A 72,089-nucleotide genomic window follows, 5' to 3' on the forward strand; every position below is an offset into this window, starting at 1 on the left:
CGACGTGGCGTACCTTTTTTTGACGCGGTCATTATGGCGGAGGTGAAGCGTCGCCCGCTTCGCCTGCCAAAGGTGTCGCTTGCCCTGCCGCAGAGTTAATGCGACGGGACGAGTGGTTGGTGGGGCAGCCGTTGTGCATGCGCGAGCCGTTCGAGGAACGGAACACGGGCGCGTCGTCTTCATGCCGTGGGAGAGGGTTCTCTCGCTGTCCCAGGAGGGGACGTGAGCTTGCAGATGACTTGACCGCTGCCTCCGCCCGCCTGCCGCCGCCATTACTGCCGGCCCACTTTTGGCCATATCGACCGTCGCGCCTTCTCCTGCGGCTGACTGACCCGTGACCGATGTGCTCGGTTGGCACTGTTGGGCCATGCGCAGGGTTGCCTCGAGTCGCGGCACCGGTTCCGCAGTCGAGAAGGCGCGGTACTGGCGCAAGTGGCGGTGCAGTTTCTCGCACGTAGTAACCGGCGCGCCGGTTACATGACGTGTGGGCCTGGGCCTCCATGCTGGACGCGTCGAAGTCGAAAGGGTGCGTCCCCTTAGTGCAGTTGCATGCCGCCTGCATGGCGGTCCGCCCTTTCACCCGCTGGTCTGGGTGAAAGTGGAGGAGTGCTCGTAACCGCTGGGCAGTTACACGCTCCGCGCGCGGCGGTTTGGCTTCTTCTGTCCTGGGCCAGCTCGCATGACGCGTGGGACCCAGCCCCCATGTCGTAGGGGGAGGACCTTGGTGCGTGTTGGTGAAGACTCAATCCGCGACGGCTGAGGACGCAAGTGGGGAGAGTCGCCTTTAAAAAGGAGGGCGACCCCCTTGGATGGCAGCCACGCCTTCGCACTCCCCTTATGCATTGCGCCCTTCCACCTTCCGAGCCCCCGGATGGGGAGCGCCCTCATTGCTTTTGTCTTGCTGCTGTTGTTGGAGGAGCGCAACTTCGCGGAAGTTGGTACCTTTCAGCCATCGCTCGGCTTCAAGGATTTTCATCAGGCAGCCCGGCTGCATCCCCTTGCCGATGGTCACCCAAGACGGTGACCACCAGTTTGATGGTGGGGAGAAGCAAGCCGGGCTGTGGCCTCTGCCCCGCCCTCATCTTCAAGGATCTTCATCATTCTTGCTAGGGTAGAGGGCGAGCTGAGCCGGAGCTCTACCTCCCGCACGGGTTCGTGGGCCACCTTCTCCTTTAGCATTCAGGGGAGAGGGCGCTCACCAGCCTAGCGGAAGGGGCGGACTTCGACAACGCGGGGCCGAGCGGACGCAAGCGTCGTCAGCTCCAGCATGCCTGGTTCGTCGGCTCAGCTGGCTCTGGCACGGCTTCCGGTGCCACCTCCCACAACTGGGCGGAGTGCGGCTGTCTGCCCACCATACGGGCGGCTGTTGCGCTGCGCGCACCAGGGGACCGCCCAAGACGTTGCGCGCTGCTAGGGCAGCGTTCGTGTTCTTAGGTTGTCCTGCCCTTGCTCCGGCACGACGCCTTCGCGCGGAGGTCGGTGCTCGCCCGTCCGGGAGGACTTGAGTGGGGATCTGCTGGCGGGCAGGCGGCTACCGTCGTCGGTGCTGAGGTGGTGGCGGCTGGAGAAGTCCTCGTCGCCGACGAGATCGCCGCTGCCATCCGCGCTCCGGGCCTCGGCTCTTTGGCTTTGATAGCTTGTCCTCGCTCCTCGAGTGGGGACGTGGGTGAGGGCCTTATCGCAGCAGCGTCTGCCCTGAGGTCATCGCTGCTGCTTTTTGGCCGCCCGGAGCGGAGGTCGTTGTCGCTGCTGCCGGAGTGGGCGACGGCGAGCCACCTAGGATTTTGTCGTCCCGCAGGCCCTCCAATGTGGGGGGTTATTCGTACCTGCGGGAGTGGAACCGGAGTTCCGTTTGTAATGGCACCTTGAGTGCCGGTGTCTATTCATTGTGGCTGTCGGGGCCTGAACATCGAGGTATTTGGGCGTAAAGCCGTGTTTCTTCCTCCTTTCGAGCACCAAACTCGCCTGTCGGCTAGCTGGACCGCTTAACCAAGTGTGAGTTGCCTCGTGCAGAAGGTGACGAGTGAGGTATCCATATCCCGGAGGCTAGGGATGTAATATGGTTTGGAAAATATCCGTCCGGATCCGGATTCGAAGATGGTGAACACTGGTTCGGATAGAATTTTCGGATATCCGGACTTTTTTTCGGATAACGGATACGAATACGGATATTTTGTTCGGATATCGAATTCGAATACAATATGTCTGATATCCGTCGGATATCGAATATCCGGATATTTTCTCGGATAAATCTTCTCGGATATCCGGATATCTTATCCGGATAGCTGTGTGCATTTTTTATTTTTTATAGAAATAAATTAATAATACACAAATAGTCTCAGAAATTCATGAAAATTTATGGAGGCATACCATATGTCCACATATAATCCTCCAAAATATTTGGACCATAAAATCTACAATATGATAGTGTTTCTTTCATTTCACTTTCACTTGTTGTGTGAAGTACACGTGAAATCACTCTAAGTATCCAAGTTCACTTTATCATTTTCATGTGGAGACTTTAGGTTATATTTTTATAGAATGTTTATTAGTTTTGGTAACTTATTTGCATTTGATGGTTTTATTGAAAATAAATTAATAACACTTATATAGGCTAAAAATTCATGATTTTTTACAAAAAAAAACATGACATATGTACACATATAATACTAAAAAATGTTTGGGCTCAAGGAGTGGATACATGATATCCGACAAAAAAAATCGTTACCGACAATATCCGTGTCCGACTAGTTCCGTATTCGACACACAGCTATCAGTATTTGTATCCGAGAATATCTGTATTCGTATTCGTATCCGAAGCTATCCGTATTCGAATTCGAATCCGAATAAAAATATGAAAACAAATATGATTTCAGTGATATCCGTCCGTATCCGATCCGATTACATCCCTACCGGAGGCGTAGGAGTCCCTCGGCTCGGTCGGCCTTGCCGCCCGAGGCTTCTCTTGCTCAGTGAAGGAACCCTCAGCTGCTCGGCGATGAGCCGAAGCCGGAGGCAGCGATGTCAGCATGGACAGAGGCAGAGTTGGCTGGAGAAGAAACTTCGTTGGCCCAGGAGCAGAGGACTTCCCAGGCCGAGGAGGCGTAGCAGCGGCGGCCGGAGCCTGGCCGGGTCGTCCACTGGCGGGACCAACCCTGGAGTCGGGCTGCTGAGGCCATGAGCCGGGCTGACGTCCTCGGGGGACAACTGGCTGAGGCTACGGGGCGGCTGATCAAGCCGTTTTCTTGGGCCGGGTTTCTAGAGGAGACCCTGGCGGCGATGGCCTAGGCGTGGTGCTGACGTCTTCCTTCGAGGTGGAGATCCTCCGACCGTGTCGCCGTCCGAGGCCGGGTCGGATTCCGCCGAAGGTGGAGTCGATGCCGAGGGTGCTGCCGGTCCTACTGATGTCTGATCCTGCAGGAACAGTTTGTATGTAGTATGCATATGTTTTTTGCGGCCGTCGAGGCCCAAACATACCGTCGTCGTGTTGTAAAGTTGCGTTTCCTTTCCCCTTGTTTCGAGTATCAGGACTTGTTCGTCGGTAGCAGAATCGTTTATCCAAGCGAGAGTTACTTTTCACGGAAGGTGATGAGTGAGGTATCCGTATCCCGGAGGCGTAGGAGTCCTTCGGCTCGGTCGGCCTTGCCGCTTACGTGTACTCTTACTCGTCCGTAGGATTCTGTTATCGATATAGTCGAGAAGGCACGGAAAATCGTTTCGGCAGAAAAGTTTTCGAGCGTTAAGACTTGTTCGATCAGTGGAATCGCTTATCCGAGCGTGAGTTACTTATCGCAGAAAGTGATGAGTGAGGTATCCGTATCCCGGAGGCGTAAGAGTCCCTCGGCTCGGTCGGCCTTGCCGCTTACGTGTACTCCATCGTTTTCAGGATCCCACTATCGAAGCAGTCGAAAAGCACGAAAGATGTTCTGGCAGAAAGACTTTTTTCGAGGAAAATTTTGACGCAGAGGGGGTTCCCCCTTCTAGCCCCCGAGGGAGGGTCGGGCTTTGCCGAGGCAAGGCTGACCCTTCCTTGATGGTTCGACTTTATTTGCGTATGTAAACGAGGTATATGAACGACTTGAAAACATCTTAAGGGTAGAAGCGACGTAGCTGTCGGATGTTCCAAGCGTTGTTGTAGACCTTGCCTTGACTATTGGCCAGCTTGTATGTTCCAGGCTTCAAAATCTTGGCGATGATGAATGGCCCTTCCCAGGGAGGCGTGAGCTTGTGGCGCCCTCGGGTGTCTTGTCGTAGCCGAAGCACCAAGTCCCCCACCTGGAGGTCTCGGGGCCGAACCCCTCGGGCGTGGTAGCGTCGCAGAGACTGCTGATACCGTGCCGAGTGTAGTAAGGCCATGTCCCGAGCCTCTTCCAGCTGGTCCAGTGAGTCTTCTCGGTTGGTCCGGTTGCTTCGGTCGTCGTACGCCTCGTCCTCGGGGATCCGTATTCTAAGTCTGTGGGCAAGATAGCCTCGACCCCATAGACTAGAAAGAACGACGTGAAGCCCGCGGCTCGGCTTGGCGTCGTTCTCAGACTCCAGACCACCGAGGGGAGTTCCTTCATCCATCGCCTGCCGAATTTGTTGAGGTCGTTGTAGATCCTTGGCCTGAGTCCTTCCAGAATCATGTCGTTGGCACGCTCTACCTGCCCATTCGTCATGGGGTGAGCTACGGCGGCCCAGTCCACCTGGATGTGGTGGTCCTCGCAGAAGTCCAGGAACTTTTTGCCAGTGAACTGGGTGCCGTTGTCAGTGATGATGGAGTTCGGGACCCCAAAGCGATGGATGATGTTTGTGAAGAACGCCACAGCCTGTTCAGACCTGATGTTGTTTAGGGGTCGGACCTCAATCCACTTGGAGAATTTGTCGATAGCGACCAGCAGGTGCGTGTAGCCCCCGGGTGCCTTCTGCAAGGGACCGACGAGGTCCAAACCCCACACAGCAAACGACCAGGTGATGGGTATTGTTTGCAGGGCCTGAGCGGGCAGGTGTGTCTGCCTTGCGTAGAATTGACACCCTTGGCAGGTGCGTACAATCCTAGTGGCGTCGGCCACCGCGGTTGGCCAGTAGAAACCTTGTTGGAAGGCGTTTCCAACAAGGGCTCGAGGCGCTGCGTGGTGGCCGCAAGCCCCCGAGTGTATTTCTTGCAATAGCTCCTGACCTTCGGCGATGGATATGCATCGCTGGAGGATGCCTAAGGGGCTGCGGTGGTAGAGCTCCTTTCCGTCACCCAGCAAGACGAACGACTTGGCTCGCCATGCCAGTCACCGAGCTTCGGCTCTATCGAGGGGTAGCTCTCCTCGGTGGAGATATTGCAGGTACGGGGTCTGCCAGTTTCGATTAGGCGTGACCCCATTCCGGTCTTCCTCAATGCGTAGTGCCTCACCCTCGGCGGCCGAGGGTGCCTCGGGCTGAGCCGAGGGCACCTCAGGCAGAGCCGAGGCCTTCTCGGACTCGGGCGTGTCATTGGTCTTGACGGAGGGTTGATGTAGGTCTCGGGAGAAGACGTCTAGGGGAACCGTTGTCCGCCCCGAGGCTATTTTAGCCAGCTCGTCTGCAGTCTCGTTGTATCGTCGGGCGACGTGGTTGAGCTCGAACCCGTAGAACTTGTCCTCTAGGCACCGAACCTCATCGCAGTAGGCTTCCATCTTCGGGTCGCGGCAATGGGAGTTCTTCATGACTTGGTCGATGACAAGCTGCGAGTCGCCCCAAGCGTCGAGGCGCCGGACCCCTAGCTCGATGGCGATGCGCAACCCGTTAACCAGAGCCTCATACTCGGCCACGTTGTTGGACGCCGGGAAATGGAGGCGTAGCACGTAGCGGAGGTGCTTCCCGAGGGGTGAGATGAAGAGCAGGCCCATGCCCACTCCTGTTTTCATCAATGACCCGTCAAAAAACATGGTCCAGAGTTCCGGTTGGATCAGAGCTGCTGGAAGCTGGGTGTCGACCCATTCAGCCACAAAGTTCGCCAAGACTTGGGACTTGATGGCCTTCCGAGGGGCAAATGAGATTGTCTCGCCCATGATCTCCACCGCCCACTTTGCAATCCTACCCGAGGCCTCTCGGCACTGGATGATCTCCCCTAGGGGGAAGGATGACACCACAGTCACCGGATGAGACTCGAAGTAGTGTTGCAACTTTCGCCATGTCAGAATTACCGCGTACAGTAGCTTCTGAATTTGCGGGTAGCGGATTTTGGTCTCGGACAGTACCTCACTGATGAAGTAGACCGGCCTCTGGACGAGCAATGCATGCCCTTCTTCTTGTCTCTCGACTACGATCGCGGCGCTGACCACCTGAGTGGTTGCGGCTACGTAGATCAAGAGGGCTTCTCCCGCAGTGGGGGGCACCAAGATGGGCGCGCTTGTAAGGAGCGTCTTTAAGTTCTCGAGGGCTTCCTCGGCCTCGGGGGTCCAAGTGAAGCGCTCAGCCTTCCTTAAGAGGCGGTACAGAGGTAGGCCTCTTTCGCCAAGGCGCGAGATGAAGCGACTCAGAGCCGCAAGGCATCCCATGACCCTCTGTACTCCTTTCAAGTCCTTGATGGGGCCCATGTTGGTGATGGTCGCGATTTTCTCCGGGTTGGCCTCGATGCCCCGCTCGGAGACGATGAAACCCAGGAGCATGCCTCGGGGACTCCAAAGACACACTTCTCGGGATTGAGTTTTACGCCTTTCGCCTTGAGACACTTGAATGTCGTTTCAAGGTCGGAGAGGAGGTCGGAGGCTTTCCTCGTCTTGACTACGATGTCATCGACGTAAGCCTCGACCGTTCGACCAATGTGCTCTCCGAACACGTGGTTCATGCACCTTTGGTATGTCGCACCCGCATTCCTCAAACCGAATGGCATAGTAATGTACAGTACATGCCAAAAGGTGTGATGAAAGAAGTCGCGAGCTAGTCGGACTCTTTCATTCTGATTTGCTGATACCCTGAGTAGGCATCGAGGAAAGACAGTGTTTCGCACCCAGCAGTGGAATCCACGATTTGATCGATGCGAGGCAGAGGGTAGGGAACTTTCGGACATGCTTTGTTTAGACCAGTGTAGTCTACACACATCTGCCATTTCCCGCCTTTCTTTCTCACAAGCACAGGGTTGGCTAGCCATTCGGGATGGAATACCTCTTTGATGAACCCTGCAGCCATCAGCTTGTGGATCTCCTCGCCTATGGCTCTACGCTTTTCTTCGTCAAATCGGCGCAGAGGCCGCTTCACGGGTCGGGCTCCAGCTCGGATTTCCAGCGAGTGCTCGGCGACTTCCCTCGGTATACCAGGCATGTCCGAGGGACTCCACGCAAAAACCTCGGCGTTCGCGCGGAGAAAGTCGACGAGCACTGCTTCCTATTTGGGGTCGAGCTCGGAGCCGATCCGGACCTGCTTGGAGGCGTCGTTGCTGGGGTCGAGAGGGACGGACTTAACCGCCTTAGCTGGCTCGAAGTTGCCGGCATGGCGCTTCGCATCTGGCGCCTCATTGGAGAGGCTCTCCAGGTCGGCGATGAGGGCCTTGGATTCGGCGAGGGCCTCGGCGTACTCCACACACTCCACGTCGCATTCGTACGTGTGTCGGTACGTGGAGCCGACGGTGATGACCCCGTTGGGGCCCGACATCTTGAGCTTGAGGTAGGTGTAGTTGGGGATGGCCATGAACTTGGCGTAGCATGGTCTCCCCAGCACTGCGTGGTAGGTTCCTCGGAACCCGACCACCTCGAACGTGAGGGTTTCCTTTTGAAAGTTGGAGGGAGTCCCGAAGCAGACGGGCAGATCGAGTTGCCCAAGGGGTTGGACGCGCTTCCCGAGGATGATCCCGTGAAAAGGCATCACGCCGGCCCGGATCGTGGACAGATCGATCTGCAGGAGCCCGAGGGTCTCGGCGTAGATGATGTTGAGGCTGCTGCCTTTGTTCATGAGGACCTTGGTAAGCCTGACATTGCCGATGACGGGATTGACAACGAGCGGGTACTTTCCTGGGCTCGGCATGCGGTCGGGATGGTCGCCTTGGTCGAAGGTGATGGGCTTGTCGGACCAGTCTAGGTAGACTGGCGCCGCCACCTTCACCGAGCAGACCTCCCGGCGCTCTTGCTTGCGGTGCCGAGCCGAGGCGTTCGCCACTTGCCCACCGTAGATCATGAAGCAGTCATGGACCTCGGGGAACTCTTCTGCCTTGTGGCCCTCCTTCTTGTCGTTGTCGTGGGCTCTGCCACCTTCCGCCGGTGGCCCGGCCTTGTGGAAGTAGCGCCGAAGCATGACGCACTCCTCAAGGGTGTGCTTGACGGGACCCTAATGATAGGGGCACGACTCCTTGAGCATCTTGTCGAACAGGTTGGTGCCTCCAGGAGGCTTTCAAGGGTTCCTGTGCTCGACGGCGGTGACAAGGTCTGCGTCGGCGGCGTCGCGTTTCGCTTGCGGCTTCTTCTTGCCCTTCTTCTTGGTGCCGCACTGAGCGGACGCCTCGGGGACGTCTTCGGCTGACGCCCCTGAGGCTGCTTGTCCTTCCGGAAGATGGCCTCGACCGCCTCCTGACCAGAGGCGAACTTGGTGGCGATGTCCATCAGCTCGCTCACCCTGGTGGGAGTCTTGTGGCCCAGCTTGCTCACCAGGTCACGACAAGTGGTGCCGGCGAGGAACGCACCGATGACATCTGATCGGTGATGTTGGGCAGCTCGGTGCGCTGCTTCGAAAATCGCCGGATGTAGTCCCGCAGGGATTCTCCCGGCTGCTGGCGGCAGCTTCGGAGATCCCAGGAGTTCCCAGGGCGCACATATGTGCCCTGGAAGTTGCCGGCGAAGGCTTTGACTAGGTCATCCTAGTTGGAGATCTGCGCAGGAGGCAGATGCTCCAGCCAGGCTCGGGCGGCGTCGGAGAGGAACATGGGGAGGTTGCGAATGCTGAGGTTGTCATCGTCCATTCCACCCAGCTGGCAGGCCAGCCGGTAGTCCGCGAGCCACAGTTTCGGCCTTGTCTCCCTCGAGTACTTGGTGATGGTAGTCGGGGTTCGGAACCGGGTCGGGAACGACGCCCGTCGTATGGCCCGGCTGAAAGCTTGCGGACCGGGTGGTTCAGGCGAGGGGCTCCGATCCTCCCCGCTGTCGTAGCGTCCCCCACGCCTGGGGTGGTAGCCTCGGAGCACCTTATCGTCGAGGTGAGCTCGACGGTCGTGGCGGTGGTGCTCGTTGCCGAGGCGTCCCGGGGCCACAGGCGCTGTGTCCCGCGTGTGCCCGGTGTGGACCGAGGCTTCCCGCATGAATCGGAAAGTCGCAGTGCGATGCTCCGGGGGGTACCCTTGCCTTCGGGAGGCAGAGCTTTCGGTCCGTTGGACCGTGGCATCTTCCAGGAGATTCTTGAGCTCTCCCTGGATACGCCGCCCCTCGGTAGTGGATGGTTCTGGCATCGCTCAGAGTAGTATCGCTGCTGCAGCCAGGTTCTGGCCGACCCCACTGGAAGCCGGGGGCAGCCTTGCCCTGGCATCGTCGGCGATGCGGTGCTGGACGTCCTGGGCCAGATGACGCGCTTCTCCGACCGGTGCTCGGCCTGCCCACTCCTGTCCGATATTTTGCCGAAGCTGCACAAGTTATCCTGCTTCCTCGTCGAGCCTGGCCTGCATCTCGCGGATTTGCTCGAGTTGTGTGTCCTGCCCCCCCCCCCCCGCAGGGACTGGGACCACAGCTAGCTCCCAAAGGATGTCAACGCGAGGCGCAGGCCTAGGGGGATCGCCATCCTCCGTCATACCAAGATGGCTGCCTTCGTCGAGACCCCCTAGATCGACGTGGAAACATTCGCGACTTGGGCCACAGTCCTCGTCGCCGAGGCTGTGGCTACTATCGGAGTAATCAGAGAGGCAGTAGTCACATGCGGTCATGAAGTCCTGCATGGCACTGGGGTTACCGAGCCCGGAGAAATCCCAACCATAGTCAGGCTCGTCATCTTCCTCGGAACCCGGGGGCCCATAGGTCGAGACGGCCGTCAGTCGGTCCTAGGTTGACCACATATGATACCCCGGAAGGTTCGGATATGCCTTTATGAAAGCATCCACCGAAGCGGGGTCGCTTGGTGGGTCGAAGCTGAATCTAAAAGGCACAGGATGAAAAACGAACGGTACCTCTTGATCGACGGATGGTGACGAAATCGTGTTAGGGACGGACTGCACCGTCATCTCAGGTACGAGGCTAACGCCCAGCAAGTCCTTTCGCGAGCGTGCTGGCATCGTCCGTCTGCTTGGGGTTGGCGTGTTGCGGGGAAACGACGCTCGTCTTCGTCTCATACGCGAGGTCAACGCCCGACGTGTCCCCCGTTGGGGCGCTGGCGCCGTCGACTCGCTCGACAGCCGACGAGGTGCCGCCTCCTTCTTGGCCATGCCTGCCAAGGTGACGGGACAGACCCGGATGTTGCTCTTCCGCCACGCGGGGAAGACGTCGTTGATTCTGCCGCCGACGGGCAGGCTGACGGCCGCCATTGTCGTTGTCGCGCGGCGGAGGAAGGAGTATCATGTCGTAGCTGCCGTCGAGGGACATGAACTCAAGACTCCCGAAACGGAGCATCGTCCCGGGCTGGAGAGGTTGCTGGAGACTACCCATCTGGAGCTTGACGGGAAGTTGTTCATCAACACGCAGCAGGCCCCTACCTGGCGTGCCAACTATCGGCGTTTCGACCCCGGGGGGTCCCTGGACTGACGAGTAAATTGTCGCTGCGTGTCCCAGCCCAGATGGGTCAGCGCGAGACAGAACACAAGGGGGAAAATAGTAAGGGGAAACCGCAGCCTCGTGTTGTCCTGCGCCCAGGGCGGATGCGCTTGCAGTAGGGGGTTACAAGCGTTCGCGAGGGAGAGAGAGAGAGAGCGAGAGCCTTGTGCGTCAGCCCGTTTTCCCGCGCGACCACCTTCTCGTACGAGGGCCCTGGACCTTCCTTTTATAGATGTAAGGAGAGGGCCCAGGTGTACAATAGGGGGTGTAGCAATGCGCTAACGTGTCTAGCAGAGGGAAACCGGAGTCCTATGTACGTGCCGACGTGGCTGTTGGAGAGGTGTTGCTGCCTTGTTCATGTGGTGTCGTGGCCATCGGAGGAGCGCTTCAGCCCTGTGGAAGCATAGCTGTCGGGGCTGTCGGATCCTTGCTGACGTCTCCTTGCTTCCGTAAGGGGCTGAGAACCGCTGTCGTCATGGAGCACGCGGGGTGCCATCATTACTTGTTTTACCAGGGCGAGCCAGATGGGACGCCGGTCTTGTTCCCCGTAGCCTGAGCTAGCTAAAGGTAGGGTAATGATGGCCCCCCTGTGACGTGGTCGGTCCGAGCCCGAGGTCGGGCGAGGCGGTGACTCCTCCGAGGTCGATGCTGAGTCCGAGCCCTGGGGTCGGGCGAGGCGGAGACCGTCTTCCGGAGTCGAGGTTGAGTCTGAGCCCTGGGGTCGAGCGAGGCGGAGACCGTCTTCCGAGGTCGAGGTGGAGTCCGAGCCCTGGGGTCGGGCGAGGCGGAGACCGTCTTCCGGAGTCGAGGTTGAGTCCGAGCCCTGGGGTCGGGCGAGGCGGAGACCGTCTTCCGAGGTCGAGGTGGAGTCCGAGCCCTAGGGTCGGGCGAGGCGGAGCTTCCTATGGCGCCCGAGGCTGGACTTGGCTGCTGTCAGCCTCACCCTGGCGGGTGGCACGGCAGTCGGGGCAGGGCAGGCGGTGTTGTTTTCCTGTCAGGTCAGTCAGTGGAGCGGTGAAGTGACTGCGGTCACTTCGGCCCTGTCGACTGAGGAGCGCGCGTCAGGATAAGGTGTCAGACGATCCTTGCATTGAATGCTCCTGCGATACGATCGGTTGGCGTGGCGATCTGACCAAGGTTGCTTCTCCGCAAAGCCTGCCCGAGCTGGGCCTCGGGCGAGTCGAAGGTGCGCCCGTTGCTTGAGGAGACCCTCGGGCGAGACGTGAATCCTCCTAGGTCGGCTATCTTTGCCCGAGGCTAGGCTCGGGCGAGGCGAGATCGTGTCCCTTGAGTGGACGGAGCCTTGACCTGAATTACGCCCATCAGGCCTTTGCAGCTTTGTGCTGATGGGGGTTACCAGCTGAGATTAGGAGTCTTGGGGGTACCCCTAATTATGGTCCCCGACATTTAGTTTACACACCTAAGTTTGGGCTATGGTACCCCAAGGGATCTACCTTTGATCTAATTGGGTATTCCGACGCCGATTATGCCGGATGTAAAATTGACAGGAAGAGCACATCAGAGACTTGTCAGTTTCTCGGAAGATCTCTGGTGTCTTGAGCTTTAAAGAAACAAAACTCAGTAGCTCTATCCACCGCCGAAGCCGAGTATATCGATGTAGAACATTGTTGTGCACAATTACTCTGGATGAGACAAACCCTTAGGGACTATGGCTACAAGTTGAGCAAAGTCCCTCTCCTATGTGATAATGAGAGTGCAATCCGCATGGTGGATAATCTCGTTGAACAAAGCCGCACTAAGCACATAGACATCCGACATCACTCTTTGAGAGATCACCAACAAAAGGGGGATATCGAAATTGCTTATGTTAGCACCCACAACCAACTAGCTGATATCTTTAGCAAGCCTCTAGATGAAAAGACTTTTAGTAAACATTCTTGATTCTTGGAATTTTGATTGAAACATTGCACACATTGCTCATTTATATACCTTTGATCATGTCTCTCTCATTTGGTACAAATACATATTTCTTCTTGTGCCAAAGCTAAGACTAATGTGCTTCCATGAGTATCTCTATGATTAGTCTTATATTGAAAGGGGAATGGAGTTTTCGGCAAAGGCAAGGCTTCCACTACTACTCTGTCGGTATCATTTATCCTTTGCTCTCCTCATAAACTTTCATTCATATTCAATGAGGGAGAATTAGTAGGCCTCTCAAGTTTCTTCGTTTTTGGCGATTAATGCCAAAGGAGGAGAAATTAATAAGCCCAAAGCAAAAAGGACCGCACCACCACCACCACCATGTTTCCTGTTTTCAAAAACTGTTTCACAAAGGGGGAGAAATTTATTCAAATTACAAAAACCCTCTTGACAACTAAGGGGAGAACTTCTTCAAGGGGGAGCTTTTATTTAGCCAAAGGAAAAGCATTTGAAACAGGGGGAGAATTTTCAAAATCTTGAAAATGCCTTTTGAAATCATATTCTTATACCATTGGTTATTTGCAAAAGAATTTGAAAATAATTTTATAAAAGATTTGCAAAAATAACCTAAGTGGTGCAAATATGGTCCAAAATGTTAAACTAGAAGAAAGCAATCATATATACATAGAAATACTTTCAGTTGGTTTAAATTCAAAAGTAACTTATGCACAACTGTCAAATTGCAAACTAGTTGCATTCTTACACTTTATTTTTGCTTTGGTTTGTGTTGGCATCAATCACCAAAAAGGGGAAGATTGAAAGGGAAATGGACTTAAAACATTTTCTATAATCGATTTTGGTGTTTGACGTCCATCACAAACCACGTGGACAAACTAGTTTGCTTAGTTGTCATTTATCTCAGGTGCATAAAGTTCAGCATAAACCAACAAAGAAAATAAGTGGTGAACTCTACAATGTTTGGAGCAAAGACAAGCATTGGTGCTGCCAGTGGCGCACACGACACTGTCCGGTGCCCAGGCCAAGGCACCCCATGAACTGGCCGCTCTCGGGTTTTCGCAGAGTCACTCCGCTATAATTCACCGGACTATCTGGTATGCACCAGACATGTCCGGTGAGCCAACGGAGCAACGGTCAACTGCGCCCAACGGTCGACTATGGTGAACAGTGAGCAGTGGTCAGTGCAGAGGTGAGAAGTCAAAACTGCAAAGTCGGAACACACCGGACTGTCCGGTATGCCACCAGACTGTCCGGTGCCGCAAGAGGACAAAGGACTTCAACGGTCAACCACTCCAAACCCCAACGGTTTGCTGATGTGGCACGCACCGGACAATGAACAGTGTCATGTCCGGTGCACCACCGGACGGTCTGGTGTGCCCATCGACAACAACGATTGGAATAGTGGTTGGAGCTATAAATACCCCCAACCACCACCATTCTGGCACTTGTGCTTTGGTGCATTTGGAGGCAGAGGAATGGCTTCATCTTTAGGAATGAGGGTCCTTCTTTTTCTTCTTGGCAACTCTGTTTCAACAACATGTTGAAGTCACAATTGCTGAGATTTAACCCCTCTTTTAGAGCTAGGCTATTGCTTTGGCTAAATTCTCGATAGCTTCTTTTCTTGCCTTCTTTGCTTCCCCTTTAATCGTATTTTCATTCCAAAAAGTTCCAATAAAATCACGCTGGAGGGGTTTCCCCTATAGCCTCCCCTCAAAAAAATGTCACCTTATTGTACTTGCACTTAGATGTGTTTTAACATCGTGCGTCTGATAGGGCTATGAATTTTTTATAAATCTTTCATGGACCATTCACTCACTAAATATCTTAGGGTGCGTTTGGTTGCAATGACAGGACGGGATGGGATGGGACGATCCCTCAAATTAGGTTGTTTGGTTCTGGGTCAAGGGTTGGGACAGTACTATCCTGTGTTGTCCCCTGTTGTCCCTCAAAATTGGAGGGACGAGAGAGGACGTCAGGGGACGATCCCGTCCTAGCTGTCCCACAACCAAACACACCCTTAAAATATGTATTAGAATTACTTTATAAAGTGCTTAGCTGGTAGACTCGATTCTTAGTCATAAAAGATCAAATGAATTAAGGACTTGTTTGGCATAGTTCTGAAGCAGAACTTCAAACTCAAGTAAAAATTTTCTAGTCAAAACACCTAAACTCTATTTAAAATACTCCATGGAGTATTGAAGCTATAGTATAAAAAACTGAAGTACCTCTTTTTCTGCTCCAAAAATAGCTAAAACAAACATATACGTGGAGTTTACAAGTATCTACCCGCCACTACCACTCATTACATAAAAAACAATTCGTTCATTCTCTATCGCACCACCTTTCTTTTCTCCTCCCCACATCTTCTCAATCTTTGGCCTCTCGGTTCTTCCGATGTGCCTCCTCCCCCCTCTGTCCACCGCGCCTCTTCCTTCCTCCGCCCGTCGCGCCGCCTCCTTCCTTCGCCCACCACAGTATTGCCCCCCCTCCTCCCTTTGTCGCCTGCCGTGCCTCCCCCCATCGCCCCATGCCTCCTCTTAGCCTACAGGCAACCATGAGTAAGAATGTACTTTCGTTTGTAAAAACCTTGTTCCTAGATCTAGGAACCATTTTTACCCAAATAGGCAAACATCACAAAAACTCCACCCTAGAGTTTTTGGAGCATAGCCATGCCAAATAGGCCCTTAAGGCGTGTTTGGCATGGCACCGCTACACCCTGAAGCAACTCTACTCCAAAACTCTAGGAAGGAGCAACTCTACTCTAGAGTTTTTTAGACGTTTGGCAAGAAGACTACAATCACTCCAGAAATGAGTGTTTTTTGTGCGATAAGACATGTTTACCCTTGGTTTAGGTATTTATATGTTTACTGTTGCTAACAAGTCGCATATAAACAATTTTTCATTTCATTTTTCATAGTCAAAATGATCTCTCTATAACATTTCAAATAAATGAGTAAACACCACAATAAATGAGTAAACACCACTGGACTTTTCTTTATGCAAATTAGGTTCTATGCGAGCTAGATATCGAGGATTGTTGGGGAATCACACATTTACAATAGAGTTAGTATCATGCCATACACACTAGAAGTAGAAACTATACAAATTCATGTACTTAGTTCCAAACACAAGAATATTAACTTGCCAAGTAGACAATTTGTTGATGTAGCAAGTAATTTATTGAGGAAAGAGATTAGAAATCGAGGAAATGCTGAGCAAACAATAAACCGTTTCTTCATGCAAAATGATGGTACAAGAAACTACATACATTACATTGGGGAGGTGTAAAGCCCAAAATTGGTATAAAATAATAATAAAATAAAATGAATAGATAACTAAATAAGTGGGTGTTTTTTTTGCATGAATTCCTTTTATTTTTTTAGCATACTCAATTATGGGAATTAAAGTAGTCAAATAGCAAATAAATAAATATGAAATTATGCATCTCACGCTGAAGTTATTGTACTGTTGCACTTTGTATTCAAATTTGTGAGACAGGTTAAATTCGGAAATTAGAATTTGAAAACGGAAATAAATGGGATAGAAGGAAAAATAATATTAATGCAAATAGTGGATGTTATATCTTCATTAGGGATGAGTTTTATATTTGTAAATTGAAAGTTCAAAACATGAATTTGAATTTGGTTTGGATAATTCAAATTGGAAATGAGATTAAATAAAAGAAAATGAAAAAAGAGAAAAGAAAGGAGATTAGGAAGTGGCCTATTCGGCCCAGCCACCACGGTGGCCCATCATCTCCCCGCGCGGCGCTCGTGACTGGCGTGGGGGACCCGCGTTCCAGTCGCTCGACCTGGGACTCCCCTCGCGCGTCGCGCGTGCGTATTCTCTGTGGTGTGGGCCCACGTTGCCATTCTCTGGAACACGCGCACCCTCTCCAGCTGCTGTCGGGTGGGACCGGAGCGTCAGCTCCTTCCTCTCCACCGAAACGGACGGAATCCGGGCACAGGCGCGGCTTCGGAACAACCTCCGCCGAAGCTCCCGGGCCGTGAATCCGATCTTTTCTTCCCCCTTTCTCGGGCCGGCCTGGCGTGTCCTCACCTCGCGGCTATAAGACCGAGCCCCCGTACCATCTCGCCATCTACCCTTAGCCACGCCGAGCGGTGTTAGAGGAGGGAGGGCGAGTGCAGGAGAGAGAGAAGAAGAACTCCGCTGCCGGTCGGATTCCGCGTCGTGCACCGGGAAGGGCTCGGAAATGCGTCCGGGCTGGTCTCTGGATTGCACTGAAGTCGCCCAAAGCCCGGAATTGCAGCGCTATTGGCATGGAGCGCCGGAATTCCTCGTCGCACCTTCTCCTCCGCCGCGGCAATACGCTCAGCTGTGGACATAGCTCGTAGCGGCGAAATTCTCGGTGAGAACGTCCCTATCATGTCCGCCTCGACCCTGTACGCGTTTTGTACACACCCATATGGGTTTTGGCCTGCTTTTGCGCCGTGTTGCCTGCTCGCCGGACTTCTCCGCCGTTGAAGTGCGTCGGCGCCGCCGTGTTTCAGGGCGGGATTGGGAGAAACGATGGTGGCCGTTGATCTTGCGCTGAACGACTCAGATTAGATGCCCCAGTAACCCTTCGCTCGGGCGAATCGAACCGTAGACCGTAGGATGGATGGTCCTTACTGGGTCGCTGGTATTTTAGATCATAGCCGCAGATCTCCGATCAGACGGTTTGGTTTACTCGCAGGTTTGGTATGCGCCAGATCTAATCAGCGCCGTTCGTTTCTAATCGGATGGTCGTACTCGGCCGATACCCCTTCACCGTGCCACTTCGCAGAAAACCCCTTATAATATTAGAAAACTAACCCGCCATCCTGCGTGGGGTGAATATGAGTCTTGGAAAAATTTATGCCATGCCCCTGCACTTTCTAATAATAATGGCGCAGTCCAGGAATTAAATAAAACCGGAAAATAGATTTAGAAATGGATTTTGAGTATAAAAATAATTGTAAAACTTGGGCAATTCATAGAAAATTCATATCAAGCCCAAATTAATCTGTTCCAATTCCTATAATTTTGTAATATTATGGTTTATCATCTAGTACCACTGTTTTCATATGAAAGCCACTTTAAAATTTATTTCCTAATTAATCTTATATCAAGTACATAAAACCTTAAGAAATTCATAACTCCTCCATTTTAATTCCGATTTGATCCGTTCAAGTTGCGTTAGTCTCGTAGCAACGCGTAGATCATTATTATGCAGTATATTCTTATGTTTGGTGTGATGTTAATTTTATCTATACCATGTTTGTTTGTATTGCTACGACTAGCGCGAGGACACGTGTCATCTGAAAAGCAAGTTGGTTCCTGGAATCTCAAGTGCCAGGCAAGTTGTGCCCTTGATCACTTCTTTTACCCACTCATGTTCTAATTAATCATAATGATCTGCATAGGTTAATTTTGATGGGACCTAATAGGTTACCCTAGTTTGTCTATCTTTATGCCTTGTTTACCACTGAACTTTTTGGGTAGTACTTGCTAGTGCTATATGTGGTTTTGGGCATTGAGATACACATTATTTATGATTATACTTTTGTTATCCGTTGTTATTTACTGTTCATGTCAAGATCATTAATGTTAATTGGAACATAGAGCTTAACTTGAGAAACACGTGCCACCACAAGGGTTTATGGACGCCCTTGGCTGATTAATTAGGAAAGCTAGTGGAGGACTACCTTACCCGAAAGGGGCAAGGGCAGTAGGGGAGTGGTCAGTGTAGGGAGGTCCTTGGTTGATTTTGCTACGATGGCGGTCAGGCAAGAACCCTGCATTGGAGCTTCCTATAAACTGTAGCGGGTTTTCTGAAGCTAGTGGAACTTTGTAAAGGCCTCGTAGTGTTACCCTGCCTCGCCTCCTCGGTAGAGGTGTATGGGAAGTCGCGATCCCTTGACAGATGGGTAACATGACTTGTGGGTAAAGGGTACCACCTCTGCAGAGTGTAAAACTAGTATACTAGCCGAGCTCACGGTCATGAGCAGCTCAGGACTCTCTGATGATTAACTTATGGAACTAAATTCAATTTGTCATATGCATTGCATCGCAGGTGATGTTGTCACTTTTGTTCTACTACTTAATTGGGTTGGTATTTACTTATACTTAGTAATTGCTAATAAAATTTTGACCAACTTTAAAAGCAATGCTCAGCTCTAACCATCCTCTTTGGTAAGCCTTACACTTCACGTGAGCTCCCACCTTTGGCGAGTTCATGCACATTATTCCCCACAACTTGTTGAGCGATGAACGTATGTGAGCTCACTCTTGCTGTCTCACACCCCCACAGGTCAAGAACAGGTACCACAGGATGAGGCGCTTGGAGGATGTTGTGATGAGTTCGTGAGTGGTCTAGGCCGTTGTCTCCCAGTCAACTTTGGGTTGCTGGACTGTTGTCTCCTTATAATGTAATTATTTATTTATTTTGTATAGAACTCCTATTATATAGTAAAGTTGTGACATTCGATCCTGTGCCATGATTCATCATATGTGTGAGACTTGGTCCTAGCACACCTGGTGATTATGTTCGCGCCCGGGCTTTGGACCCCTAAAACCCGGGTGTGACAGAAGTGGTATCAGAGGAATGTTGACTGTAGGACGAAAGCTAGATAGAATTGGACAACCATTACCTACTTACCTTTGCTACTCTGATTCTTTTCTAAACTTTTCTCAATCTTTTCTCATCTATTTCCGCTTTACTCTGATTATTCTTACCTTTTCCTTCTAAAGACAAATGTGGATTTCGCACTTTGAAATCCAGTGCCTAAAGTGACTTTTAATAATAGAAGACCTACTCTTAGGAACAAAAACAAAACTAATTTTGTAGGTATCTATACACTTGAATGTTTGTTCTTATGAAATTTGTGTGATTTGGATCTTTGATTGATTGTGATGAGTGGTAGAGTAATGTCCATAATTGCATCTGCATATACACATAGGTATAAAAAAATATTTATAAAATAACTAGACAACCTAGATTATCCCCATTGGAATATATCTAGCTTAAGAGATTTATCTTATCCTAAAAGATCTCATTCTAACCAATTCATCTTATCTTAATAAGATTCTCTCTTATCTTAATAGATTCATCCTATCTTAAAAAGATTTTATCTCATCTTAATAGATCTAACTAATCTCAAAAGATTCTATTTCATCTTATCCTAATAAGCATACTTATCCACCCTAATTTAACAACCATGATCTAATGCAAATTAATTAGATCTTATCTAGTTAAACTAGTCATACTAATCTAATCTAGATCTCATCTAATCTAATATGATCTAATCTAATGTGGTCTACTTAAACAGATTAGTGATACTGGTAGAAGAGATTAAACCCTACTAGTCAGGTATTAACTTAACTTCGCACATTAGACCAACTCAACCATGGGCATAAGATCTAACCTAGCCAATAGAGTCTTGATGGATTGCATAATCTATCTATCTCCACCTAACTTCAAACAAACTTTTAACCTATATCATGTAGTCTATCTCACCCATATCTATTTAAACCAGCCCAATAATATACACTAACTCCTAATCAATGAGACAAGACGGGAGAAGATGATCAACCTCATCAAGGAAGGATAAGCATCAACTCAAGCCTTCAAAGATCAAGCTAAATCATCAAATGAATCAAGATCCACAAATCTTGGATGGAGTCTTTCCTTACCGCACTCTTTCTTACCCAAATCTCTCTATGCTTTAAAGACATCTTTTACCAAACACAATAAAGTGGATATACATACCCATGTTCTCATAACCACTGTCTAAATAACATGAAACTTCTTAATTCTTAAACTAATTAGAAGTTAAAGGCTAAACTATAAATAAAGTTTTTTTACATCCCTGTCCTTACAAATCTCGAGGACGAGATTTCTGTTAAGGGGGTAGGATTTGTAAAGCCCAAAATTGGTATAAAATAATAATAAAATAAAATGAATATATAACTAAATAAGTGGGTGTTTTTTTTGCATGAATTCCTTTTATTTTTTTAGCATACTCAATTATGGGAATTAAAGTAGTCAAATAGCAAATAAATAAATATGAAATTATGCATCTCATGCTGAAGTTATTGTACTGTTGCACTTTGTATTCAAATTTGTGAGACAGGTTAAATTCGGAAATTAGAATTTGAAAACGGAAATAAATGGGATAGAAGGAAAAATAATATTAATGCAAATAGTGGATGTTATATCTTCATTAGGGATGAGTTTTATATTTGTAAATTGAAAGTTCAAAACATGAATTTGAATTTGGTTTGGATAATTCAAATTGGAAATGAGATTAAATAAAAGAAAATGAAAAAAAGAGAAAAGAAAGGAGATTAGGAAGTGGCCTATTCGGCCCAGCCACCACGGCGGCCCATCATCTCCCCGCGCGGCGCTCGTGACTGGCGTGGGGGACCCGCGTTCCAGTCGCTCAACCTGGGACTCCCCTCGCGCGTCGCGCGTGCGTATTCTCTGTGGTGTGGGCCCACGTTGCCATTCTCTGGAACACGCGCACCCTCTCCAGCTGCTGTTGGGTGGGACCGGAGCGTCAGCTCCTTCCTCTCCACCGAAACGGACGGAATCCGGGCACAGGCGCGGCTTCGGAACAACCTCCGCCGAAGCTCCCGGGACGTGAATCCGATCTTTTCTTCCCCCTTTCTCGGGCCGTCCTGGCGTGTCCTCACCTCGCGGCTATAAGACCGAGCCCTCGTACCATCTCGCCATCTACCTTGAGCCACGCCGAGCGGTGTTAGAGGAGGGAGGGCGAGTGTAGGAGAGAGAGAAGAAGAACTCCGCCGCCGGTCGGATTCCGCGTCGTGCACCGGGAAGGGCTCGGAAATGCGTCCTGGCTGGTCTCCGGGTTGCACTGAAGTCGCCCAAAGCCCGGAATTGCAGCGCTATTGGCATGGAGCGCCGGAATTCCTCGTCGCACCTTCTCCTCCGCCGCGGCAATACGCTCAGCTGTGGACATAGCTCGTAGCGGCAAAATTCTCGGTGAGAACCTCCCTATCCTGTCCGCCTCGACCCTGTACGCGTTTTGTACACACCCGTATGGGTTTTGGCCTGCTTTTGCGCCGTGTTGCCTGCTCGCCGGACTTCTCCGCCGTTGAAGTGCGGCGGCGCCGCCGTGTTTCAGGGCGGGATTGGGAGAAATGATGGTGGCCGTTGATCTTGCGCTGAACGACTCAGATTAGATGCCCCAGTAACCCTTCGCTCGGGCGAATCGAACCGTAGATCGTAGGATGGATGGTCCTTACTGGGTCGCTGGTATTTTAGATCATAGCCGCAGATCTCCGATCAGACGGTTTGGTTTACTCGCAGGTTTGGTATGCGCCAGATCTAATCGGCGCCGTTCGTTTCTAATCGGATGGCCGTACTCGGCCGATACCCCTTCACCGTGCCACTTCGCAGAAAACCCCTTATAATATTAGAAAACTAACCCGCCATCCTGCGTGGGGTGAATATGAGTCTTGGGAAAATTTATGTCGTGCCCCTGCACTTTCTAATAATAATGGCGCAGTCCAGGAATTAAATAAAACCGGAAAATAGATTTAGAAATGGATTTTGAGTATAAAAATAATTGTAAAACTTGGTCAATTCATAGAAAATTCATATCAAGCCCAAATTAATCTGTTCCAATTCCTATAATTTTGTAATATTATGGTTTATCATCTAGTACCACTGTTTTCATATGAAAGCCACTTTAAAATTTATTTCCTAATTAATCTTATATCAAGTACATAAAACCTTAAGAAATTCATAACTCCTCCGTTTTAATTCCGATTTGGTCCGTTCAAGTTGCGTTAGTCTCGTAGCAACGCGTAGATCATTATTATGCAGTATATTATTATGTTTGGTGTGATGTTAATTTTATCTATACCATGTTTGTTTGTATTGCTACGACTAGCGCGAGGACACGTGTCATCTGAAAAGCAAGTTAGTTCCTGGAATCTTAAGTGCCAGGCAAGTTGTGCCCTTGATCACTTCTTTTACCCACTCATGTTCTAATTAATCATAATGATCTGCATAGGTTAATTTTGATGGGACCTAATAAGTTACCCTAGTTTGTCTATCTTTATGCCTTGTTTACCACTGAACTTTTTGGGTAGTACTTGCTAGTGCTATATGTGGTTTTGGGCATTGAGATACACATTATTCATGATTATGCTTTTGTTATCCGTTGTTATTTACTGTTCATGTCAAGATCATTAATGTTAATTGGAACATAGAGCTTAACTTGAGAAACACGTGTCACCACAAGGGTTTATGGACGCCCTTGGCTGATTAATTAGGAAAGCTAGTGGAGGACTATCTTACCCGAAAGGGGCAAGGGCAGTAGGGGAGTGGTCAGTGTAGGGAGGTCCTTGGTTGATTTTGCTGCGATGGCGGTCAGGCAAGAACCCTGCATTGGAGCTTCCTATAAACTCTAGCGGGTTTTCGGAAGCTAGTGGAACTTTGTAAAGGCCTCGTAGTGTTACCCTGCCTCGCCTCCTCGGTAGAGGTGTATGGGAAGTCGCGATCCCTTGGCAGATGGGTAACATGACTTGTGGGTAAAGGGTACCACCTCTGCAGAGTGTAAAACTGGTATACTAGCCGAGCTCACGGTCATGAGCAGCTCAGGACTCTCTGATGATTAACTTATGGAACTAAATTCAATTTGTCATATGCATTGCATCGCAGGTGATGTTGTCACTTTTGTTCTACTACTTAATTGGGTTGGTATTTACTTATACTTAGTAATTGCTAATAAAATTTTGACCAACTTTAAAAGCAATGCTCAGCTCTAACCATCCTCTTTGGTAAGTCTTACACTTCACGTGAGCTCCCACCTTTGGCGAGTTCATGCACATTATTCCCCACAACTTGTTGAGTGATGAACGTATGTGAGCTCACTCTTGCTGTCTCACACCCCCACAGGTCGAGAACAGGTACCACAGGATGAGGCGCTTGGAGGATGCTGTGATGAGTTCGTGAGTGGTCTAGGCCGTCGTCTCCCAGTCAACTTTGGGTTGCTGGACCGTTGTCTCCTTATAATGTAATTATTTATTTATTTTGTATAGAACTCCTATTATATAGTAAAGTTGTGGCATTCGATCCTGTGCCATGATTCATCATATGTGTGAGACTTGGTCTTAGCACACCTGGTGATTATGTTCGCGCCCGGGCTTTGGACCCCTAAAACCCGGGTGTGACAGGAGGGATGTTGGTTTCTTTGTATTGTGGGATAGGGAGAGCAGATTGGATGGTATAAAAATTGTATTGTGAGATATGGTTTATATGGATATGGATAGTATATAAACTTTACGGTAGTTTCAACATTGAAAGTGTCCTAATATGATACTTGATGAGTCATGGCAGAGTTATATTTTATCGAAAAATGTGATTTGAACATTGTATCGTTTTTAGTTATTATCACGATTTATGGCAAAAAAGGACTTGTCATCAATTTGTGAAAAAATACTAGTGCTAGAGGACAAGAACAAGGAGGAAAACACATACTAAACACATTTTAAGCACAACACTAAAAAATAGTGAGGGATTCTAACCACCTCAATTATCTCCATTACCTTTGCTAAACAAACTTTTATCAAATATTGAATACACGTGGGAGAAGATTCAGACGTGGGGGTGGGGGTGGACATGATGGGAATGGGTGTAGCACAAAATTGCTTGTTTGCATATTTTGTTGTGTTGAGGATAAAAAATAAAATAAATGATACGCTGCGCATAGCTCGCCTTCGTATATAATCATCACCGCTACATCCAGGTACGACACAATTATATTTTCTCCAAAGACGCCAATGAGTGAGTGAATCCAAGTTCGGATGCGGTTGCCAAATTACTTTTCCCCCTCCATTTATTTATGCATGATCCATCCATCGTACAGAACTTTTCAGGAAATCATCGTCCACTTTGTAGTATCATGTAGCGTTCGGATTTTTTTTAAAACTATTCTATTGGTTCTAAGTAATAAATGGCTTTTCTACGTATATAATTTATATAGAATCGGAGAGTAATAGTTTACTAAAAAAACATCATATGTGTTATAGTTAGGCAGTATAAAATACTTGTGGCTCATGAGCTCGCTCGAATTATAGTCAATCGAGCTGAGCTGATTCTCTGGCTCGGTTCCTTAACGAGTCGAGCGTAGCCAGCTCGTTACCTTAATAAGTCAGTTCGATGAGGTGAGTCTGAGCTGGTTAGATATACAACCCTAGCTGTCGTGACCGGGTTAGATTGACATGATTTTATGGCTTTGCTCCATAGTACAGTAACATCTCTTTTTAGGATTCGCTAGTCCTAATCATACGTATAATAATAGTAGATGTTCATTAGTTGAGCCAGAATGTCTTGGGAGCCCGGACGATCTTTATTATACAAAAATATTTAACTTGTAAATTATAATTTTCTTCTTTGATATAATAAAATTTTTCTTACGCTTCATGTTCAAATAATGTAGTACTACTACACAATTCTAAACTTTAATTGAGCGACAATCCATTATCCATGGCAGCGTGGCTTCACCTCTCTCTTATTGACTTGTGTAATGCAGTCAGTGCTCAGTTGTTCACATATCCCTTCCCCCTTGACTTGCTTTCTTTGTACTCCAACGTCGGCTCCAGGTCCAGTATCAAATCGGGCAGGTAGAGGTAGAGAAGAAATAAAACAAAAAAGGTTCCTTTTTATCTCCACCGCCGATCGTTCCATCGTACGGCCGAGAAAATTCTCGGCGCTCCCTGGTATGGTACCCCGTTTCCTTTGGAAGCCTAGCAAATTCACCACTCCCCCCGATCGAGACTCTGGAGCGCAGAGACGGCAGAGAGCACAGTAGCCAAGCGAGTGGAGGAGAGTTGGAGACTCATCACTGGAGAGCATCCGAAGCCGCCCAGTGCTCGCACAACCGCTCCCGATTCCCAACCCCTCCGTCCGCCCAAGGGGCGCCGCACCATCTCCAGCCTCCAGGCCTCGATCCCTACCGGACCCCGTGGCCCTGCTGTGTTATCTGGCTGGAGATCCGGCCGGAGTGGCATTCCTGCTCTCGGTAAACCCTAGACGCTGTTTCTCCTGCTCTCCAGCCCATGTTTTCGCTGCCAAAAATCGAGTTTTTAGGCCGGGGGCCAGCCCACTTCTTGCGCAAGTTTGTAGCTGGGAACCAATGGAATCCGGCTGTTCCTTTCTTCTTCTTCTTCTTCTTCTCTATGGATGGTCGTGTCGGTTTGGTCGAGTGGGGAATTTCAGTGGCCGTGTTGGCATGCGGTTCAGTGCTGGGGGATCTGGGAACTTCTATGGTTGTCATTTTGAGATTAGGGCCTTGGCCCTGGGCACTCTCGTCAGAAATATCTCATTTTCAGATTTTGCTCTTGTGAATGTGCTGACGTGCACGTGCTAGATTTATCGTTCCTCTGGGACATTCCGTTTTTTTGGGAATCTGGATGTAGTATGTTGGATAAGGCCATGAGCACATTTCAGGAGCTGTTTCTGTTAGTTGGTCCAACAACATTGCACGGACCACAGAGAAGAATGTCTGTGTTTTTATGGACGCCTTTTCAGGTTTTTTGAGTGCCTGATTCATGTGAGAATATCGGGGCATTACACTTGTGATGTAAACAATCCGTGACTTTTGTTAGGTTTCCAGGTAATCAGCCACTTACAGTATGTAGCAACGGTCTGGAGTTCATAGTTCTGCTACTTTTCCTTTTAGGATCTCGATGTAAGAAATTAAGGGCCTACTTAGACCTAGTTTCATCCTGTGGGCTTGTGAGCTGAAGCCATGGTCAAACGGGTGGGAGCTTCTTGAGATCATCATATAAGGTTAGGCCAACGTCACAGTAGAAACCCTAAATGTTGTGAATCCAGCACAAGCAAGCTCTTATCAATCCTGAAATGTAGCTCCAGTCTGCTTTTCCCAAGAAGCTATTTTGGGTCTGTTGCAAAAATAACAGTTTATTGTAGAAGCTTAAGCTGGGCCTTGTCCCTAAAATCTTTGGAGGCTTCAGCTTTTTCTTGTTCTATTCAGTTTTATGGCAAAAAACAGTTTTTTTTATTTTCTTATATATGCTCTTTCCTGTAGGTCAATAAGTATTCTGGAATGTTTTTCCGAGCTCAAATAGAGAACTTCTGGAGCTGGATATCAGTATTCTGTTAGGGATATGCTCCAACCAAGGGAAGCTGATGTGCCTGCACTCTTTCTTGTCTTCATTGTACTTCCCGTGGTAGCTTATTTTCTTCTTGGGAGATGGCATGACTCTGCAAGTAAGAAGGCAAGGGCAAGTGTGCTTGCACAGCGAGCTGCAGAAGAAGCCTATAGAGAGGAAACGATGGCGTGCCCAGACATTATTCCGCCAGGCCCTTCCTTGAGAACTATGCCCTATTTCAAACCTGCGCCTTCGTTAAGACAGGAATACCATGAGTGTGCAACTTGCCATGCCCCTGCAAAGACTCGTTGCTCCAGATGCAAGTCTGTTAGATACTGGTAAGTTTTTTCTCTTGTCTGTTTCTATGTCTATAATTAGTTTTGAAAGAAACTATGCCTGGTCAGGCTTCATTGAAATTCAAAGATCTGGTCACCTCTCAAACTTTTCCAGTTTATCTAACCTGTTCCACATAACAATAAAAAACCATTCTACTAAAGCTAGTTTAGATTTTTTTTGCTCTGAGATATTATCTTATGGCAAAGAAGGGCAGACCTACTGCAGTGGTGAGAACTGTCTCACTGAGTCTTAGTAACCAGGTTCCTGGATCGATGGGATCGAGGAACGGGAACGTGGTACGCGGTACGCTACTAAAACTAGGATTTACCAATACTGGAACGCGATTGTTCCCACGTTACCGGAACGGAACAAACGTTCCCAGAACGAGGAACGTGGCCAAGTTCCCAGTTCCCGGTTACTAAACACTGAGTTACCAGGTTGCGGGTTTGAAGCTGCCTCTCCGCATTTGCGGGGGAAGGCTTGCCTAGGTTTATCCCTTCCCTAGACCCCACTCATATGGGAGACTCTGGCTCTGGGTCTGCCCTTGTATAGCTTATGACATACTGACATAGTGGTAATGCAGAGTGACTAATTTCATATAAACGAGCACAATTTTTAAATGAATTTCTGATTTCTCTAATGAATGAAAGTTCTTTTAATTAGTATCCTGGGTCTAATCTTATGATTCCAACTCACTCTTATGATCAAAATAGGAGCACCAATGATTTTCATGTGTGTGATATGGATTCCTAATTAAGGCCCAAGCAATTTTAGATGGTAGCTTTGTCATGAAATATGATTCATTGGCTCTTTATGCTCTAATGCTAAACAATAGCAATGACATTTTCAGATTGAGAAGTTTTAATTCTTGATTTGTCTATATATCCAAGTTGTATACTTATATGTTCCTTACTATTTAAAAGGACCATGCTTATTACGCCAAGATTTCTACGACCCAGTCAAATTGGCATAGGGTGATCGACTTACCACTGACTTGTGTGTTTGAGCAACTAGTCAACAAACTTGTTTATGGTTAAGCACAATTGCAGCACGCTATTGGTATTTTGGTCAACTTGACATCAGTGGCAGTACTTGTGGTTCTTATTTTCACCTTCGTATGGTAGTAAATAGGTTTCCTGATTTAGTGGTCTATTTCCATATCGAAAGACCATGCACAACATTATGTTGTTTAGATAGTCATGGGCTCATGGCCAAGTGAACTTAGTGACTGACCTGTTTCTGTGGATCTCAGGTTGATATTTAGCAATAGGGTCTAAGAATTTTTTGTTTTACTACTGCTTTAATTCTCCACTGTGTGGCATTAATCTCTCCTTGCTATAATTTGTATTAGACTAGTTAGTAGGCTTGAACTGATGACTAATTATATTGAATTCACATTCGGCTAGTTGGTCAAGATGTTAAATGTGCCTACTAAGATGCTAAAACTAATCACCTCATCATCACAGTAGATCCAGCACATGGTTAGAAGTAGCGTTGCACATTAAGCTCTTTGACATTAACATATGTGATATTCTTTGCGACTGTTTGATTGAATTTGTTCGTGCACCACTACTGTGTTAATTGTCTTCACTGTGTCATAACTACTATGTACATCATATTGCCCCTATTGTCAATGACACCTCATAAAGTGATAATGCCATTTTGAATGTTCTGCAGCTCTGGGAAGTGTCAAATAGTACACTGGAGGCAAGGACATAAGGAAACATGCCAAAAATGGCTTGGTAGTGGTTCTAGCAGCTTTGGTGGATCTAGCACTGAGGCTACTGAACAGATGCCGTTCTTGGCTAACTTGAATTCACCTCTTCCAGGTGGTGACATTCACTTGCGTGACATGAACTTCGATACTTTATCAGAACCATCCTTTCCCACAACTGATGGTTACAATCTAGATACTGACCCATTTCCGGCAGATAGAAGCAACATGAATAGATCAAATCAAGGTATTCATATGAGCGAAAATGGTGCTGTTGGTGTATCTTTTGAAAAGAATAATTATAATGCTGCTGATGAAATACACTCTTCGGAGATTTTATCTGGAAACAAGGTAATTTAAGCAAACACGTAGAGTTCACTTGTCTTCTTCAGCCTACATGTTTATATTAGATAGTTCAACCATTTGCATTATGACTGCAGGTGTCAAACAACTATTTTGGTTCAGATGCAATGAGTGGTAATGGGGATGCAACTTATCCTGCCAAAAGTAATGCACAGCAGCCTAGCAGTTGTGCTCCTGACGTGAGAAAACAATCAAAAGCAAGCATCACAGTTTATCAGCCTGACATGAGTGTCTATTTAACTTCTGACATGGTCAGTTCTTGTGAGGGATCATATGTTTCTGCCGGTGAGCCACTGCAAAGGAGCTTGTCATCTGGAAGAACTATTGGGAAAGTAACTGTGGTGAATAAAAGGCCTTCTTACCCATCAAGTAAGGTGGTCTCAGCACAAAAGTCACAGGATAAGGTGTCTACATCATATCAAAATGATGCCCATGAGAAGAATCCTTGCAACAAAAATGACCAAAGTTAGTAAAGAGTTTTCCAATAAAATGAATTAGCTTTATCTTATAGTGCTACTGTTATCTCATATAATTACCACATTATGCAGGATCTACCCCCACATGTGAATCAAGTCAATCAACAAGCAGCAATCTACTGAAGTCTGGAACATCCAAGGTTGAAGTTTTAAAGAAGCCTTCAAAATTTCTCAAAACCAGCCTTGTGGCATTGATCAATGATAATAAGAGGAACAAGGTTTGGAATAGTCTACAAACTTTCTTTAAATGCTTTCTTGTTTATTAAATTAAGGTTTACTTTGTAAATGACACTTTAGGTATTGTTCCCATATGAAGATATTGTCAAGTTTTTTCAGTATGAAGCACGGGGTGTTTCCCCTAGAGGTCTTTTCAATTGTGGAAACAGGTAATATATGTTGCTTAAAGAGACAGTTCACACATACCTAATTATTTCTGCTGCTATTGTGTACTTTTATCGAGATAAATACTTATAGGTGATGATGGTGCCTTTTGGCACTCGACTTGAGTTGCAAAATAGAAAAAATGCCAAATGGATGTTTGCACTCACTGCAGAAGTGATGGGGGAACTTAAACAAGTAGAGCAGCTGAAAGGCCCCTACTAAAAACAAGAGTTTACTTAACAGTGGTTTATCATGTTGCTTGACTAGTTATTTTTTTTAAATTATCACTTAATTAGTCTTTGTGCATGCACACACTACTTATGGGACAATATGATCCGAGCCTAGAACAGAAATGCCTGACATAAGTGTATACGTAGCAAGAATGACATTCATTCAGTATTCATCTCTACATATGTATATGAATCCCAGTATACAGTGTGGGTTGCCAAGGGAGTAGGCAGTGGATTAATAGGTATCATCTGTCACACATTTGACAAAGAACATCACAAAAAAAACTCGACCTGCGCGGGGGGGTAAGACAGCCTCCAGACATTATATTAAGAAGAATACCTTCTCACGCAGGTCGAGAAAATCCCTGAACCCCTGCCCCACCCATACACGGCGGCACCGTAGCCCATGTGAGAAACGACCGCGACCGGGCCTTAGACCTGTGCTTTGGCGTGAGACAGACGAGGGGATTTTTAACCACAGCCTGAAATTCGCTCCCACGGGGAGTCGAACCCAGGACCTGAGGAGTGCTACTCAGACCACCTAACCAACTCGGCAGAGGCCCTTTCGCAGAACATCACCCAAGAATATGAACATATGTAACAAGATCGATTTGGAAACAAGAGATTTGTGAGAGTTAGTTTCTTCGTTGAAAATGTTTGCTCATTTGAAAATTAAAATGCTGCAAGCTGAACTAAATCCTATTTGCTGTAGAACTGATCATTTTATAGCAAACTTACTGCAACAAAAGGGATCTCACAAAGTAATTTTTGAGGGAATCACCATGTTGAGGTAGACCTGCCAATACGGAGGATGGCCCGCTAGTCATCATCAAATTATTGCCATGTCAGCGTTGGTGTGATGTGTCACGTTTACAAAACTGCCCTCTAAAACCATATGGGATTATTAGACGGTTTTACTTGGGCTGTTTATGGGTGGTTGTCCTTTCTCTCCTTTTATGCGACTTAACACTTGCTTGGGTACTCGACAATGTTATTATTATATATTTACCTGCTTAATCAGCCTCATCTCTTGATTAACTCCCCTTCCTTTTGCAGCTGCTATGCTAATGCTGTTCTTCAATGTCTCATGTGCACAAAGCCACTGATGATCTACCTTCTTCTGAGATTGCATTCTAAAGATTGTAATACCATAATTTCAAATAGCTGTCCCCACCCCCTCCTTGAAATATTGATGTGTACTTTATATTTCTTTTTATTTGACCTCAGTTATTATTTTATAGGTTGTTCAAAAAATTGGTGCCTTATGTGTGAACTTGAGCAATATGCTTCAACTTTACGTGAAAGTGGTGGACCCTTATCTCCAAGTAGAATCCTTTCTAATCTGAGGAATATTGGATGTCGCTTGGGTGGTGGAACTCAGGAAGATGCCCATGAGTTTCTAAGGTATTGTAACTGTTATATGCTTATTTGCTCCTGTGCTTTTTGGTTGTTTGCTAAAATTTGCACTCCATATTATTGCTTGAGTAATATCTTTTTTTTCTTTCAAAACATGAAAAGCAATTTTTGTGGAGCAAAAGTATCTGCGGCATCTAAAGTTATAAGTTGTGTAAATGTTGATGAAATTACATGACCTTCTTGAAAGAAATTTATGTTCAAGCTTGTTCTTTAGCTCTTATTTTTTGACTAAATACATGTTTTTATGGTTTAATAATTTAATCAGACATCACTTACCATATGCATAGCTGATAAAATAAAAAACGATCCTTACTCACAAGATAAATATCATGGCATGGTAATGTGTTACATAAGATGTGTGGCAGTTGGTGTGATATAACATCACTACCTTTTGCACTAATGGAAATCCATAGCTGACTTGGTACTTGCCTCGTGATATACAATGTTGTCCTAGTGAGTAATTGATCGCAGTATCGCTATGCAAGGAATGGTGATATACTGATATCATATGAACATTCAAAAGGATTTTTACTGAAGTATCTTTTTCGTAGGTTCTCATGCTGTAGTATTTTTAGACACTTCAGAAGCCTGTTAAGAGCAAAAAAATACAATAATAGAAGTTTTTCTCTCGAAGCTATCATTTCCTCTTGAACATACATGTTCATTTGTTGACACTATGTGTTAATTTGAACACGACCAGGCATCTTGTGATGTCTATGCAAGCAGCTTGCTTGGATGGGCTGGGTGGTGAGAAGCACGTTGAACCAAGTTTGCAGGAAACAACACTGATACAACAGATGTTTGGTGGCCGTCTTAAATCCAAGGTAACTTGATAAATCTCAGATCTCTTGTTGGGCTACATTTATTATATTTGGGAACTGTTGCTAATTTCTTTAGTGATATAATGTACCTGTAGTTATGCATTTTGTAATGAATATGTTTCGCTTCATTTGTTTTGAAAACAAATTCTTGTCACTTCCATGCTTCATCTTCAATTCATGGCAACCCTGTAGTTGGTTTATCATACTCTGAGTCTAAGACATCATCTTGATCTATGATATACTAATTAATGTTGTTTATGATACTAGGTTAAGTGCCTCAGATGCTATCACGAGTCTGAAAGATATGAGAATATAATGGATCTTACTTTGGAGATTCATGGCTGGGTAGAGTCCTTGCAAGATGCTTTGACACAGTTCACTGCTCCTGAAGATTTAGATGGTGATAATATGTATAAATGTGGAAGGTAGTGTTGCAACTGCTGGCTAGAAGTTTGTTACCGTCATTTCAGTTGGACCACAATAAATTGAAGTTTTGAAATTTTGAATCTTTAAATGCAGGTGTTCTGCCTATGTTAAAGCTAGGAAGCAACTGAGCGTGCATGAGGTGCCAAACATTTTAACAGTTGTTCTTAAAAGATTTCAGGTAACTTTTTTTATTGATTCTCGTCATGTAGTACTGGTTGGATCTGATAAGTATTTGTGTTTTGTGCAATGTTGGGCAATTTTTTTGAGGCATGCATTAGTATTTTTTATACTCACATTTGTTGGTACCAAGTAATGAGGTAATATTAACTTGAAATGACTGAGAATTATCTAAACAGAGGGTATTTCCTAAACAGAGGAGATAGCCGATCAAGGCTACCTAAAGAAGATAGAGATCCTATCAGATCCAATCAGGATATCTCCTACTGTAACCAAGTCTGGTTCCTATAAATGGCCGATATCTCCTACTGTAACCAAGTCTGGTTCCTATAAATGGCCTGACGTACACGTCAATGGGCCTGTCCAATATAGCACAAACAACACTGCTAACAGAGTGGATTGTAAGTTCTTTGCTCCAGCAATCGCCACAGCTCGAGGACAAGCTGTCTTGAAGGGGTGGGGGTAGTGTTATGGCAATTGGAGCTGGTCCAGGCTCCAGGGGCTCACGTGACAGTAGCGTGTGAACAGTGCCAGATTAAATTATATTAGATTGGTTGGGTTGTTAGGAAATAGATAACTCATCCCTATAAAAGAGAGAACCCAGTATTGATTGTAATCAAGCAAGAATAACCTAAGTAGTCTGCGGACAAAAGGGTTCCTGCTACCCTAGCCAATCCATATCAACAGGACACAGACGACTAGAGTCGGCCTGGTTGTCGACTAATTGCAACTACTCGCCTAGTCAGTGCTTTGGCAACTAGGGTTGACTAGCTGATTTAACAACATTGATTACTAATTTATAGGCAATGATGATGATGTTTGCTCTGCACCTTTCCCCACGCTGTAACCAAGTGCATATAAATAAATCCATTCCTACATTTATGTTTTGAAATGTTTATAATCACACTTTCAAACACTTTGATTACTATCATACAAAAAACTGTTCAAATTCATGCATAGAAATTATATTGGCACAAGTTACAAAAAATATTGCTTCTACATTGCCTTCTATTTTACTAACATGTAACGAGAAAAACAAACGAATGTCCAAAACTGTAAGCGTATATTTTATATTATGAATGTCTCATAGGTGAAATATGAGCTATCTATGGAACGGGGGTGGGTAATGAAGCACATTTGGGGAAATTTCCATATAAGCTACTCCCTCTGTCCCAAATTAAAATTCGTTTTAGATAATTAGTGGGTTCATACAATACTTTAGGTATGTTTTATATGTGTCTAGATTCATCATCATCTATTTGAATATAGACATTAAAATCAAGTGCTAGAACGAATACTTTTTTGGGACGGAGGGAGTATTTGGTTAGTTGAGTTGGATGAGTTATCACATGTCTCATGTTCTATGCTCAAGCGAACAGTTTTGTACCACTTGAATGTTTTTTGATGGAAGAACTAAATGAGCTTTATTTTATTATTTCAGTCAGGAAAATATGGCAAGATCAACAAATGTGTTACTTTCCCTGATATGTTGGACATGGTTCCCTTCGTGACTGGGTCTGGTGACAATCCCCCTCTTTATTTCTTGTACGCCGTGGTTGTACATGTCGATACAGAAAATGCATCATTCTCTGGGCACTATATATCATACGTCAAAGATATGCAGGGTACATGGTTGAGAATTGATGATTCAGAGGTACGTTTTACAACTAGGTCTACTCTTGATAAGTAGACAAAGAATGTCTTATATATGAATTGCGAGAAATTACTATGGTCTCGTGACGTTGTGTTTCTAGATTAAAAGTGTAGTGTGAGGGTAGTGAACATTCCCATGAGCAGTTTTGATCATAAATGTTGTCCCCTTGATGCAGTTTTGGTGCCAAACATCTTTGGTTCACATAAATACATAACAGACCATTATGTATTTTACTCTGCTTGCATGGGATTGTTTCGTGTCGATTGCATATATCATGCGTATTAGTATGTGCCTTTTTCTTTTTAGGTTCTTATTGGCTCATTGAAATGAAATAGGAACAGGAAAAAAAACTCGAGAGTTTATGGTATTTATGGTGATTTATGTTGTTCCATATGTAGGTCCAGGTTGTATCAGTGAATCAGGTTATGTCAGAAGGTGCATACATGCTTTTCTACTTGAGGTAAATACAGCCAACTTGTGATGCATTGAACCTAAATTGTCATTTGTAAAGCAATCTCACATTTGTAAAACATGATTCAGGTCTTTTCCCCGACCACCAAGGATATACATCGAGAAGGGGCTGCCGGTTACATCCGCAAAGCGGCACACGTCGAAATCTTCCAAGGGCTCTAAACACGATCGCAAGCAGACAGAGTTACTCTTTCCTGCAAACGATCAGGCATATGGCGTCTATGATTTCAGACCCGATGGCGAAGGCTATGCCCAAGATCAGCATGCAGAGCTGAGGTCCAGAGCTTTCCATCACGCCGACGATGCCTTTGCAGACTCGGTTAGCGCGGACTTCTCGGAAGCGACATCAAGTGAATGGTCGCTGTTTACCAGCTCCGACGAGTCCTCGTTCACCACCGAGAGCACAAGGGATTCGTTCAGCGTCGTGGACTACGGAGACAACGCCGGCCTGGATCCGATTTCCTCCATATTCGGGCCAAGCTATGCTCCGGAGCACGGTGCTCCCGGCAGTTTCGTCTCGCGCACAAGGTTCTCACCTTCCAGTCCACAGACAAGGTACTTCTCGGAGAGCACAGGCTTTGTCTCGGACTCTTCCATGCCGGCCCACCCCCACGGCATTGTACATAGAGGAAGGTATCCGGATAGTAGGGCGTGCGCCTCTTCTGCGGAACCGCTTGCGTCGGCGGCGCATCAGCGGAGCGGGTATGGCCGGTACCCCCTTAGTCGAGATGGTTTTGTTCAAACATCTGGTTTTTGCCAAATGTAATCGGCTCACATTTCATTAGCTGTAGCTGGTGCATCGGCAGTTGCGGTTCTTAGCACTGCCGTTAATGCTGCCTCATGTTCTTTTATTTCAGATGAGGCTTATTGAATTTTTAGCTACATGTCGTTTCTAGGGGTAGCTCGATTCGATGTAGCGAAAAAAAGTTAGATTATGTCTATATGCAGGTGAAATTTTAGAGCATGGTGACAAGCTCTGTGGCAACCGTTTTCCAATGCTAATCTCGTAACCCTGGCTGCTGCTTCTGGTCTTAGATTAATGTATGTCCCAAGTGATTATTCCCCAGCTTGTTACTTTCTCGGAACGTTCATGCATTTCTTAGAGAGAACTTAGAGACCAAAGAATTGTCAGACGATCGACGGACTTAGATTGACTTATGTTTCTGATCGGAGAAAGTAACACCGGTCAAATGAGATTTCGTTTCAAATAGGAGGATGTTGAAAAACATAAGAACAAAGGGGGAATCATGAGTTTCAAATAGGAGCTTTGATTCTGGTTGGTGTAGCGGTTGTTAGGTACTGTTTGGTTTCAGAGTCAGTTCATGGAGTGGTTTCATTCATTTTTCCTTTTTGGAACTGAAAGCATCTAGGCCCCTGGTTGGTTTTAATGATTAATGACAACGTAATGTTATATGTGACTAACGTGTGTTTTGCAGAGACAAATGGTAAGTTAGGTCGTATTACAGGTAGAAGTACTACAACTGTGAAAACAATCCCGGAGATAAAAACTCGAAGCGACGGCTAAAACGACGAAACAAAAGGTGAAGTACTACGGAGTCCGAGTGTCAAGATGTGGACACTTATGATTTAGTTAGATCTTTTATTCTTTTTTAGTCGTACTATAAAGAGGGGTTGTCGATGAGTAGTTTGACCAAGAGAGTTCTAGTGTAGTGTTGGTGCACAATCACACTCACATATAGTGCTAGGTGTCACTCTAAAACTCACTCACAAGTTAGAACGAAAACTGATTTGAAAATCAGCTAAAAAACAAGAAATAGGGTTTCTGGCCTTGGGGCACCGGACTGTACGGTGTGCACCGGACTGTCCGGTGCACCATCTGCCAGGTGGGGCCAAGGTGACCCTGGGGAAGAGTTTGTTCGCCCAGAAACCCGAGAGCGCCTGTTCCAGAAATGAATTTTAGTGGCGCACCGGACAGTGCACTAGACAGTGCACCGGACTGTCCGGTGTGCACCGGACAGTGACTATTCACTGTCCGGTGTGCCATCAGTCCAACGGCTACCTGTCAGTGCGCCCGTGCGCAGAAAAGTGCTGGTAACGGCTAGTTGTTGGGTGAGGGCTATTTATACCCCCTCCACCCACCATATTCAATGTCTTGCAGCCCACATTAATTCCAGCGTATTGCTAGAGCATTGCAAGCACCAAAAGCCTAGTGAGGAGATTAAAGAATCTTAATCCCGCATTTGTTCCTCATTAGCGCTAGCGAGAGCCACCTAGAGCACACACCACTTGCATTAGGCTTCTCTTGGTCAAGCGAAAGTCTACGTCTTGTTACTCTTGGTGATCGGCATCACCTAGACGGCTTGGCGGCGTTGGGAGCTCGGTGATCACCGTGAAGATCTTGTTGGTGACCCGACTCAAGTTTGTAAGCGGTCTCGAGGGATCCACCGCGCCGGAGTGGCAAAGGATCATCTCGTAGTGAGCACTTGTTTCTTGCGAGGACCAAGGGGGAGCGATACCCTTGCACGGGTGCTCCAACGAGGACTAGTGGAGAGTGCCGACTCTTCGATACCTCGGGAAAAAAATTGGAGGAGTCTTCTAAACTTTGCTTTACATTCCGCACTTAATTCAAGCACTTTACATTGTGTATTTGTTTAGCAAGTATTTGAAGTATTATCGTAGCACTATTGTATTTCTAGTATTATTATCTTAGTGCTAGTTGTTGGGGTGAAGTTGGGCTCTTGCTTAGCTCTTGCTTAGGTTTTAATTAGTGTTGATTTTTAGAAAAACCCAATTTACCCCTCTCTTGGGCATCGTGATCCTTTCAATTGGTATCAGAGCCTTGTTGCTCTTAGATTAGCTTAACCGCTAAGAGTTACGATGTCCGGTGGGGATGGACCTCCTCCCGTTTTTGATGGTGACGATTTTCCTTATTGGAAAATTCGTATGGAAGCATATTTAGAGGATATAGACATTGGTGTCTACAAAGCCGCCACACAAGGATTCCCCGCACCTAGAGATCCCACAAATCTTGTAGGTGATGAGTTTAATTATGAGAAATGGAATGCCAAGGCCAAAAACACCCTTTTTAGAGGCCTTTGCAAAGATGTGTTCAATAGAGTAAGAAATCATAAAAATACTCATGATTTGTGGATGGACATTTGTGCTATACATGAAGGAACTATAAGTGAGCGTGAGGAGAGATATCATATTGCTATAAGAAAGTTGAATTCTTTTGAAATGCTTGCTAATGAAAATGCCAATGCTATGTACTCACGTCTCAATATTCTTGTAGAGGAAGTAAATGGATTGGGGCTTACTCAAATCTCACAACCGGATGTTGTGAGGAAGATTCTCAGTGTCCTCCCAATAGACAAATATGGACACATTGTCACTGTGCTACATCAAATGAATCTTTCAGTTACCACACCTACACAGATATTGGGAAAGATCAATGCTCATGAGATGTACATGCACATAAATGACAAAGATGAGTCATCTTCCAAGAGAAAGGATTTGGCTCTCAAAGCAAATCAAGAAAGAAAAGGAAAAGCTAAAATACAAATTGAGAAAGAATCCTCAAGTGATGATGACCTTGATGCTAACATTGCCTTGATGGTAAGGAAGACCACCAAGATGTTAAAGAAGCTCAACAGAGAAGACATCAAATTTGATTCCAGAAAGAAGAAATTCTTTTCCAACAAAAGAAAGCCCGTTTCTGAGATGGATTGCTACAACTGTGGAGAGCTCGGTCATCTTGCTCATCAATGTAACAAGCCCAAGAAGAACAAGTTCAAGGGTAAGAAAGAAGATGACAACGATGATGAGAAGAAGGAAAAGAGATTCTTCAAGAGGAAGGATGGAAAGCAAAAGAGGTTCCACAAAAAGAAAAATGGAAAGGCATATATTGTTGGTGACTGGCTCACTGACATTGAGTCATCAAGTGGATCTTCTTCGAGTGAAGAAGAGAATGATGAAAAAGTTGCCGCCATCGCCGGGGACTTCTCTTCACCACCACCATCGTCATCATCAACTTCTCACCTATGCCTCGTGGCTAGAGGTGAACGGAAGGTACAAAATGATATTAATGTTACTGATGATAGTGATAGTGATGAGGAATTTGCTTCACCTTCATATGATGAGCTAGCTGACTTGCTTAAAGAATATACTCAAATCATTAGAAAGTCAAAAGCTAAATGTGATAGGTTGAAAATGAAAATGAATCTTTAAATGCCAAATATGACATAGTTATGAAAGCTAGTGATGAAATGAAAGAAGAGAACAAAACTATGTCATCAACTGTAAATGAGCTCACAACCTCCCTAAAAGATGCTAAGGATAAATGTGACAAGTTAAATGTAGCTAATAGGGAGTTGCAAGATAGACTAGTAAAAATCAAGGAAGACTATACTCAGATTAAATTTGATCATGATAATCTTCTTGTTGAAAACAAACTTTTATCTTGCAAAACACATGAGGCTATTAACCCTGTTGTTAAGATTGATGTAGCAACCTCATGTGATGATTTGAGTCAAGGAGAGCAAACTAGTCTACATGCTGAATTGACTGAAAAAGTTGAAGTCCTGACTTTAGACAACCAAAAATTGAAGAGATACTTGACTGATGCAACTACTAGGGGAAAGGTTGCTATTGAGAATAATGATTTCAACCATGAGTTGGCAGTGGATAATGAAAGACTTAAAAATGAGGTCAAGAAACTTAAGAGTTAAAATGAACATCTTGCAACAAGTGTGCAAAAGTTCAACAAGGGCCAATACCTCCAAAATGAGTTGCTTATGAACACTGTCATGAAAAACAATAAGAGTGGTATTGGATACAATACTTTTATGCAAAAGAAAGCTACTACTCAATACAAGCCAAAGCAGACTCACAAGCCTATCAAATGCTTTGAGTGTGGAAATGAAGGTCATTTTGCCCACAACTGCAAAGTCAAACCACCAACTCCCTTGCCTAAGCACTCAAGACCATTTGCTTTCAATGCTCATTATGTTCTAAGAAAAGTTGCAAATGGAAAGGTCAAAGTTACATTCCTAGGTCCACCAAACAAACGTAGACCTAGACAAATTTGGGTTGCAAAGTCCTTGATTGAGAGAGTCACTGGTCCTATGCAATATAGGGCCCTCAAAACTCAAGCTTGATTTGTCTGTGGATGTAGGTGAACTACAAGACCGGTGGAAGCCATTGGGTTATTGTCAGTGGATGCACACAACATATGACAGGCAACCCACAGATGTTCACCTCACTTGATGAGAATGTTGATGGACAAGACAAAATCACCTTTGCAGACAATTCAAAAGGGAAAGTGCAAGGACTTGGCAAGGTGGCAATTTCAAATGATTTATCAATTTCAAATGTTCTCTTGGTTGCACCTTTGAGCTTCAATTTATTATCAGTGGGTCAACTCTGTGATCTTGGACTTCAATGCTTATTCACTCCAACAGAAGTTATTGTATCAAAAATGGATGATGAATCAATGGTGTTCAAAGGATTTAGATACAACAATCTCTATTTAGTGGATTTCACTTCAGAAGATGCAGACTTAAGAACTTGCCTCTTCACCAAAGCTTCACTTGGATGGCTTTGGCATAGGAGGCTTGCACATGTTGGGATGAGCACACTCAAGAAGGTATTAAAGAAGGACATGGTTAGAGGATTAAAGGATGTGGTATTTGAAAAGGACAAGCCTTGTAGTGCATGTAAAGCTAGGAAGCAAGTTGCTAATACACATCCTACTAAAGCTTTCATGTCAACATCAAGGCCACTGGAACTACTTCATATGGATTTATTTGGACCTACAAATTATGTAAGTGCTGGTGGCAACCTCTACTGTCTAGTGATTGTTGATGATTTCTCAAGATACACTTGGGTGTTCTTTCTTCATGACAAATCTGAAGTTGCATCCATATTCAAGAAGTTTGCCAAGAAAGCACAAAATGAATTTGATTGCAAGATCAAGAAGATTAGAAGTGATAATGGCAAAGAATTTGACAACACCAACATTCATGAGTACTGTGATGAAATTGGGATCAAGCATGAAGTATCTGCAACATACACACCTCAACAAAATGGAGTTGTTGAAAGGAAAAACAAGACCTTGATCACACTTGCAAGAACAATGATTGATGAGTATAACACACCGGAGAGGTTTTGGGCCGAAGCTGTCAACACTGCATGCTATGCATTAAACATGCTATTTCCTCACCGGCTACTTGCGAAGACTCCTTATGAACTGCTAAATGGGAAAAAGCCAGACGTCTCCTTCTTCCGGGTGTTTGGGTGCAAATGCTACATCTACAAGAAACGCCATCACTTAGGGAAGTTTCAAAGACGTTGTGATATTGGTTTTCTTTTGGGTTATTCATTAAAGTCCAAAGCATATCGAGTATTCAACCATGCCACTGGCGTGGTAGAAGAAACATATGATGTGGAATTTGATGAGACTAATGGCTCCCAAGGAGCACTTGAAAATCTTGATGATGTAGGTGATGAGCCACTTAGGGAAGCAATGAAGAACATGCCAATTGGAGCTATCAAACCAAAAGAGGATGAAGAAGAGGTGCAAAACATTGACAGGCCTTCATCAAATGTACCACAAGATGATGAAAAAGATGAGAGGCATGCAAATGAAGATACATTTGTCTCTCATGAACAAGCAAGGGTACAAGCCGAAGATGTTGATGCTCCAGGATCTTCTTCCCAAGTGGTTGACAGGAGAAACTCATCACTACTTCAAGCTCATCCTCAAAACCAAATCATTGGGAGTCCTTCACAAGGGGTTATCACTCGATCACATAAACATGCTTCTTTTATTGAACATCACTCCTTTGTTTCTTATGTTGAGCCTACTTGTATAGATGAGGCGCTACAGGATCCGGACTGGGTGAACGCCATGCATGAAGAACTTAACAACTTCACCCGTAACCAAGTTTGGACCCTAGAGAAGCCCCCACAAGATGCAAGGATCATTGGAACAAAGTGGGTGTTCAGAAACAAGCAAGATGATCAAGGTGTGATTGTAAGGAACAAGACAAGACTTGTTGCAAAGGGATTCTCTCAAGTTGAAGGCTTAGATTTTGGAGGGACCTTAGCACCGGTTGCTCGACTGGAAGCCATCCGTATCCTGCTTGCATATGCATCATGCTATGATATAAAACTTTATCAAATGGATGTAAAAAGTGCATTTTTAAATGGCTTCATAAATGAACTTGTATATGTTGAGCAACCACCTGGATTTGAAGACCCTAGATATTCTAACCATGCTTACAGGTTGTCCAAGGCGCTATATGGGCTAAAGCAAGCTCCAAGGGCTTGGTATGAGCGTCTTCGCGACTTCCTCATAGAAAAGGGCTTCAAGATCGGGACCGTCGACACAACTCTATTCACAAAGAAACATAACGGTGATATTTTCATTTGTCAAGTATATGTTGATGATATAATCTTTGGCTCGACAAATAACTACATTGTAAGGAATTTGGTGAGTTGATGTCGAAGGAGTTCGAGATGTCAATGATTGGTGACCTAATATACTTCCTCGGCTTTCAAGTCAAGCAAATGAAAGATGGTAACTTTCTCTCACAAGAGAAGTATACCAAAGACTTGTTGAAAAGGTTCAACATGGAGAAGTGCAAACCAATCAAGACACCTATGCCAACAAATGGACATCTCGACCTAGATGAGGGAGGTAACCCGGTTAATCAAACTCTCTACCGTTCTATGATTGGTAGTTTATTGTACCTTACCGTATCTAGGCCCGATATCATGTTTAGTGTCTGCATGTGTGTCACACCCGGTTTTAGAAGGCAAACCGAATGCGAACCATGTACGTGCCAGGATCAGTGATTCACGTACACAGCAGTTACATAACATGGACATCATCACACAGTGCTCAAAATAGTATTAAAAGGGAAATAATAGTCGATTACATCATACGTCTGAGACGTCCATATAGTCCTTACAATAAATCAAAGTGCGAAAACGAAACGTAGATAACCGCGGCCTTCACAGGCAGCCGACTGGGGGGTTGCCGCTAACCCACGTCTAGAACTCGTCGTAGTCTTGGAACTCCTGGAAGTCTCCTTCCACGGCTTCATCTTCTCCCGAGCAGTGGTTGCAATGCTGACAACCTGGGGATGGGAGGGTTTGGTGTGTAGAGCAAGGGTGAGTACACATCAACATACTCAGCAAGTATCCTGTTTGGCTGTAGTGGACTAGCTTTATGTGGGGGATAAGTCAAGCAGTTGCTTTTAGTTGGTCAGATTATTATTTACTAATAGAAAGCCAGGTTTTAGCATTAACCCAAGTTATTAGCCCGATGTACCCTTTCCAAACGGAAAGAATACCACTTACCAGCACCATAGTCATAACCAAAACCATCAGTCTCATTGCCACCTGTAAACCAAAGCGTCTCTGATCAAGTACCACTAATCACGTACCACTAATCACGTACCACTAATCACGTACCACTAATCACTGGAGCTCCCTTGGCCGCTCATAACCGCGAGCACGGCTGATATATCAGTTTTTAAACACTCTGCAGAGGTTGTGCACTTTACCCACAAGCCGTGATTCCCTTTCTGCCCGGAGATCATGACTCTCCATTGATCACTACCAAGGTGACCCAGCAGGGCATCACTACGTAGCCTTTACAAAGATTCCCCGGGGCTGTAGCCACCCGTTAGGTTTCCTAAATGCACCACACTCCTCCCCAAGGGGCGAACCCAAACTTGGCAGAGCGAGCCGCATACACCGAGCCCCATTGACGGCACAACGGCTAAGCGAACTACACCCCGGATCCTCTAATTATTCAGCTAAGGGCATCCCATTCCACCCTCATGGTTGCACTGTTTTCCCGGGCGGTCATCCATAGAACAGGTCCTTACGGAGAGGCACTCGAGAAACCGCTCGAGCCCCCTTGAAGACCACAAGTACAACATCATAACAGAAGAGGGGAAAACAACATATCATAGATAATCTCATCATGTTCATTGATTAGAGTTAAGCAATAGCATAAAGCTAAACAATTATAATCCAACCCAAATAGGTAAACAAGGACATGGATAACAAAGCTAGTCAATCCTTAGGTATAAATGTGTAATGCGGGAGGTGAATTAAAGAATGAATAGGACAGAGATAGGTCAAGGGACACTTGCCTCCACCAACCGACTGCTGCTCAGGGGCTTCTCCTGCGAGTTCCTCGGGCTCTTCAACCAGATCGTTCTCTATGCGATTGCAAGCATACATACATCCATCCATTCAAATTAGAAAACAAACAGTACACCATACAAGAGAACAAATAAAGTAAATATGCATAGAATATCACATACGATAATGAATTTACCTTGGTTAGAAAGAAATGGGGAAAGGTCTCGCAAGAGTTAAAGCTTATGCCCGAGACGCACTATGGGTTGATGAATAACTAGACGTCACGTGCTCTAATTCCAATTGGTTCTAACAAAAGAATTAGCTACATGCACTAATGTAAACGTGACCACTTTTAGTAGATTAACATTGAATGAGTTAGACAATTAGCTATACAAATTAACTAACGTAACCAATTTCCAAATTGAGACTCCTATCTTATTAATATGAACAACGGAATTAGCGCGCATAGGACACGGGGGGGGGGGGGGGGGGGGGGTAGACGGGGCGTCTGGGGGGCAGACGGGGCACGACGGGTCGTGCCAAGGTACGCGCACTAAGCGAGCACGGGCGAGCGAGGACGCGGCCGGGTGAGGACACGGCCGGGAGCGGGGGCAGGCGGCCGAGCCGGGGCGCGACGGGGGCGGCCAAGCCGAGGCACGGGGCGGCCGAGGGCGGGGCGGACGAGACGGGGGAGGGGCTCGCCGGAGCGGCCGAGGGCGGGGCGGACGGGCCCGTCGGGGGGCGGCCGAGCCGGGGCCGAGCTCGCCGGGAGGCGGGGTCGGGGCGAGCGGCGCGGGGAGGGCGGGGCTCGCGCGGGGGCGGGGGACGCCGGGGCGGCCGAGCCGAGCGGCCGGGGTCGGGGCCGAGCGGGGCGGGGCGGCCGAGGCCGGGGTCGGCCGAGCCGGGCTCGCCGGAGAGCGGCGCGGGGAGGGTGGGCGCAGCCGGGCGCGGGGCGGCCGAGGCCGGGGCCGAGCTCGCCGGAGGCGGCCGAGCTCGCCGGGGCCGGGCGAGCGCGAGGCGAGGGCGGGGCCGGGCGCGACGGGGCGCGGGGAGAGCGCCGGAGGGAGGGGAGGGAGGAGGGAGGGCCTCACCGGAGGGGGAGGCCGGCGGCGGCGCGAGGGGGAAATGGGCAGCGACGGCGCTAGGGTTTAGGGAGAGGGGGAGAGAGAGAGAATGACGGGCGGGGCCCGCGGGGAGGGGATTTTTGGAAAAAAGAAAAGAGGGAGGGGGCGGTTGGGCCGGCTGGGCCCAAAAGGGGGGGAGAGGGCGCGCGGTTGGGCCGCCAGGCCGGTCCACGGCGGGGGAGGGGCGGCTGGGCCGCCGCGGGGCCCACGTGGGAAGGGGAGGGGGGGCGGCTGGGCCGCATGGGCCAAGGGGAAGGGGGCGGCTGGGCCAAAAGGGGAGAAGGGGGGGGGGAGAGAGAAAAAGAAAAGGCTTTTCTTTTTCTAATTTCCCCATTTTCTATATGCCTATTTCTACACTTCACTCAACCACAAACAAAAGAGTGCATAATCCGGCATGATGCAACAAACAAAAATAGTTCTAGGTTTTGTTACACAAGATGTCGAGATAATTCTCGCTATAACTTTTGAAAATATCAAGGCTTGGCGAGAAGAAAAGGAAAAAAAAGAAAGAGTAACGCCTGAATTTGGTGAGAGAAAAGAAGAAAAAATTCTACCACCAAATTCAGGGCGTTACAAACCTATCCCCCTTAAAAGAATCTCGCCCTCGAGATTCAGGGTTGGCTAGCAAAGAGCTCAGGGTATTTAGCCATCAGATCATCTTCACGCTCCCAGGTTGCTTCTTCCTCTGAATGGTGATTCCATCTAACTTTGCACATTCTGATGGTCTTCCTTCGGGTGACTCTGTCTGCAACCTCAAGGATTTGCACTGGCTTCTCGACGTTGGTCAAGTCCTCCTAGACTTCGAGACCTTCCACTGGCAACTGCTCTTCTGGCACACGCAAGCACTTCTTCAACTGAGACACATGAAAGACATCATGCACGACAGACAAATTCTCTGGCAGGCTGAGCTGATAGGCCACTTCTCCATGCCTTGAGAGAATTTGGTACGGACCAATGTAGCGGGGTGCTAGCTTGCCTTTGACCCCGAACCTTCTGACTCCTCTGATCGGTGACACTTTCAGATAGACGAAGTCTTCGACTTCGAAACTCAGCTCTCTTCTTCTTGTGTCCGCATAGCTTCGCTGCCTCGATTGCGCTATCTTCAGATTCTCTCGGACCATCTTGATGTTCTCTTCAGCTTCAAGTAGAATGTCTGGCCCGAACACCTGCTTTTCTCCAGGCTGATCCCATTGCAACAGAGTTCTACAACTTCTTCCATAAAGCGCCTGAAATGGTGACATCTTCAAACTAGCCTGATAACTGTTGTTATAGGAGAACTCTGCATAAGGCAATCGCTTGTCCCATCCGGACTGATCTTGCAACGCACAGGCCCTCAACATGTCTTCAAGAATTTGATTGGTTCTTTTGGTCTGGCCATCTGTCTGCGGATGATAAGCTGAACTGAAATTCAGATGTGTGCCCAAGGCTTCATGCAACTGCTGCTAGAAATGAGAGGTGAACTGCGTTCCTCTGTCTGACACTATCTTCTTTGGCACACCATGAAGACAAACGATCTGAGACATATCCAACTCTGCCAATACTGCACTGCTATAGTTGGTCTTGACATGTATGAAGTGGGCTGACTTGGTCAAGCGGTCCACTACTACCCAAATGGAATCGTAGCCGGCTCGAGTGCGAGGCAATCCGACTATGAAATCTATACCGATTTCATCCCATTTCCACTGAGGGATCTGCAATGGTTGCAACAATCCAGCTGGTCTCTGGTGCTCTGCCTTAATTCTTCGACAACTATCGCACATAACCACATGCTCTGCGATTTCCCTCTTCATTCCGTACCACCAGAATTTCTTCTTCAGATCCTGATACATCTTCTCACTGCTAGGGTGAATCGAATAGGCTGTCTCATGAGCTTCCTTGAGAATCAACTCCTGAATGGATTGGACATTGGGAACACACAAGCGGTCTTTGAACCATATCACACCTTCTGCATCTTCTCGAAAATCTTTACCTTTGCCTTCTAGAATCAGTCGCCGGATCTCACTGATCTTCTCATCATTCTTCTGCGCTTCTTTGATTTCCCGCTCCAAGGTAGGTTCCAACTCGACTGTGACTCCTCACGAATTGTTCAGAAACCCGAGACTCAACCTGTCAAACTCCTTGGCCAACTCATAAGGCATCGGACGAGCGACCATCTGGTTGACTTGACTCTTCCTGCTCAAAGCATCTGCCACTACGTTCGCTTTGCCTGGATGGTAGTGAATCTCCAACTCATAGTCTTTGATCATCTCTAACCATCTTCGCTGCCTCATATTCAACTCTGACTGAGTGAATATGTACTTCAGACTCTTGTGGTCTGTGTAAACATCACATTTCTGTCCATACAGATAATGCCTCCATGTCTTCAGTGCGTGAACCACTGCTGCCAACTCTAGGTCATGGATTGGGTAATTCTTCTCATGAACCTTCAACTGCCGGGACGAGTAAGCCACAACTCTTCCCTCTTGCATCAACACACATCCCAAACCTGTGTAACAAGCATCACAATACACCGAGAAGGGCTTGTGCACATCATGCAAGACTTGGACAGGCGCTGTTGTCAACTTCTCTTTCAGCGCTTCAAAGGCCTCTTGGCACTTCTGGGTCCACTTGAACTCAACTTTGTTGCCTAGCAACGCTGTCATTGGTTTCGCAATCTTTGAAAACCCTTCAATGAATCGCCGATAATATCTGGCCATTCCAATGAAACTCTTGATTCCTCGAGCATCTGTTGGCGCTTTCCAGTTCAGAATGTCTGCCACTTTCTTCGGATCCACAGCCAATCTTTCTTTGTTGATTATGTGACCCAAGAACAGGACTTCACTGATCCAGAACTCACACTTGCTCAACTTTGCATACAACTGGTGCTCTCGCAATCTCTGCAATACCATCTTCAAATGATCTGCGTGCTCTTCTTCGCTTTGAGAATAAATCAGAATGTCATCAATGAATACCACCACAAACTTATCGAGGTAATCCATGAATACATTATTCATCAAGTTCATGAAGAACGCTGGTGCATTGGTCAAACCAAAAGACATCACAGTGAACTCATACAAACCATACTTGGTAATGAATGCCGTCTTCGGAATGTCCGAAGGTCGGATCCTGAGCTGATGATAACCTGACCTCAGATCAATCTTGGAGAACACACTGGCTCCTCTCAACTGGTCGAACAGATCTTCTATTCTGGGCAAAGGGTACTTGTTCTTGATCATGACTTCATTCAAAGCTCGGTAATCGATACACATCCTTTTGGTGCCATCTTTCTTCTCCACAAATAGGACAGGAGCGGCCCAAGGCGAGGTGCTTGGCCGGATGTAACCTTTTTCTGACAGCTCATCAATCTACTTCTTAAGCTCAACCAACTCTGGTCCAGATATTCTGTAAGCTCTCTTAAAGATGGGGGCGGTTCCAGGAAGAAGTTCTATGGCAAACTCAACTTTCCGCTCTGGTGGCATACCCGGTAAGTCCTTTGGAAACACATCTGGGAATTCGGACACAACCTTGATACTCTCGATTGGGTCTGCTTCACTGCTATCAACAGCCATCTGGTAACAACTTCCTTTCTTTGGCTCAGGTGGGACTAACTCGGTCACCACTTCCTCTCCTAGTGGAGACACCAACTTGATTGTCCTCTTATCACAACTGATAACTGTCTGATACTTATCTAGCCAATTCATCCCTAGGATGACATCTATTCCCTGAGTACCCATTACTATGAGGTTGGCGGGAAACGCTATCCCCCTTATTTCCACACATACATTCAAACAAATGCTATCGGCTCGAATTCTACCACCGGCTGAGTCAATTTGAATAGGGGTTGACATGGTAGTTATTGGAAGATTATGTGCTTCTACCCATGATGCAGTAATGAAAGAATGCGTTGCTCCAGTATCAAATAACACTTCTGCAATATGGGAGTCGACTGGGAACATACCTACTATCATGCCGGGGGTCTCCTAAACTGCTTCAGCCTCCAAGTGATTCAGTCTCCCATGGTTATAGCGTGGCTGAGAGCGGTTGCCTGCTCCAGGCTGAGACACGTTCTGCTTTGCTGGGGCATTGGGGCCTGATTGCTGCTGGGCTGCCTTCTTCGAACATTGCATCACCCAGTGGCCTTGCTCTCCACAGTGGAAACATGCTCTGTTTCCAACCTGAGCTGGTGCTGTCTGACTGTTCTGCTAGTTTGCTGGGGCAGGAAGACGAGGTGCCTGCTGATTCTGCCTCTGAAACTGACCTCCTGACTGATTGCTCTGACGGTTCTGATACTGGTGCTGAGGATACTGCCTTTGGAACTATTGATGTTGCTGAGGTGGACGCTGGTTCTGCCTGAACTACTGAGGTTGATTGCCTGAGAAACGAGGACGACTGCTGCTTCCAGGCTGGGGTCCACTGATCTTACGCTTACGATCCTCCATCTCCTTACGCTTCCTCTCCGTCATGATTGCTCTGTCAATCAGGTGCTGAAATGTCGGGAAGGTATGATTCATCAGTTGGTACTGCAGAGGGTCAACCAAGCCTCTCAGGAAACGGTACTGCCGCTTGGCGTCGGTGTTGACATCTTCAGGAGCATAGCGAGACAACTGCAGAAACCTGTCCCGGTACTCACTAACAAACAATGGCCCTTGCTTGAGGGCCAGGAACTCCTCCTTCTTCACTGTCATCAGACCTGCTGGAATATGGTACTGATGAAAGCTTCCTCTAAACTCTTCCCAAGTGATGGCGTCGGGGTTGGCATGGGTGGCAAGATAAGATTCCCACCATGACTGAGCTGCTCCTCTCAACAGGCGGGGACCATACAAGACTTTCTCCCTGTCATCACACTGAGCAGTATGCAATTCCCGCTCCACAGTGTGCAGCCAGTCTTCAGCATCCATGGGGTCAGAAGAATGAGCAAACGTTGGTGGATGACCTCTCATGAATTCAGCACGCTTGTCCCTAGGCATCTGAGGCATCTGAGGCTGAGGTGGGGCCTGCTGCTGTTGCTGCTGCTGCTGCTGAATGGCGGCCAAAGTCTGACCGATGGCTTGAACTGCCTGAGTCTGCATCAGAAACATCTGCTCGATCGACATCGGGGGCGGGGGCGGCAGGTGCTGTTGCTGGGGCACCTCATCCTGCTGAGCGGCTCGCTCCTGCTGAGCACGCCTTCCTCCTCTGCGCCTGTTCTCTGACATCTGCAGAATGCAACCACACATCAGAACTGATCTGGCAAATCTTGCAGCATAAGAAAAGAGTATAGAATTCTTCAACAGCACTGAACAGATGAGCATCTTCACTGATCTCCAACACAGACCACACAGCTTCTCAGATAAAGAGGAAAGTGGAATAAAAGGTTTCCCAACTATATAGCTAACTCCATTAACATATAACAGGTAAACCAAAATGCAGGGGATACCCACACTCTGGTGACAGTCATTACAAAGATCCAAACCAAACATAGTTCATCATGACAAACATAAATGCACATGATATAGCAAACTACCCTGTCTAACTAAGACTAACTAAGAGCGAGACTAACGCTAAGACCGTAGCTTCTATGTATGTATTTTGTATTAATTACAAGATCCAACTCTAACGATCTATGGTTCTAGATTTATCTTGGTCTTGCAGTCGGGGTTGCCATAAGGCTGGTGTCCACGCCGAGGTAAGCGGTACGGGTGCTGAGTCCCGACGGGAGCGGGGGAACCGTCATCCAGGTGACGATGCTCTGCGCGCTCAGCCCGCAGCAGGGCGATCTCAGCACGAGCCCTACTCAGCTCGTCTAATGCATGGTCCAGCTCCGTGTTTAGCACGGCGGCTAGGTTGATTGTGCTGCTCAACCTAGGATTGTCCTCACCAACAGGTGAGACAATCATGCCTCCTGTGCTGCCAGATGGATGGCGGGGGTAATACTTCAGGTTGAGACCGTCAGCTACCCCACTGATAATCGAGCAGTAGTGCGAAAGCGCACGCCGTGCAGCATCTTGCATGGCCGCCTCAGCTGAGTCCCGCTCAGAGATAGAATAGTGCTCTAAGCAGGCCTCCGCACCCTGGAGACTGTTCTCCGGACGGCAAACCAAGCAGGTCGCCTCCCAGCGGTCCGGGTAGACCCCACGACTATGCTGGTAGACCACACAGCGATACTCGATGGACCAGGTATGCCGGTTAAGTGCCCGACGTAGCAGGGTGTCGAGCGCATCGTGGAAGTGACACCCGCGAGCAGCGTCGCGAGTGATGGGTCGAGCAACCCATCCTTCCGGCTCCTGGTCAGCAGAAAAGTCGGTGTCGTGGCTCGAGCTGTCGCCGCCACCTCCGTCGTCTGGGTCTCCTCCAGCAGCTACTCCAGAAGCTGGGGCGCCCAGTGGTGATGCAGGGGGCACCTCCAGAGGAAGCACAGGGGAGCAGCTCCTCACAGACTCTATCTCCTGTTGGAGCGAGAAAGAAGAGCCCTGCTGCTCCTGCTCCTGTCGTCGACGTTCCTGCTCTTCATGCAGGCGGTGGTGCAGTCTCTCCAAATGGCTGGACTGTCCGGCCATGGGACGGCGAAGCGGACGCTCAGCAAGGCGGGAGGGTAAGAAGAGGATGACAGACTTTCGTGCAGTGTGTCTAAGTCGAGCCATCTACAAAAGACACCACAAGCAAAAGAGTAAGTACAAAATTTATATGACCAGCAAGTAACGAACCATAAATAAATGAAGGATTAGAATAAAACATAATTTTCAGCAAGGTATAATATATAGTAGAATATAGGTTTGGTCGGTATGACCAACTTTTGAAGGGATATCAAAGTCAAGGCAGGGACAAAGGTCTATAGTCCTTAGAACGACCATTCTATTCTAGGTTAGCGGTCCTACAGTCAGCACGACTTTGATACCACTTATGTCACACCCGGTTTTAGAAGGCAAACCGAATGCGAACCATGTACGTGCCAGGATCAGTGATTCACGTACACAACAGTTACATAACATGGACATCATCACACAGTGCTCAAAATAGTACTAAAAGGGAAATAATAGTCGATTACATCATACGTCTGGGACGTCCATATAGTCCTTACAATAAATCAAAGTGCGAAAACGAAACGTAGATAACCGCGGCCTTCACAGGCAGCCGACTGGGGGGTTGCCGCTAACCCACGCCTAGAACTCGTCGTAGTCTTGGAACTCCTGGAAGTCTCCTTCCACTGCTTCATCTTCTCCCGAGCAGTGGTTGCAATGCTGACAACCTGGGGATGGGGGGGTTTGGTGTGTAGAGCAAGGGTGAGTACACATCAACATACTCAGCAAGTATCATGTTTGGCTGTAGTGGACTAGCTTTATGTGGGGGATAAGTCAAGCAGTTGCTTTTAGTTGGTCAGATTATTATTTACTAATAGAAAGCCAGGTTTTAGCATTAACCCAAGTTATTATCCCGATGTACCCTTTCCAAACGGAAAGAATACCACTTACCAGCACCATAGTCATAACCAAAACCATCAGTCTCATTGCCACCTGTAAACCAAAGCGTCTCTGATCAAGTACCACTAATCACGTACCACTAATCACTGGAGCTCCCTTGGCCGCTCATATCCGCGAGCATGGCTGATATATCAGTTTTCAACCACTCTGCAGAGGTTGTACACTTTACCCACAAGCCGTGATTCCCTTTCTGCCCGGAGATCATGACTCTCCATTGATCACTACCAAGGTGACCCAGCAGGGCATCACTACGTAGCCTTTACAAAGATTCCCCGGGGCTGTAGCCGCCCGTTAGGTTTCCTAAATGCACCGCACTCCTCCCCAAGGGGCGAACCCAAACTTGGCAGAGCGAGCCGCATACACCGAGCCCCATTGACAGCACAACGGCTAAGCGAACTACACCCCGAATCCTCTAATTATTCAGCTAAGGGCATCCCATTCCACCCTCATGGTTGCACTGTTTTCCCGGGCGGTCATCCATAGAACAGGTCCTTACGGAGAGGCACTCGAGAAACCGCTCGAGCCCCCTTGAAGACCACAAGTACAACATCATAACAGGAGAGGGGAAAACAGCGTATCATAGATAATCTCATCATGTTCATTGATTAGAGTTAAGCAATAGCATAAAGTTAAACAATAATAATCCAACCCAAATAGGTAAACAAGGACATGGATAACAAAGCTAGTCAATCCTTAGGTATAAATGTGTAATGCGGGAGGTGAATTAAAGAATGAATAGGACAGAGATAGGTCAAGGGACACTTGCCTCCACCAACCGACTGCTGCTCAGGGGCTTCTCCTGCGAGTTCCTCAGGCTCTTCAACCGGATCGTTCTCTATGCGATTGCAAGCATACATACATCCATCCATTCAAATTAGGAAACAAACAGTACACCATACAAGAGAACAAATAAAGTAAATATGCATAGAATATCACATACGATAATGAATTTACCTTGGTTAGAAAGAAATGGGGAAAGGTCTCGCAAGAGTTAAAGCTTATGCCCGAGACGCACTATGGGTTGATGAATAACTAGATGTCACGTGCTCTAATTCCAATTGGTTCTAACAAAAGAATTAGCTACATGCACTAATGTAAACGTGACCACTTTTAGTAGATTAACATTGAATGAGTTAGACAATTAGCTATACAAATTAACTAATGTAACCAATTTCCAAATTGAGACTCCTATCTTATTAATATGAACAACGGGATTAGCGCGCATAGGACACCGGGGGTGGGGGGTGGGGGGTAGACGGGGCGTCTGGGGGCAGACAGGGCACGACGGGTCGTGCCAAGGCACGCGCACTACGCGAGCACGCGCGCGAGCACGCGCGCGAGCACGGGCGAGCGAGGACACGGCCGGGCGAGGACACGGCCGGGCGAGGCCGGGCGCGGGGGCGGGCGGCTGAGCCGAGGCACGACGGGGGCGGCCGAGCCAGGGCACGGGGCGGCCGAGGGCGGGGCGGATGAGACAGGGGAGGGGCTCGCCGGAGCGGCCGAGGGCGGGGCGGACGGGCCCGCCGGGGGGCGGCCGAGCCGGGGCCGAGCTCGCCGGGATGCGGGGTCGGGGCGAGCGGCGCGGGGAGGGTGGGCGCGGCCGGGCGCGGGGCGGCCGAGGCCGGGGCCGAGCTCGCCGGGGCCGGGCGAGCGCGAGGCGAGGGCGGGGCCGGGCGAGACGAGGCGTGGGGAGAGCGCCGGAGGGAGGGGAGGGAGGAGGGAGGGCCTCACCGGAGGGGGTGGCCGGCGGCGGCGCGGGGGGGAAAGGGGCGGCGGCGGCGCTAGGGTTTAGGGAGAGGGAGAGAGAGAGAGAGAAAATGACAGGCGGGGCCCGCGGGGAGGGGATTTTTGGAAAAAAGAAAAGAGGGAGGGGGCGGTTGGGCCGGCTGGGCCCAAAAGGGGGGGAGGGGGCGCGCGGCTGGGCCGCCAGGCCGGCCCACGGCGGGGGAGGGGCGACTGGGCCGCCGCGGGGCCCACGCGGGAAGGGGAGGGGGGGGAGCGGCTGGGCCAAAAGGGGAGAAGGGGGGGAGAGAGAAAAAGAAAAGGCTTTTCTTTTTCTAATTTCCCCATTTTCTATATGCCTATTTCTACACTTCACTCAACCACAAACAAAAGAGTGCATAATCCGGCATGATGCAACAAACAAAAATAGTTCTAGGTTTTGGTTACACAAGATGTCGAGATAATTCTCGCTATAACTTTTGAAAATATCAAGGCTTGGCGAGAAGAAAAGGGAAAAAAGGAAAGAGTAACGCCTGAATTTGGTGAGAGAAAAGAAGAAAAAATTCTACCACCAAATTCAGGGCGTTACAATGTGTGCTAGATTTCAATCTAATCCTAAGAAAGCTCATCTTCGCGCTGTTAAAAGAATTCTTAGGTATCTCAGGCGCACCACAAGCGTTGGTCTGTGGTATCCCAAAGGATCTACTTTTGATTTAATTAGCTATTCCGATTCAGATTATGCCAGTTGCAAAATTGATAAGAAAAGTACTTCTGGGGGATGCCATCTGCTTGGTAGATCACTAGTCTCATGGACATCCAAAAAGCAAAATAGTGTTGCCTTGTCAACTGCCGAAGCGGAATACATTGCCGCTGGTGCTTGTTGCACACAAATTTTATATATGAAACAAACTCTTCTAGACTATGGCGTAGTTCTAGAAAAGATACCTTTATTGTGTGATAATGAGAGTGCTGTTAAAATTGCTAATAATCCTGTACAACACTCTCGCACCAAGCACATTGATATCCGTCATCACTTCCTTAGAGATCATGTTGCTAAAGGAGATATCATTTTAGAAGGAGTGGGGTCGGAAGATCAATTAGCGGATATTTTCACTAAGCCACTTGATAAGACCCGCTTTTGCATGTTGAGGAATGAACTAAATATTCTTGATCTCAGAAATTTTATGTAAGATGTCAAATGGTGTTGTCAAGCTTGCATTGCATGTTTAAATTTCTTGTATTGCATCTAGGGCTTGTCTAACCTAGTTGAGATAACCGCCAACAAAGCGAGTGAAAAAGCTTAACTCGGATTAAACTTGACAAGTCTTAGTTTTAAGCTTTTAGCACTTGAATTCTTACTTTTTATGCGATTGTTGCTTCTTGAAATATGCATGAGGTACTGCACTTAGGGGGAGTATTCAAAACTCAAATCACTCATGAAAACCCCTAGTGCAAGGCCAAAATGCAAATTTCACCATTTGCCTATTTTCTCTAAAAAATTATCTAGCCTATGGTAAAATATTTTAAAAATTATGAGAAAATATATGAGGGTGCCAATACCTGTCCCAACAAGTGTTATTTTGTGTGATTATAAGTTGGGATTTGGTTTGGTTGGAAATTAGATAGAAAAATTCAAAAATTTCAAAACTTCCCTCTGTCTGGGCTCACCGGACAGTCCGGTGTGCACCGGACACTGCACTGTGCACTGTCCGGTGCACTGTGCACTGTCCGGTGCACCGGCCGCGCGCGCGCCAGTTCCTCTTTCTCCTGTGCACTGTCTGGTGTGCACCGAACAGGCACTGTAGACTGTCCGGTGCGCCCATAAACGGTTTTAAAAATCTTTTCCCTGCCCGAGCCCGAGGCCAGGCTCTGTTTCCTCTCTGGCCACTGCCTCTCTCGGTCTCTGGCGACACCCCCTGCGCTCCGGCGACCCCTCCCTCACCGGTGGCGATCCTCCGGTGAACCAGTGCTACAGTCCTGCCCTCTTCTCTGGTGAGACTCCCCTGATTCCCTATCACTCTCTCTCTCTGTTCTTCACCAGACTGGAGCTCTCACTCAAACTCTTCCACCCTTTGATTCAAATTCCAATTTCTATCAAATCCTGTGAATCCAAGTGCATGATTGAGCCCCTTTATGTTCCTTGAGTACTCCTGCAGGTTTCTAGCTCCTTAGGGAGGGTTTCACAGCCTCAAATAGCCATTTCTCCAAAACCCTAAATCCTCGCACATCACATGCTCGGTGAAATGCCCAAACCAGCCAAAAATGCTCCGATTGAACCCAAATTTTTCAGGCACCTTCACAACACCTCCAGTAACATATTCGCCAAATTTCACGCCCATCTGATATACTCGGCTTCATTTTCACCAAATTCCCCGTTTCGAGCGATCGTTTCCGAGCCGAGTGCCCAAATTCTATTTTCTTCGCTTCAATTCAAACCAAGCACACACTTCACTCATATTCACCCATATAAACCTATTCATGAAGTATCGGCTCAATTCCACGTCACTTCGTGCCTCAATTCGAATTCCAAACCTCCTATGGCACTATCTCTCGTTCAAACACCGTTTTCACATCGTTTGACCTCTCGATCACCATATCTCTCGTTTTCTGTGCCATGTTTCTCTGTGTATGTATTTATTCACATTTCATATACTTATGACTATGTTACTAATACGTGCTCACCTCTTCTATCATTACAGTGACCTTGCCTGCCCGTGAGCCATCTCCTGTCCTGCCTGGATTTCCACCTCTCGTGTGAGTTTTCCAGGTAGACATCTCCTCCTTTGATATTCTATCGACTATTACCGACCTGTGCTTAGCTTCTCTCTCTCATTTGCAGTCGTCAGGTCAGGATGCCGCGCACGAAGAATGTGTCGGCGCCAGGGGGAGGCGATGATGAGGATCCTCGTCGCCCCTTCAGGCAGGTCAAGGGCAAGACCGTATACTTGGAGCAGCAGGAAGGCCGCAAGAAGCGGCGTATGGACAGAGCAGCCCGAGCAGCGGCAGCGGCAGCAGCAGCCGCTGAGCAGGCCGAGCTAGGAGATCAGCCTCAGACTCCTTCAGATCAGATTGTGTATCGTGTTCGTCGCCTCGCCTCCCGGCCTCGCTTCTCCACTCACACCACTGCTTCCACTCCACCACCCACTTTGCCTGCTCCTGTCACCCCTGTTGCGCCATCCACCACCTCCACTACACCAGCTTCCACTGCTCCTCCTCCCGCTCCACCTATCCCACCTGCTCGCTTTTGGGAGCGCGATGAGACTGAGGTGCGACCTCTGGCTGCAGATCCCAGGTTGTTTGACCTTCAGCGTGCTACGACGGCACGAGTACGCAGGTTCGGATACGTACCCGTGGAGTCTTGGTTACCGGCTCAGAGGGACCCTGCTGCAGTTGACCTCTTCAGCACCCGTATTCAGGAGTCCTTTTTCAGAGCTCAGATGTCTGCACAGATTGCTCTGCGAGTGCACCGGCTTTTGGACCTTCTCGCTTTTCTGCTAGCCGTCGGTGCTGACTTTGAGGTGCACCTCTCATATTTGCCTGGCTTTCTGACTCTTTTGACTACCAGCGGCAGGTATGTTGAGGAATGGGTCCGAGTTTTCTACGCGACTGTATGGATCGACCCTAATCATCACTGGATGAGGTTTTGTTTTGAGCGAGAGGATGTCACTATTCATGCCAGCCAGATTCGCCAGCTTTTTGGATTTCCCGAGTCATCGACTCGTCTTCACAGCATATGCTATGGTACCTCTGACCCTCCTCGTCGCCCTCACGGCGGTGTCGCTCCGGGTACAGCTCACGTCGTGGCTCTGTTCCGACCGCCCTTCTCAGATGGGTCGCGACGCTCACTGGCAGATTTCACTACAGCAGCAAAGTTCCTATTTCAGCTTATGAGACAGACACTTCTGCCGCGGATGGGATACAGGGAGGCTACCACACATATCTAGCTCTGGCTCCTTAGTGCCCTGGTATCTCACTTCGAGTTTGATGTTGTGGATTTCCTTATTTGTGAGATCGAGGACACCGTATTGGATGGTCTGCGTGCCCGTCGACAGCTGCCGTATGCTCACTACATGTGTCACATTTTTGCTCAGCTGATTTGGCCTCCACAGTTCCAGGGCACACTTGAGGCCTCTCGCCTTGTCTTTGGGTCCTACCGTCCTGCGCCTGAGGCTCCTGTGCCAGCACCTGCTCTAGTATTTGACACTCAGGCCGAGGATACTGCACTTCATCAGTTCGAGGCTCAGGACGCAACAGTTGATGATGATGATGATGACTTTGGGATTCCACCTCCGCCTCCGCCTCCTATGCCTCCACACTCACATGATCATGAGGCTGGGAGTTCTCGTGCTACCCCTGCTGCCCCTCCTGCTATTGACCCTGCTCTTGCTTCGATCCTCCAGACACTTACTCAGCAGCAGGCTCACTTGGCCGCCGAGCAGACCCGTCAGGCAGCAGCCCACCAGCAGTTGTCCGAGAGGATGCTCTCGATGTTTCAGACAATACATGACATGCATGATTCTCTTCAGCAGCAGCTTCTTCAGGATCGGGCTGAGAGCAGGGCATTCATGACTCTTATGCTACAACATTCTGGTATATCGATTCCCCCGGTTCAGTCAGTCCTGCCTCCTCCTCTTCAGGCTCCTGTTGTGCCAGCGCTTCAGCCAGGACCCCCTGTCGGTCCTTCTTCCTCTCCGCTCCGGCCGGTCACCTTGGCTTTCACGTCACCGGTCTTTAGCTCCGTCTTCCCTCAGCCGTCAGTGCCACCAGCTTATGATGTTCCCACTACTGCTGTGGCGATGTCTATGACCACTTCTTCGGCTCCGGCAGCTCCTGCAGCGTAGCTTCCATCCGAGTCAGTACCAGCTCCAGCTTCTACAGCAGATCCTGGATCCGAGACTGACTCCGACCCCCAGCTGGCGTTCGCCCTTGTTGGGACCATGCTTCGTCGCCGAAGGTCCTGTAGAAAGAGACAGCTTCGGCTGAAGCTGCTCATACGTGACGCCGAAGGCACCATTCATGAAGCTTCGGTATTACGACATGTCCGAAGGTGAAGGGTCGAACCGACTTAAAGATAGAATGACCTTTTAGCCCATAGAGGTCTGAGTCAATGTTGTAAACTTTTATGAGGGGTATGATTGTAATTCTTCACAGGCTGTGTCCTGTGCCTATAAATAGTGAACAATATTCCTTTACTGTTCACGCATTCCTGTAATAGTGATCGCACCATTCGAGAATCAACCTTTTGCCAAGGCATAGGTATAACTGTATCCAATGCTTAAATATATTAAATAGATATAATAAAAAAGTAATGTTGTTCGTTTATAATTTATTCACCTCTGACGCTTCACATTTTATATTACTTTATTCAATCTATTAGAATTCAATTACGAAGATTTAACCTTCGTAATCATATTGTCTTTAACCTTCGTCCAAAGTTCATTAATCCTTAAGGGAATAATGCTTCGTTGGACGAAGGGCATTAACATTTAACATTTTATGTTGCCTTGTTCTTGATTCATAGCATTTGAGAACAAGTCCCCAACATTGGCGCCCACCTCCGGTCAACTCACTTCCACTTTTTGAGCTGATGGCTTCGATTAACGATCAAGTTGGAGCTGCTTCGGCCCCGAAGCTGGTGCTCCCGATAACAGGTGGTTCGTGCTCAGAACCACCCAACAAAAAGCAGAAGAAAGAGGCGCAGAGAAGGGTACAACATGTTGGAGTGCAGGGACCCTTCATCAAGTCAAGATGGTCCCACATTCCAATCACCTTCTCCCAAGAGGACCTTCAGCTCAAGGATTTTCCTCATAACGTTGCTATGGTTATTTCTTGCGTTATCAAAGGGTTTCTGGTCCACAATGTTTTGGTTGATACAGGCAGTGCAGCTGATATTATATTTGCTAAGGCCTTCAGACAAATGCAAGAGCCAGAAGATAAGATTCATGATGCTACGCACCCTCTCTGTGGCTTCGGAGGAAGACAGATTGTAGCACTGGGCAAAATCACCATGCCAGTGACCTTCGGATTCATCAACAACACCAGAACTGAGCAAGTTGTGTTTGACATTGTTGACATGGAATACCCTTACAATGCAATTATTGGTCGTGGCACCCTCAATGCTTTCGAAGCAATTCTTCATCCTGCTTACCTTTGCATGAAGATACCTTCGGATCAAGGACCCATTGCTATTCATGGAAGTCAGGAAGCTGCCAGAAGGGCCGAGGGAAACTGGACTGACTCAAAAGCAATCCATAATATAGATGGAGCTGAAGCTTGTGAACAGTACAAATTCAGAAGGGAGAAAGCAGCTTCGGCAGATCAGCCGAAGCCCATGCTCTTATGTGAGGACATAGCAGAGCAGAAGGTGCTGTTGGGCTCCCAATTATCCGAAGAACAGGAGAAAACCTTGATAAGGTTTTTGTTCAACAACAAAGATGTTTTTGCATGGTCAGCCAATGATCTTTGCGGAGTTAACAGGGATGTCATTGAACACTCGCTCAATGTTGACCCATCCTTTAGACCCAGAAAGCAGAGGCTTCGGAAAATGTCTGAAGACAAGGCCGAAGGAGCTCGGAACGAAGTCAAAAGACTCCTCAGTGCAGGAGTTATCAGAGAAGTAAAGTACCTAGAATGGCTAGCTAACACTGTTATGGTAAAAAAAGGCCAATGGCAAATGGCGAATGTGTATCGACTTTACGGATCTCAACAAGGCCTGTCCGAAGGACGAATTCCCATTGCCAAGGATAGACTCCTTAGTTCATGCAGCAGCTTCGTCAGAGCTTATGAGTCTTCTAGATTGTTATTCAGGCTATCATCAAATTTGGATGAAGAAGGAGGATGAGCCGAAGACCAGTTTCATAACCCCCAGTGGAACATATTGTTACCTTCGGATGCCCGAGGGGCTTAAGAACGCTAGAGGAAGTTTCAGCCGAATGACTGCGAAGGTTCTTCAGTCTCAGATAGGCAGAAATGTGCTAACTGATGTTGATGATATCATTGTAAAAAGCACGAAACAAGAAAATCACATTGCTGATTTGCAGGAGACCTTCGCCAGTTTTAGACAAGCTGGTCTAAAGCTGAATCCAGAAAAATGTGTCTTTGGAGTAAAGAAGGGGAAATTTCTTGGATGTTTGGTTTCAACAAAGGGAATTGAAGCTAATCCAAGTAAAATTGAAGCTATACTTCGAATGGAGCCAACGAATACAAAAAGGGGGCCCAAAGACTAACGGGGAGGCTGGCATCTCTCAATAGATTCATATCCAGATCAGCAGAGAAATTTACCATTCTTCGAAGTGCTGAAATCAGCCGAAGTCTTTCAATGGGGACCCAGCCAACAAAAAGCCTTCGAGGAACTGAAGCAATATTTGATAGATTTAACAACATTAACTCCACCAACACCAGGGGCTCCTTTGTTATTATATGTGGCAGCTTCGCACTCAACGGTAAGTGCAGCACTTGTCCAGGAGAAGCTTGATGGCCAAGTCAAGAAGCAGGTCCCAGTATATTTTGTATCTGAGGTTCTTAGTTTATCGAAGAAAAACTATACAGAATTGGAGAAGGTGTTATATGCTGTTTTGATGGCATCCAGGAAGCTTCGGCATTACTTTCAAGCATACAATATTGTTGTTCCTTCTTCGCAACCGTTGAAGGATATTATGAGAAATAGAGAAGCTACTGGACGGATTGGAAAATGGGCTGCAGAGCTCAATGAATTTTGCATTGATTATGTGCATAGATCTTCGATCCAGTCTCAAGCGTTGGCAGATTTCATTGCTGAATGGACGCCAGGGGCTCAGGATGAAGAAACAAATAAAGATGCCGAAGTATGGACAGTATTTTGCGATGGGTCTTGGGGAACCTTCGGAGCAGGAGCAGCCGCTGTGCTGGTCTCACCATCCAAAGTTAAAACTTGTTATGCGGCAAGACTCGATTTTAGTTGTACAAACAATATTACTGAGTACGAAGCCCTGCTTTTGGGCCTTCAGAAGTTAAAAGCAATGGGAATCAGAAGGGCCATTCTTAAAACTGATTCCCAGGTTGTTTCGGGTCATATCGACAAGAGTTGTAAGGCTAAAGATCCGAAGCTTGAAAAATATCTAGACACGGTCCGAAGAATTGAAGCTTCCTTCGAAGGATTTTCTGTCAAAAATATCCCTCGAGGACAAAATGAGCATGCTGATTTGCTAGCTAAGTCAGCAGCACAGGGGCTGCCCTTACCTTCGGATGTGTTCTTCGAAACAATAAAAGCACCTTCAGTGGAACTTCTTGAAAGAGCAGTCCTCAATATATCTCCTGTTTATAGTGAAGACTGGAGAACTGAGATCATCTCTTACCTTCAGGGTAACTTCCTTTCAGATGACGAAACTTATAACAGGAGGATAGAGGCAAGAGCTCGTCCATATGTCATGATAGAAGGGGAGTTGTAAAAGCATGGAGTTTGTGCTCCATTACTCAAGTGTTTATCTAGAGCCGAAGGCATAGAATTGATGAAAGACATACATGCAGGCCTGTGTGGATCTCACATTGGATCCAGGCCGTTACTTGGAAAAGTTTTCCGTCAAGGGTTTTATTGGCCGAAGGCAGCTTCGGATGCAGCGGAATTAGTTCAAAAGTGCGAAGGTTGTCAGAAATGTGCAAGAGATCAAAAACAACCTTCGTCTCTAACTCAGCTGATACAACCCATCTGGCCATTGCAAAGGTGGGGCCTTGACTTGTTAGGTCCATTACCACCGGCCCAAGGAAACTTAAGATATGTTGTAGTGGCTGTGGAATATTTTTCTAAATGGATTGAGGCAAAGCCTTTAGCCACAATAACTTCGGCCACCATTCAAAAGTTTTTCTGGCAGAATATTGTTTGTCGTTTCGGAGTACCAAAGGCCATCACTGTAGATAATGGAACACAGTTCGACTCCGAAGCTTTCAGAGAATTCTGTGATCAAATTGGCACGAAGATCCATTTAGCATCAGTCAGGCATCCGGAGTCAAATGGACTTGTTGAAAGAGCCAATGGCATCATAATGACAGGAATAATGAAGTTAATCTTCAATCAACCCAGGGGAAAGTGGCCAGATCAATTAATCAAAGTGGTATGGAGCCACAACACAACAACATCAAGGTCAACAGGCTTTACTCCATTCAAATTATTGTTTGGTGACGAAGCAATAACTCCGGAGGAAGCTAAAACTGGATCAATAAGAGTAGTAGCTTCGGCAGAATCAGATTCTGAAGCTGATCATTCTGTGGAAAAAGATGCTATAGAAGGGATCAAGCTTCAAGCTGTGGAGAACATCAGTAAATATCAAGCCGAAACAATCAAATGGCGTGATAGAAAGGTTCGGCTAAAGAATATTGAGCCAGGACATTTGGTGCTTCGGAGAGTGGCTAACCCAGATACAGTGGGCAAGTTGCAGTTGAAATGGGAGGGACCTTTTTTGGTAGTATCTTCGTCAAGACCCGGTTCATACAGATTGAAGGATATGGACGGCAACGACATTCCTAGATCTTGGAATGCGGATGAGCTTCGGCGATATTATGTATAACTCGATGTAATTTTTTATATTTTTTATTTTTCTTTCATGGCACCCTTTTCCTTTCTGAAGGGGGAGAAAGGTTTTTAATGGGGCCATCACATGTAATTTCCTTTTTTAGCTCTATAAGAGTAAAATCCCCCAAAGATGTAAATGTAAAAACTGAGAACGCACCATCGAGTGCCGAAAAGAAACAGGGAAGAAGCTCGAAAGCCGTCCCTAAGGGGATGCGGAGCACGACGAAGCTACTAAAGAAGTCGCTCCAAAGGGAGCGCAGTGTAAGTTTTCTGCTCAAAAGTCGTTCAAAAGGGAATGCAGAGCTTACAGCGAAAAGTCAACGCTGATACCGCCGAAAGTAAAAGGCGAAGAAGCTCCTAAGGGAGGCTTACAGCGAAAAGTCAACGCTGATTCCGCTGAAGTAAAAGGCGAAGAAGCTCCTAAGGGAGGCTTACAGCGAAAAGTCAGCGCTGATATATGATTGTTTCTAAGGAAATAACGGTTGTGATTATGGCTTCGGATATGTGTTTGTACATTCATTTGCACACCACATTACATCATAACATTTGCATTCATAAACATTCATCAGGCATATGTAGGATAACCATCGTCATAGCATAAGTGGTTGCTTCGGCAAAAAGGGAAAAATTGTCCTTTGTACTTCGTTGTGTACGAAAAGAAGGGCTTCGGCAAAAAGAAAAAGCTGTTTTTTATGCTTCGCTGTGTACGAAAAGAAGGGAAGGTGTTTTTTTCGCCTTCGTCTCAAAAAGATAATTTCGTCCACATCAAAGCACCTCATACATTAATGGAAGGGTAAGAGCATATTACAAGGTATGAACAAAATTCATTAAGAACTGTTTAGCCATATTTACAAAAGTTATTTCAAAAGTTTCTTGAGTTTTTCTACAGTCTACTTCTACTGATCTTCATGGGGCCTCAGCTTTGGCGTCGTACTCTAAGCATCGGTCTCGGCTTCGTCATCCTACATGAATTAAGTTGTTGAGAGTCAAAACCAAGTTTGAAGGAAGAGGTAAGCACAAGGTATGATTTCTTACTGGTTCAAGATGACTCCGAGCTTCGTCTCCAGCCTTTTCTCGCCCGCCCTTTGTCCATATCATCTTTACAAATCTATTAGAAATGCTTCGGGCGAGGTCAGGAATATCATCTAAAATTGATGGTGATAGAGTGAAATTGGGCCTATTAACAATTTTTCCATGGTCGCAGCCAGCTTTCAGAAAAGCTGCAGCAGTGCCCCGAGAAGCTACCCAGGCACAGAAGTCACCGTGCCCGGCTATAACTTCGTCGAGCTCATCAATTTCACCCTCAATATGTTCGAAGGTTTTTGGTAAATCTTCAGTTGACGGGGTGAACTTCCCACTGCTAGCCCCGACTGAGTGGAAGATTTTTCTCAGTCGTTGAATACATTTATTGCTAAACTCCAAACATTTGCCTTGAAGGCTTGCCAATAATTTTTTCAAATCTGAATTTTGTTGGACTTCGGCTTCAAGTTTCGCATTAAGTTCTTGCTTTTCTTGTTCAAACTGTTCTGATTGGCAGAGAAGCTTCGTATTCAATTCTGCTATTTTAGCTTCGGCTTCTGCCAATAAGCCTTCAGTTGTCTGAAGCTCGAAGTTTTTCTTTTCAAAAATAGCTGATTGCTCTTTTAATTTGCTCTCTAAATTTTTAATTATAACCTCGTGTTTTTTGTCTTCCAGATCCTGCTGCATTTTCAAAGCTTTACTCAACAGCATACTCTGCACATAAACAATCTTCGTTAGAAATGTCTTCGTTATTAAAAATAATAAAAGTCAAGGGAAAAGTAGTTCACCTTGAAATTGGAATAAAATAAACTACCAACGATATGTTGTCGTCGGTAGCGGCTAATATCCGTTTCTAGCTTCGGAAAACCGATACTCTTTGATAGAGTACCGATAATCTTAGCTCCAGTTTGATCCCGGATACAGTCTAATTTTTCATCGTCAATACCCCCGAAGAGGAGTGCTCCTGGTTTATATCCGCAAGATTTGGCATATTCTTTAAGCTCTTCTATTTCGGTTTTTGACAGTTCTTGTCCAACTAAATTTTGAAACATGAAGGCTTCGTCCTCTGAAGTTTCGTCAGAGATTTCCTTTTCTTTTCCAGACACTGCGGCCATGGTCTCCTCGGCGGCAGTCGTAGCTTCTTCTGTGGCCATGTTTAGCAGTATTTTGTCGATATGTTCGATTGTGGTTTCCAAGTTCAAATCTTCGGCTGAGGTAGCTTCGGTAGCTGCGATCTCCGAAGGTGCAACTTCAATATTTGTTATTTCCTCAGCCGCTGGTATCTTCCGAGCTGAGGCTCTCGGTGGTGTCTTGTCAATGACTTCTGTCACTGCGATGATTCTTTGTCTCTTTGTTTTAGTTGTTTCCTTCGTTTTTTCGGGCTCCTTTTCCTTCTGAAAAAACTTCGTCAGTTGAGGCCCTAATGGACTTAGCTTCACAGGCAGGGATTCAGTCATTACCTTCAAAATCTCTTCCACGTCAGTGGCAGAGCGTGATGCGGGAGTCTCTTCTTCGTCGGATACTTTTTGCTTCGGAGATGATACTTTTCTCTTCTTCGGAATTTTCTTCTCTTTTGGTGGTTCTTTCTCATCTTCATTTAAAGCTTCGGCTACCCTTTTCCTTTTCCGGCCTTCGACACCTTTATTCAGTTGTTCGTAGTCAGGGTATTCAAAACCCAAGGCGTCCAACACTCGATTCAGTCTTCGCTTCGGACGGGTACCGAAGGCCGCAGTCATCAACTGATCTTCTTTTTTGGAGTAATTACCGAGTATTTCATTGCACATTATTTCAATTGTGTCCAGCCACTCTTGGCAAGGTGTTTTAAAGTATTTCTTAAACTTGTAATAGTAAGGTAACCGTACAAGTTCCCCTTCTTTCTTCTCCCCCTTTAGCTTCGGCATTTCCCATTCTTTTAAAGTAGGAAAAACCCTGAAGGCCAAGAACTCTTGAACCAGGTCTCTTGTGCCGATATGCTCTGAAATAATTTTAAACTCAGCCAGTGCAGCCCAAGTGGGACCTTCTAATGACATTTGGCATCGCGGTCTTGTTTCTCCGAAGATCAATTCAAGAGGGCTTTGTACCAGCTTCTCTTTGTCTTCGTCAACTTTCACATAAAACCATTCCGACTTCCAGCCTGCCGGCCATTTGCTTCGATAGCTGATTACAGGAAACTTTGTGGTTTTCCGATAAGCAAAATTATAGCAACCAAAGTTATCATGCAATCCATCTTTTCTAGCCTTCGTCTGGTAGTGCAGCTCATGAACTCGACAAAAGTTGTCGGCAAACGGCTCCACCGCTTGGCTTCGGAGGGCCCAGATATAAACACTAAGCCTAACGATAGCGTTAGGAGTCAGCTGATGAAAGTAGATCCCAAACTTCTTCAATACATCTGCAATAATACCATGGAGGGGGAATCTTAACCCAGCCTTTAGAAAGCTCTTGAAAATGACTATTTCATCCTTCTCTGGCTTCGGGGTAGTTTCTTCCCCCCCGAAGCGAAGTAGCTTCTTATGACTCTCACTGAAATAACCCGACTTCACCATCTTGGAGAGATCAGCCTTAAAGACAGTCGACTTTCCGAAGTCCAAGTGGCTGGGCTTACTTGGCATGGCAATATGATAATCATCTTCGGAATCAGTTTCCTCAATGTCTCCTTCTTCCGCTTCGGCAGTTGCCTGTTCTGTTTCAGCAGTGGGGATTTCTTCCGAGATTACCAGTCCGGATCGTTGCATCGCTTCGGAGATGGGAACAGTCTCCGATCCTTCAGCTTCGCCTCCTTCACGCTCAACCCTAGCGGTAGAGCGCACTCTAGCCATTTAATTCTGAATTTTTTGGGAATTAAATACTTTTCTTCCGAAGTTTTTTTTTCTTCTGACGAAGTAGGCTTCAAGCAGGAGCTTCGTTTGGTTTTGAAAGTCAAGCTTCGGCTATGGTTAAAAATTTTGGCAGCAAAACAGTGCAAATAGCAATGAATGCTGTGGTAACTTCACACCTACCCGTCTGTTTATATAGTGATGCAGGTAAGAAGGTGAATCGCTAGGATTTTTACACCAGGCGAACAGCTGCTTGCACCCGCTGCGCGGTGGACCGCAGAGACCAAATAATAACTCTGCAAGGTGGGACCGTTACGCGCTCGGAAACTGAATCGTTTCTCGACAACGAGCTCAGGGAAGGTGTTTTTTGGACCTTCGGCTTCCCGAAGCCTAAGATTATTTTTTCACGGATCAAGCTCGTTACGAAAAACGATCTAGCACCGCGAAGGGGCTACTGTTGGGACCATGCTTCGTCGCCGAAGGTCCTGTAGAAAGAGACAGCTTCGGCTGAAGCTGCTCATACGTGACGCCGAAGGCACCATTCATGAAGCTTCGGTATTACGACATGTCCGAAGGTGAAGGGTCGAACCGACTTAAAGATAGAATGACCTTTTAGCCCATAGAGGTCTGAGTCAATGTTGTAAACTTTTATGAGGGGTATGATTGTAATTCTTCACAGGCTGTGTCCTGTGCCTATAAATAGTGAACAATATTCCTTTACTGTTCACGCATTCCTGTAATAGTGATCGCACCATTCGGGAATCAACCTTTTGCCAAGGCATAGGTATAACTGTATCCAATGCTTAAATATATTAAATAGATATAATAAAAAAGTAATGTTGTTCGTTTATAATTTATTCACCTCTGACGCTTCACATTTTATATTACTTTATTCAATCTATTAGAATTCAATTACGAAGATTTAACCTTCGTAATCATATTGTCTTTAACCTTCGTCCAAAGTTCATTAATCCTTAAGGGAATAATGCTTCGTTGGACGAAGGGCATTAACATTTAACATTTTATGTTGCCTTGTTCTTGATTCATAGCATTTGAGAACAAGTCCCCAACAGCCCTACTGCCTCGACCGCGACCGGATGCACCTCCGCCGCCTTCTCCCACTTCTGATGTGTAGGTTCGGGTGCCCTTTTGGTGTTTGACGCCAAAGGGGGAGAGATATGAGTTGTGAGATCTAGGGGGAGTTAGGGAGTTAGTAGAGAGTCATTTTGATGTAATATATGTGCTTGTTACTCTCTGTAGTAGCTTCACTTTTGTATGGTGCTTTTGGCTCACAAACTCTATATATAATCTCGATGTTTATATTGACTGTGTGTGTATTATGTTTTCACCTTATATGTTATCACCAGTCTTTTAGTTCTTGTTCATCGATTTGATTTCACTTTAATATGAACAAGAAACTCACGTTGTGTATGCGCTCATTCTTATTATTATGGTACACATTCTTTCTGTCAAAGATTACTGAGTATAACTAACCATCTTTTCTATTGACAGAAATTTCAAAACAAACTACTCTCACAAATCTTGTAGGGTTGTCATCAATCACCAAAAAGGGGGAGATTGAAAGCATCTAGGCCCCTGGTTGGTTTTAGTGATTAATGACAATGTAATGTTATATGTGACTAACGTGTGTTTTGCAGAGACATATGGTAAGTTAGGTCGCATTACAGGTAGAAGTACTACAACGGTGAAAACAATCCCGGAGATAAGAACTCGAAGCGACGGCTAAAACGACGAAACAAAAGGTGAAGGACTACGGAGTCCGAGTGTCAAGGAGATGTGGACACTTGTGATTTAGTTAGGTATTTTATTCTCTTTTAGCCGTACTATAAAGAGGGGTTGTCGATGAGTAGTTTGACCAAGAGAGTTCTAGTGTAGTGTTGGTGCACAATCACACTCACATACAGTGCTAGGTGTCACTCTAGAACTCACTCACAAGTTAGAACGAAAACCGATTTGAAAATCAGCTGAAAAACAAGAAATAGGGTTTCTGGCCTTGGGGCACCGGACTGTCCGGTGCACCATCTGCCAGGTGGGGCCAAGGTGACCCTGGGGAAGAGTTTGTTCGCCCAGAAACCCGAGAGCGCCTGTTCCAGAAATGAATTTTAGTGGCGCACCGGACAGTGCACCAGACAGTGCACCGGACTGTCCGGTGTGCACCGAACAGTGACTATTCACTGTCCGGTGTGCCATCAGTCCAATGGTTACTTGTCAGAACTACCCGTTGGAAACGACCGTTGACGCACCGGTGGCGCACCAGACTGTCCGGTGCGCTCGTGCGCAGAAAAGTGCTGGTAACGGCTAGTTGGTGGGTGAGGGCTATTTATACCCCTCCACCCACCATATTCAATGTCTTGCAGCCCACATTAATTCCAGCACATTGCTAGAGTATTGCAAGCACCAAAAGCCTAGCGAGGAGATTAAAGAATCTTAATCCCGCATTTGTTTCTCATTAGCGCTAGCGAGAGCCACCTAGAGCACACACCACTTGCATTAGGCTTCTCTTGGTCAAGCGAAAGTCTACGACTTGTTACTCTTGGTGATCGGCATCACCTAGACGGCTTGGTGGCGTTGGGAGCTCGGTGATCACCGTGAAGATCTTGTTGGTGACCCGACTCAAGTTTGTAAGCGGTCTCGAGGGATCCACCGCGCCGGAGTGGCAAAGGATCATCTTGTAGTGAGCACTTGGTTCTTGCGAGGACCAAGGGGGAGCGATACCCTTGCGCGGGTGCTCCAACGAGGACTAGTGGAGAGTGCCGACTCTTCGATACCTCGGGAAAAAAATTGGAGGAGTCTTCTAAACTTTGCTTTACATTCCGCACTTAATTCAAGCACTTTACATTGTGTATTTGTTTAGCAAGTATTTGAAGTATTATCGTAGCACTATTGTATTTCTAGTATTATTATCTTTGTGCTAGTTGTTGGGGTGAAGTTGGGCTCTTGCTTAGCTCTTGCTTAGGTTTTAATTAGTGTTGATTTTTAGAAAAGCCCAATTCACCCCCTCTTGGGCATCGTGATCCTTTCAGGAACCACTGTGTCCTATATGGAACCAATTCAAGCAACAATAAATTGGTATTGAAGCGGTTCCGTTTCACCAAACAGTTACCCGTGCCATATTTTTTAGAGCAACGACTTTAGTTCACTTAGTGGAATAATCTGTGGAGACTAGCACAAACTGATGTCCCTTCGACAATGAATGATGAATCTCTCGTATAAAGTCCAAACCCCATCCCTAAAGGTTTGATAATATGATGTAGTTCAGTGTCAGATACTAATTGCAATCGCCGAACTTTTGACATACTAGACAACATCTATATTACTTAAAATAATCTGTTATCATATTAGGCCAACAGAATCTAGATCTTCTCAAAAGCCACTTTATTTTTGGTGCCGATTGATGAGTACCACAAATGCCTTCATGTACTTCAGCCATAGCTAATGTAGCTTCATCGGGGGCACAAGCATTTAAGTACAACGTCGCTAGAAGTTCAACGATAAAGTTTATCATCAATGAGTACATACTTAAAAGCCATTCACCGAATATTCCTATCGATGCTAATATTTGGATCACATAGGTATGTAACCAAAGGTGTTCTCCAGTTAACTGTATCAGTTGCATCATTAGCTGAATCAACCGAGGCGATGATTCTGTCGGCGTCGAACGGTCTGATGATCTTGACCGGACGGTACGACACACACATAGACGGTTCAACGACTTCACCCGGACGGTCCACTACCTGAGAACCTAGCGTGGATCTGATTATCGGGATTGTTAGAAACGTGGAATTTTCCTTGAGTTACCCAATAACTCAAAGCTTCTTGTGTCAAGTTATTATCAGTCCCAGATATATACCGAATGTCAAATTTGTCAAAAGAACATATTATGTCCCAACACCTTTCAAGATAATCATTCAAGATGTCACCCAAATACTGACACTCTCTTGAAATTTGTTGGGCAATCAGCTGAGAATCACCGAGCACTTTTACATGCGTTACTCTCATATAATTTAAGAACTCTAAACTGAATAAGAGAGCAAACTCGACTTGATTATTAGTACAATAAGTTTTCAATCGGCTAGAGAAGTCAAAATTGGCATTACTTGGCGAACAAGTATGATGTCAATCCCTTGT

General features: G+C 46.8%; 1 protein-coding gene across 2 annotated transcripts; it reads left to right on the forward strand.

The window, feature by feature from the left end:
- The first annotated feature begins 25,213 nt into the window (after window positions 1–25,213).
- LOC103626998 (ubiquitin carboxyl-terminal hydrolase 15) lies at window positions 25,214–36,184 on the forward strand. 2 transcript variants are annotated; one of them, XM_008647353.4, is made up of 14 exons: window positions 25,214–25,603; window positions 26,633–27,034; window positions 28,710–29,097; window positions 29,187–29,574; window positions 29,658–29,803; window positions 29,883–29,971; window positions 31,253–31,338; window positions 31,438–31,600; window positions 32,313–32,436; window positions 32,701–32,858; window positions 32,953–33,037; window positions 34,478–34,690; window positions 35,089–35,150; window positions 35,231–36,184. In XM_008647353.4, the coding sequence occupies exons 2-14, from the start codon at window positions 26,712–26,714 to the stop codon at window positions 35,925–35,927; spliced, it is 2,922 nt and encodes a 973-aa protein (XP_008645575.1). In that variant the 5' UTR covers window positions 25,214–25,603; window positions 26,633–26,711; the 3' UTR covers window positions 35,928–36,184. The 2 variants fall into 2 exon arrangements, with proteins under 2 accessions (XP_008645575.1, XP_020394073.1); XM_020538484.3 differs by having other exon boundaries at window positions 25,219–25,603; window positions 31,253–31,600.
- Window positions 36,185–72,089: the final 35,905 nt, after the last annotated feature.

Source organism: Zea mays, chromosome 5 (genome assembly GCF_902167145.1).
Source record: "Zea mays cultivar B73 chromosome 5, Zm-B73-REFERENCE-NAM-5.0, whole genome shotgun sequence".
In the NCBI taxonomy this organism is placed as follows: domain Eukaryota; kingdom Viridiplantae; phylum Streptophyta; class Magnoliopsida; order Poales; family Poaceae; genus Zea; species Zea mays.

What these genes read in the sequence shown, in the direction of transcription:
- LOC103626998 (XM_020538484.3), top strand. Translation starts at nt 26,712, where the DNA reads ATGCTCCAACCAAGGGAAGCTGATGTGCCTGCACTCTTTCTTGTCTTC. An exon ending in CTTTTCAATTGTGGAAACAG is followed by an intron (nt 29,972 to 31,252) that starts GTAATATATGTT and finishes TTCCTTTTGCAG; the next exon opens with CTGCTATGCTAATGCTGTTC. An exon ending in GATGCCCATGAGTTTCTAAG is followed by an intron (nt 31,601 to 32,312) that starts GTATTGTAACTG and finishes GAACACGACCAG; the next exon opens with GCATCTTGTGATGTCTATGC.